General features: G+C 48.2%; 1 protein-coding gene across 3 annotated transcripts; it reads right to left on the bottom strand.

Annotated features, from left to right (window-relative positions):
* Positions 1-211: 211 nt before the first annotated feature.
* Positions 212-34,295, bottom strand: GAL3ST1 (galactose-3-O-sulfotransferase 1). Of its 3 annotated transcripts, none has more exons than XM_043529472.1 (4): positions 33,616-34,295; positions 16,698-16,970; positions 4,288-4,421; positions 212-1,641 (listed from the first exon to the last, which is right to left on the bottom strand). In XM_043529472.1, the coding sequence occupies exons 2-4, from the start codon at positions 16,833-16,835 to the stop codon at positions 492-494; spliced, it is 1,422 nt and encodes a 473-aa protein (XP_043385407.1). In that variant the 5' UTR covers positions 16,836-16,970; positions 33,616-34,295; the 3' UTR covers positions 212-491. The 3 variants fall into 3 exon arrangements, with proteins under 3 accessions (XP_043385407.1, XP_043385408.1, XP_043385409.1); XM_043529473.1 differs by lacking the exon at positions 16,698-16,970 and adding an exon at positions 12,184-12,251 and having other exon boundaries at positions 33,616-34,288; XM_043529474.1 differs by lacking the exons at positions 4,288-4,421; positions 16,698-16,970 and having other exon boundaries at positions 33,616-34,293.
* Between the last annotated feature and the right edge of the window lie 26,653 nt (positions 34,296-60,948).

Below are 60,948 nucleotides of genomic sequence, written 5' to 3'. Positions count from 1 at the left end.
AGAATATACAGTATAACATATCTGACATACCTCCCAACCCCGAGATTCCTTCACACATTGCAATGCATTGCACACACATTCTTGCAGCTGGAGTAAAGCACACACATTAAAGCATACACCCATCAGTGTGCAGCACACAAAACCAGTCATCAGTACAAACAAACACACACACTTGCAACTCCATATCTTGTCTCCTTTTTACGCTGTGACAGGTATACTGCTATTAACATGAGTGAGGTACCCGGGCTGGGATCCCACTGTCACAGACGGTGCCCCCACGACTTTCAAATAGAAGCAAGAAAAAAAAAACTTTGTGAAAAGCAATATTCCCTGTTGGAGCCTCAAGCCAGTTCTGCTTGTTGACGATGTGTCATGTCCTGCATCCAGCCAACAGACATAAGGAAGAAACGAAAATGAAAGCACTTGGTTCTTCTCTTGGGTGAGGATGAGGGCAGCGGAGGGGAGGGAGTTGGGAACAGCTGCAGTTCACGTTACCACTTTAAGAACTCCCGCACGTGGCTCCAGAGCTTGGTGATCCAGAGGTTGACTCCCAGGTCAGTCAGGTACTGGATCTCAGGCGTCAGCATCTTGCGGCACAGCTTCCGGTGCTTCTTGTTGATCTTCTTCTTCAAATTGTAACCCAGGATGGACTTCTGGCCCAACGGCTGCCATGGCTGCATGGAGGACTCCTGGATGGCGTTGGCATCCACAGGGCGCCCTCCATCGATGCAGATGCTCTTCATCTTCTCATTCTCCCGGTGCAGCTCGGCCACATCCCTGGCCATTCGCTCCCACCCATAGGCCTCCACCTTGCGCCAGAAGGTGGCATTGAAGTAGCGGTAGAGCTTGGTGTCAATGAGGTTCCAGTAGGTGGCCTTCTCATAGAGCTCACCTGTCAGCTTGGAGACAGTGGAGTCCTTGCGGGCATTGAGCTTGAAGTAAAGGACGTCCTCCAGCTCCCAGCACAGCAGGTCCTTCAGGAGCACTAGGGACTCATCAAAGTACTCCAACAGCATGACCAGATGGAAATGTTGGTTGATCTCCTGGATGTACTGGTCCACCAAGGGGCTGTTGGCATTCATGTTGTTGTCATAGCCCAGGTCAAAGAAGAGCAGGTTCTGGAGGTAGTGAGCGTTGAACCCGTTAGGGTCATAGTAGTGCCATGGGTCACGGAGGAATTCTGCCAGCTTGTCCTCGCCTTGCAGCTTCCAGGTGAGGGGGATGATGCGGCCAAAGTAGTGGAAGGAGGACTCGAAGAGGTAGGCAGGGTCACGCAGCACTGTCAGAAAGATGGTGTCAGCCGGCAGTAGCTTGCGCACCTCCTGGTACTGGAAGCGCATGTGGTTGCAGATGATGTTGAAGCACATGCCGGGCTGGTAGTCCTGGACCTGGCTGCGTTCGAAGTAGGAGGGGTAGTAGAAGTCATTGCGGCCATTGGGGAAGGCGAACTTGAGGCGGTGCTTCTCACCGAAGCGGAAGAGTATGTTTAGGATGGTGCTGCTGGCTGTCTTGTGTGTCTTCATGAACATGATGTCCAGCTTGGGCAGACACCCTTGCCCCAGGGGACTGTGGGTGCTGTTCACCACACCTGGCATCCTGGCCTGGGCAGGATAGGAGGAGCAGGAGTAAGGGATAGGAATGCTGGAGGAAAGGAAAGAACAGGCACATCTGTGAGGGCTGGATCTCTGCACTGGCCTTGCTCAGCCACCATGATCCCCAGTGACTAGCCACGAAGACCCTGCAGAAAAGAGCCATTCCTTTCCAAGAGAGTTTGGCTCTGGGGAAAGATGCTGGCTCAAGGGCTCTGGGCACTGGAGCCCTCTCTTTATCCCCTGAATGGGTACAGCACAGACAGCCACATGGCAGGTTCCCCAGGGACCAGCTGTGGGGTGGAGAGGAGACCAGGCTCTGTCTAGCTGTTTCAACAGAGCCTTTTCCATCAGTACCTGGGCTAGGTCCATGGCCCATTCAGTGCTCAGCCTCTCTGCTATCATTGCCAGCAAGAGTGCCAATGAGTGCAGGGGTGATGTGCACACCTTCCCAGCAGGAACTACCCTGACATCACCGTAAGTAACCTTGGCCTCTGCACAGCCATCAGCGGGGAGCCGCTTTAGTCACTATGGGGGCGGGGGGATGCGCAAAAGGAGTTAGGCTCCTAACTTCCATTCCACCCTGCTGTCCAGGGCTCGACTAGAAACAATGGCTGGGGTGAAAGGCTCCACGCTCCATTCCCAACCCCTGAGCCAACCAATCCCCAGGAGCCAGCATCCTTTGGTACGAATGCAGTGAACCAAACTCTGCCATCAATTGCCACTGATCTGAAGTCACAATTTGGCCCCAAGATTTGAAAGCAAGTTCGTCCTTTCAGAGAATCATGGCAGCCTGAGGCCAGCATTTGTCAGGAACAGCGGGATAAACTGCAAAGTCAGTGAGGATTTCACTAGAGTTACTATGGATTTACACCAGGGTGACACAGACTGGAATCCAGCCCCTTCCCTTCACTCTGTTGCTGAGGTGCTTTTCTGGCTGGATCACAGGACCTTTGGCACTTGCAATAACTGAAGCTGTTGGATTTTGTCTCCTCTCCCCTTCACCAGATTAAATCTGTATGTGGCAGCAAACACCCGCTCATCAAGTCTGATCTTCCCTATTCTGAATCTATCTATTGATCTATGTAAAGAGTTTTATTCTGCTGCCCATCACTGTAGTATCTGAACACCTTCCACATAAAATCACTAGCAATAGCAAAGTCCCTGGTGGACTTATTAGCGTCTCTGAAACCACTCCTTGGAGAAGTCATTTTTTAAAGTGGGGAAAGCCCCACTGATCCCTGCTGCCGGGAGGGGTGGGGGGGATACACAGGGTCAGCCTAAACCTCGCCCTCCCCCCGTATTGATTAAGAGGTGGGAACCAGGCTGTCTCTCATTGGAGAGGGCATGTTCCTTAGTCTTCAACACGGCCCCATATTGGCTCTAATGCTGCAATAGTGCAGCCCTTATTGTCCCACCTCTGTGACAGTCCCTTCCCTTTACCCCAAGGAAAAGGAGGAGTTTGCCCCTGTGAATTGGCAGGATCCTGGAGGTTTCACTGCTCTGCCATTTCTGCACTGCCAATTGTCCTTTCCCTTCTCATTCGAGACACAGAGCATTTGGCCAGAGTGCAGAGAGCTGCCCAAGGAACGGCTTCTAGGTTGGCGATAGCTCAGGCTCAGTGTGAGAAGCCCAGGGACTGGGGAGGACATTGGGACCGGAGGCTGCAGTGGACGGGGCTATCGCTAGACTGGGCTGTGTACAATTGGGTGGCTGTTCCCATGTGCAATAAGACTGGTGTGTCTCAGCCCAGTTTTAACACACGCATCCCCATCACAAACACCTCCATCATGACTGGCACCCACTGGCCTCTTGTCAGCAGCCTCAGGATAATTTCGTGAGATGGGAGATTGAACTCTCCTTTAGAAGGGACCCGGCCAGGGCAGGACTGTCCATCTACCGCTCTCCACCACGGCTAGATAATAATTATACATCAATACCAAGCTCTAATGCAGCACCTTGTATCTGTAGATCTCAAAGGCGTGCAAGTGAGAAAGCACACAGGCGGGTAATGTTTCACAGATCAGAATGGCCCATCACAGGTAAAGGCAGCTGAGCAAGCCTCTCTGGCCAAGGGGGCTCAACTTTGCCCTGCAGGATCCACAGCTAGGGGCATGGGAGCTCTTCCAGCAATGGGCTCTCTTCTGAGAACTGGGGTGTTGTTTTATGACATTTATCCTTGTCCATTAGAACTGGACTGAGCCCCCCAGTTGACTTCACACAGACGAAAACTTTCAGGATAACACCACTACAAAACCCCACCGTGGCAGTGAGTCTCAGAGCCCAGGGCAGCCAGCTTGGGCTTGTGAGACAAGGCTAACAATAGCTGTGTAGGTGCCAGGGCTCGGACTGGAGCCCGGGCTCTGAAACCCGGCCAGGGGTTTGTGTTTCAGAGCCTGGGCTCCAGCCCCAGCGGGAACATCTGCACTGCTATTTTTAGCCCTGTAGCGTGAGCCTGAGTCAGTGGACGTGGGCTCTGAGACTCACTGCTGGGGGTTTTCTTTGCAGTGTAGATGTACCATTGCACTCCTGGATTGAATCCACCCTGGGCTGGAGCTGACCCAGTGTGGCTCCGTACCCCACCTGCCAATCCCCTGAGCCAGCCCTTCCCCACCCCTGTAGCCAGCATTTCTGAGCGGCTGGAAAGGAGCTGTTCCAGAGAAAGCGCAGACCCTCTGCCAAGGAGGGACTCACTCACTCCACCATGCTGACTTGCAGAGGGGGAATGATGTAGGAGTACAGCAGCAGCATGAAGCTGGTCAGGACAGTTCCCAGAACAAGCCCATTGCACATGGACCTCCAGTGCTTCTTCTTCTGCAGCATTGCAGCCACCTGCAAATCCCAGAGAGAAGAGCAGTTAGGGAGGCAGGCAACCAGAGAGGAGTCTTCAGTAATTCCCTAGAGACAGACAGAGAGTGAGAGGATGGCCAAGGGAGAAGGGATGGGAAAGGGAGAGGAGATGCGGAGAACACGAACACCCCTGGGAAGAAAAGAGTTTTGATTCCTAGATTATTACCCCATCAGGGGCAACTGTGACCATCCAGTCTGAGCTCCTGCATAACTGAGAACTTCCCTGAATCCATCCCACCTGAACTAGAGCAGAGCTTCTACAAAAACAGCCAATCTTGCTTTAAAAATTGCATGTGATGGAGAATCCACCACAACCCTTGGTGAACTGAGCCAATGGTTGATTACCCTCACTGCCCCTTATTGCTAGACTGAGCTCTTCTGAAAACCTGGCCCATTGTTGTTACTGTGAGCATGGTTAGAAGTTGTGGGTTTATGCTAATGTTTTGATGCAGCAGCCGGAGCTGTGGAGAGGAGCAACAAAGAAATTAAACAAAGGCATATGCGAAGAAATGGGCACATTCTCTCTCGCCTGTGTTATACTACAGGTCAGACCAGATAACCACGGTCCCTGCTAGCCTTAAAAATCTATTACTCCATTTGGGACGGACTATCTGTACACAGAGGTGTTAATTTACTGATCTATGGCAACCAGGAAACCAACCAGTAGCGTTAGTGCCACTTGACATACCCAGATGATGGCTTCACCAGAAATGCCTAGAGACAGAGAGGGTTAGTGTGATTTCCTGTGGTAATAGCTTGTTCCACAGACATGCCTAGGGAGGTGGTGGAATCTCCATCCTTAGAGGTTTTTAAAGTCAGGCTTGACAAAGCCCTGGCTGGGATGATTTAGTGGGTGTTGGTCCTGCTTTGAGCAGGGGGTTGGACTAGATGACCTCCTGAGGTCTCTTGCAACCCTGATATTCTGTGATTCTATGATTCTATGCTACCAGACTCTGCTCCGTGTATACAAATCAGTGATGTCTGAGGGCTAGCGTGCAGTGGTTCTCAGCCAAGGTTAGATGTACCCCTAAGAGTACACAGAGGTCTTCCAGGGGGTACATCAACTCATCTAGATATATTATCCTAGTTTTACAACAGGCTACTTAAAAAGCTCTGGCGAAGTCAGTACAAACAAATTTCATACAGACAGTGACTTGTTTATACTGCTCTAGCTACTACACACTGGAATGTAAGTACAATATTTATATTCCCACTGATTTATTTTATAATAATATGGTTAAAAATAAGAAAGCATGCAATTTTTCAGTAATAGTGTGGCTGTAACACTTTTGAATTTTTATGTCCAATTTTGTAAGCAAGTAGTTTTTAAGTGAGGTGAAACTTGGTGATAGGCAAGACAAATCAGACTCCTGAAAGGGGTACAGTAGTCTGGAAGGGTTGAGAGCCACTGGGCTAGTCTACACTACAATTGCACTGATGTAGCGCATATGGAGAATGCTCTCCTGTCAGCATAATTACTCCACCTCAATGAGAGGTGGAAGCTGTGTCGGTGGGAGAAAGTCTCCCGCCAACTTAGCACTGGTATGGACTTGCATCATTCGGGGGGTGATTTTTTCACACCCCTGAACTACATAAGAACATAAGAATGGCCATACTGGGTCAGACCAAAGGTCCATCCATCCCAGTATCCTGTCTGCCAACAGTGGCCAATGCCAGCTGCCCTAGAGGGAGTGAACCTAACGGGTAATAATCTAGTGATCTCTCTCCTGCCATCCATCTCCACCCTCTGACAAACAGAGGCTGGGGACACCATTCCTTACCCATCCTGGCTAATAGCCATTAATGGGCTTAACCTCCATGAATTTATCTAGTTCTCTTTTAAACCCGGTTATAGTCCTAGCCTTCACAACCTCCTCAGGCAAGGAGTTCCACAGGTTGACTGTGCACTGAGTGCAGAACTTCCTTTTATTTGTTTTAAACCTGCTACCCATTAATTTCATTTGCTGCCCCCTAGTTCTTATATTATGGGAACAAGTAAATAACTTTTCCTTATTCACTTTCTCCACACCACTCATGATTTTATAGACCTCTATCATATTCCCCCTTAGTCTCCTCTTTTCCAAGCGGAAAAGTCCTAGTCTCTTTAATTTCTCCTCATATGGGACCTGTTCCAAACCCCTAATCATTTTAGTTGCCCTTCTCTGAACCTTTTCTAATGCCAGTATATCTTTTTTGAGATGAGGGGACCACATCTGTACGCAGTATTCAAAATGTGGGTGTACCATGGATTTATATAAGGGCAATAAGTTTTATTCTCAGTTTTATTCTCTATCCCTTTTTTAATGATTCCTAACATCCCGTTCGCCTTTTTGACTGCCGCTGCACACTGCGTGGACATCTTCAGAGAACTATCCACGATGACTCCAAGATCTCTTTCCTGATCAGTTTTAGCTAAATTAGCCCCCATCATATTGTATGTATAGTTGGGGTTATTTTTTTCAATGTGCATTACTTTACATTTATCCACATTAAATTTAATTTGCCATTTTGTTGCCCAATCACTTAGTTTTGTGAGATCTTTTTGAAATTCTTCACAGTCTCCTGGTCTTAACTATCTTGAGCAGTCTAGTATTGTCTGCAAACTTTGCCACCTCACTGTTTACCCCTTTCTCCAGATCATTTATGAATAAGTTGAATAGGACTGGTCCTAGGACTGACCCTTGGGGAATACCACTAGTTACCTCTCTCCATTCTGAAAATTTACCATTTATTCCTACCCTTTGTTCCCTGTCTTTTAACCAATTCTCAGTTCATGAAAGGATCTTCCCTCTTATCCCATGACAACTTAATTTACGTAAGAGCCTTTGGTGAGGGACCTTGTGAAAGGCTTTCTGGAAATCTAAGTACACTATGTCCACTGGATCCTCCTTGTCCACATGTTTGTTGTCCCCTTCAAAAAACTCTAATAGATCAGTAAGACATGATCTCCCTTTACAGAAACCATGTTGACTTTTCCCCAACAATTTATGTTCTTCTATGTGTCTGACAATTTTATTCTTTATTATTGTTTCAACTAATTTGCCCAGTACTGACGTTAGACTTACCAGTCTGTAATTGCCAGGATTACCTCTAGAGCCCTTTTTAAATATTGGCGTTACATTAGCTATCTTCCAGTCATTGGGTACAGAAGCTGATTTAAAGGACAGGTTACAAATCATAGCTAATAGTTCCACAATTTCACATTTAAGTTCTTTCAGAACTCTTAGGTGAATGCCATCTGGTCCTAGTGACTTGTTACTGTTAAGTTTACCAATTAATTCCAAAACCTCCTCTAATGACGCTTCAATATGTGACAGTTCCTCAGATTTGTCACCTACAAAGGACAGCTCAGGTTTGGGAATCTCCCTAACATCCTCAGCCATGAAGACTGAAGCAAAGAATTCATTTAGTTTCTCCACAATGACTTTGTCGTCTTTAAGTGCTCCTTTTGTAGCTCGATTGTCTAAGGGCCGCACTGGTTGTTTAGCAGGCTTCCTGCTTCTGATGTACTTAAAAACATTTTGTTATTACCTTTTGAGTTTTGGGCTAGCTGTTCTTCAAACTCCTTTTTGGCTTTTCTTATTACATGTTTACACTTAATTTGGCAGTGTTTATGCTGCTTTCTATTTACCTCACTAGGATTTGACTTCCACTTTTTAAAAGATGCCTTTTTATCTCTCACTGCTTCTTTTACATGGTTGTTAAGCCATAGTGGCTCTTTTTTAGTTCTTTTACTGTGTTTTTTAATTTGGGGTATACATTTAAGTTGGGCCTTTATTATGATATCTTTGAAAAGTGTCCATGCAGCTTGCAGGGATTTCACTGTAGTCACCATACCTTTTAATTTCTGGTTTCAGAGTAGCAGCCGTGTTAGTCTGTATCCGCAAAAAGAACAGAAGTACTTGTGACACCTTAGAGACTAACAAATTTATTAGAGCATAAGCTTTCGTGGGCTAGAGCCCACTTCATCGGATGCCTAGAATGGAACATAGAGTAAGAAGATATATATATATACATACAGAGAAGGTGGAAGTTGCCATACAAACTGTAAGAGGCTAATTAAGTAAGATGAGCTATTATCAGCAGGAGAAAAAAACTTTTGTAGTGATAATCAAGATGGCCCATTTAGACAGTTGACAAGAAGGTGTGAGGATACTTAACTTAGGGAAATAGATTCAATATGTGTAATGACCCAGCCACTCCCAGTCTCTATTCAAACCCAAGTTAATGGTATCTAGTTTGCATATTAATTCAAGCTCAGCAGTTTCTCGTTGGAGTCTGTTTTTGAAGCTTTTCTGTTGCAAAATTGCCACCCTTAAGTCTTTTACTGAGTTGCCAGAGAGATTGAAGTGTTCTCCTATTGGTTTTTGAATGTTATGATTCCTGATGTCAGACTTGTGTCCATTTATTCTTTTGCATAGAGACTGTCTGGTTTGGCCAATGTACTTGGCAGAGGGGCATTTATCACATTGTTAGATGTGCAGGTGAACGAGCCCCTGATGGCGTGGCTAATGTGATTAGGTCCTATAATGGTGTCACTTGAATAAACATGTGGACAGAGTTGGCATCGGGCTTTGTTGCAAGGATAGGTTCCTGGGTTAGTGTTTTTGTTGTGTGGTTGCTGGTGAGTATTTGCTTCAGGTTTGGGGGATGTCTGTAAGCGAGGACTGGTCTGTCTCCCAAGATCTGTGAGAGTGAGGGATCATTTTTCAGGATAGGTTGTAAATCTGTGATGATGAGCTGGAGAGGTGTTAGTTGGGGGCTGAAGGTGGCAGCTAGCAGCGTTCTGTTATTTTCTTTGTTGGGCCTGTCCTGTAGTAGGTGACTTCTGGGTATTCTTTTGGCTCTGTCAATCTGTTTCTTCACTTCAGCAGGTGGGTATTGCAGTTTTAAGAACACTTGATAGAGATCTTGTAGGTGTTTGTCTCTGTCTGAGGGATTGGAGCAAACGGGGTTGTATCTTACAGCTTGGCTGTAGACAATGGATCGTGTGGTGTGTCCTGGATGGAAGCTGGAGGCATGTAGTTAAGTACAGCGGTCAATAGGTTTCCGGTATAGGATGGTGTTCATGTGACCATCGCTTATTAGCACAGTAGTGTCCAGGAAATGGACCACTTGTGTGGATTGGTCTAGCTGAGGTTGATGGTGGGATGGAAATTGTTGAAATCATGATGGAATTCCTCAAGGGCTTCTTTTCCATGGGTCCAGATGATGAAGATGTCACAACTGTCTAAATGGGCCATCTTGATTATCACTACAAAAGTTTTTTTCTCCTGCTGATAATAGCTCATCTTAACTAATTAGCATCTCACAGTTTGTATGGTAATTTCCAACTTATCTGTATATATCTTACTGTATGTTCCATTCTAGGCATCCGATGAAGTGGGCTGTAGCCCACGAAAGCTTATGCTCTAATAAATTTGTTAGTCTCTAAGGTGCCACAAGTACTCCTGTTCTTTTAATTTCTGTTTAACTAACCTCCTCATTTTTGCATATTTCCCCTTTCTGAAATTAAATGCCACAGTGTTGGGCTGCTGAGGTGTTCTTCCCACCACAAGAATGTTAAATGTTATTATATTATGGTCACTAACATAAGTTACTTTGACTTAAGAGGTAGTATAGACAAGCCCTCAGGGACAGGGGAAGAACATCGAACGGGGATAAAGAACATTCCAACCAAGCTGCCAAACTGAGGATGGCCATTGTCATTTTTAAATAGAGCTGGGAGGGAAAGCGGTTTCCTGTCCTGGGAAAAATGCTGAGATTTCAAAAAAATGTCCTCTCCCAAATCAGAATGAAAAGTTACAATCTCGAAATTTTTTGCCAAACCGATAATCTGAGTCAATCCCACTGTTTTGTTTCAATAATTTCAAAGTGTTTCATTTCAATTTTGACCTTTTTAATTTTTATCATTTTTACTCTGCTTAGTTGACATTTAGAAACAGAACATCGTTCCAAACCAAAAAAGTTGAATTTTTCATTCCGACAATTTCAAAACCATTTTTTCCAAAAAATGTTCAAAACAAGACATTTGTCAGAACTGACCTTTTCCCACAAAGGTTTTCAGGTTTGATGAATCAGCATTTTCTTATGAAAAATGGTTGACCCAAAAATTCTCGACCACCTCCGTTTTTAAATTATTTTTCTAACAAAATTAATTAATTCACAGATTCCAAGGGGGTACCTTAACTTATCTAAATGTTTGCCTAATTTTACAACAGGCTACATAAAAAGCACTAGCATACAGAAAAAATAAGAAAGCAAGCAATTTTTCAGTAATAGTGTGGCTGTGACACTTTGTATTTTTATGTCTGATTTTGTAAGCAAGTAGTTTGTAAGTGAGGTGAAACTTGGGGGTATGCAAGACAAATCAGACCCCTGAAAGGGGGACAGTAGTCTGGAAAAGTTGAGAACCACTGCTCCAAATCACACATGCTTTAACATTGTCAGTTACCACGGACCCTACCTAATGGCTTACAGCAGTTCTCTCAACCACCTTGTAGCCAGACAGCCAGCCCCCCCCCTCAGACCAGCATTGCTGGAAACACACGTAACAGGGCACTCAACATAAATTCCAGCACAGCCTTTGAAGCTGTGAGAAGCACAGGTGTGCTGCGACAATGTGCCTCTGGGAACATATACAACGATTAGGCTCACAGCAGGCAGAGGCGCTGTGACAGACATGGCTCTTAGCCCCTACTAAAACAGCATGATGCACACACACCAACATCCTAGGTGGGAAAATATTTACCCTGATAAAAGAAATGTCCAATAGTCGAAACTTATTGTTTCTCCCTTGCAAGTGTGAACTACTCTTGCGAGAGCTGGCGTCACCCTGACAGACCAGCCCCAATTTGGCATAGAAAGGAGAAAGAGAATAAAGGAGTACAGAGGTATAAGTAGGGGACCTACAGCACCATGATTTTTGAGTGCTTTTCACTATCTATCTGCTGGTCAGATAAGTGACAGCCTCCCAAGGCTTCTGCAGCTAAGAGGGTCCCTAAGCCTTGTCCCTTATTCGTCTTTCCGCGGAATTGAGTGACCGATCCTGGCTTGGCACCGCTGGAATCGAGAGATGCAAGGAGGGTAAGAAGCACCCACACCTGATCTCCTATCTTTAGTGTACACATATTTTGAAATAGAGCTCTATACTTTGTTTTCTTTCTTTGGGATCGTGGCTTCAGTTTTGTAACTTGTATGTATGTGTAACATCTCTACATTTAAATAAGTAGGCACTAGCAATTTTGTAACCACATGATTAGAATCTAGTCTAATAAATTTTGGTAACCATTTGTGCATAAGCCTGACTTGTTTCTCTGGTTTACTGTAAAGCAGCCAACACAATTAAAGAACCTCAGCCGTTTTGGCTATAAAGCCTGGCCATTAGGTGAGAGTACTAAGAGCCTAGCGTTGAGTTGTGCCGCCTCCACGGGGCAAACTCTTGGGGCACCTGTCAGTCAATCCTGGCTGCCCGCTGCGAAGGAGCTCTGAGCTCTAGCAGTTAAAGTCACGGATGGTATAAACGGGCATAGCTGGCACCTCACCAAACATCCCTGGCCATCGGCTAACACACCTCCTAGCATTCTGGGCCCAAAGGAGTCCCCTGAAAAACTCAAGAATGGGATGAAGGAGCAAGCAGTCTTTCAAGCACACATTTAAAGTCTTTCCTGTGGGAAGCCTCTCATCTTTGGCCTGTTGCCAAAACATCCCCTACTGAGAAGGACACACGGCTAATTAATCTCACCATGTCACCTCTCTCACCAGGTCCTGCTTTCTCCTGGCTGCTTGGATGGTGACATCCTTTCCAACCAGCTGCAAACAGACAACAACAAAACAACGGGCAAGGTGTCAGAAACAGCAGCTGCATGCTTCATAAGTGCACTTCTCAGCCGCTAGGGGCGATGGGGTTTGGCTGCACTCCTGCAGTGGATCCCGTTCCTCTCCGCTCTTCCTCAGGCTCCCCTGGACTCCCACATGGCTTGAGTCTGCTTCAGCAACCCTCTAACCTCTAAGAGGCCTCCTCAGAAGTGAGGCCTCAGGCCGTCTGTCCCCAGGCTCCCTACTCAGTGTTCCCTGGGAACCTGGTGGAGTTAGAGAGCCCCGCTTAGACCATGACGGGTTAAAGACCCCCGCACTGACTCGTCTCACTGATAAATTCTAAATCACTTAAAAAAAAACCTAGAGAAACTTCCAGACAAAACACAGGCACGTTAAGGGTGAGAAATACCAGCAACCTCAATCCCAGAAGACCAGGATAGCTATTAAAAGCAGCTCAGGCACACAGTGCTGGGATGGTAAAAACAAGCCTGTATGTGCCATGTCCAGCTGCTTGAGCTACAGAAATGGTGGGAGAGTCCTAGATTCCAAGGTCAGAAGGGCCCACCGTGATCATCTGACCTCCTGTTTCACACAGGCCAGAAACCTACCCCATAAAAGTTCCTAGGGCAGAGCTTTTAGAAAAACATCCAATCCTGATTTAAAAATTGCAAGGGATGGAGAATCACCAGACCCCTGGGTAAATTGTTCCCATGGTTAATTATGCTCATTGTTAAATTTTTACAACCGGCTACATAATTTTCAGTTACCTTATTTTCAGTCAGAATTTGTCTAGCTTCAACTTAGAATCATAGAATCATAGAATATCAGGGTTGGAAGGGACCTCAGGAGGTCATCTAGTCCAACCCCCTGCTCAAAGCAGGACCAATCCCCAATTAAATCATCCCAGCCAGGACTTTGTCAAGCCTGACCTTAAAAACTTCTAAGGAAGGAGATTCTACCACCTCCCTAGGTAACACATTCCAGTGTTTCACCACCCTCTTGGTGAAAAAGTTTTTCCTAATATCCAACCTAAACCTCTCCCACTGCAACTTGAGACCATTACTCCTTGTCCTGTCCTCTTCTACCACTGAGAATAGTCTAGAACCATCCTCTCTGGAACCACCTCTCAGGTAGTTGAAAGCAGCTATCAAATCCCCCCTCATTCTTCTCTTCTGCAGACTAAACAATCCCAGTTCCCTCAGCCTCTCCTCATAAGTCATGTGTTCCAGACCCCTAAGCATTTTTGTTGCCCTTCGCTGGACTCTCTCCAATTTATTCACATCCTTCTTGTAGTGTGGGGCCCAAAACTGGACACAGTACTCCAGATGAGGCCTCACCAATGTCGAACAGAGGGGAACGATCACGTCCCTTGATCTGCTCTCTGTGCTCCTACTTATACATCCCAAAATGCCATTGGCCTTCTTGGCAACAAGGGCACACTGCTGACTCATATCCAGCTTCTCGTCCACTGTCATCCCTAGGTCCTTTTCTGCAGAACTGCTGCCTAGCCATTCGGTCCCTAGTCTGTAGAGGTGCATTGGGTTCTTCCGTCCTAAGTGCAGGACCCTGCACTTATCCTTATTGAACCTCATCAGATTTCTTTTGGCCCAATCCTCCAATTTGTCTAGGTCCCTCTGTATCCTATCCCTGCCCTCCAGTGTATCTACCACTCCTCCTAGTTTAGTATCATCCGCAAATTTGCTGAGGGTGCAATCCACACCATCCTCCAGATCATTTATGAAGATATTGAACAAAACCGGCCCCAGGACCGACCCCTGGGGCACTCCACTTGACACCGGCTGCCAACTAGACATGGAGCCATTGATCACTACCCGTTGAGACCGACAATCTAGCCAACTTTCTACCCACCTTATAGTGCATTCATCCAGCCCATACTTCTTTAACTTGCTGACAAGAATACTGTGGGAGACTGTGTCAAAAGCTTTGCTAAAGTCAAGAAATAATACATCCACTGCTTTTCCTTCATCCACAGAACCAGTAATCTCATCATAGAAGGTGATTAGATTAGTCAGGCATGACCTTCCCTTGGTGAATCCATGCTGACTGTTCCTGATCACTTTCCTCTCATGCAAGTGCTTCAGGATTGATTCCTTGAGGACCTGCTCCATGATTTTTCCGGGGACTGAGGTGAGGCTGACTGGCCTGTAGTTCCCAGGATCCTCCTTCTTCCCTTTTTTAAAGATTGGCACTACATTAGCCTTTTTCCAGTCATCCGGGACTTCCCCCGTTCGCCACGAGTTTTCAAAGATAATGGCCAATGACTCTGCAATCACAGCCGCCAGTTCCTTTAGCACTCTCGGACTCGGCCCCATGGACTTGTGCACGTCCAGCTTTTCTAAATAGTCCCTAACCACCTCTTTCTCCACTTAGGGCTGGCCATCTACTCCCCATGCTGTGATGCCCAGCGCAGCAGTCTGGGAGCTGACCTTGTTCGTGAAGACAGAGGCAAAAAAAGCATTGAGTACATTAGCTTTTTCCACATCCTCTGTCACTAGGTTGCCTCCCTCATTCAGTAAGGGGCCCACACTTTCCTTGGCTTTCTTCTTGTTGCCAACATACCTGAAGAAACCCTTCTTGTTACTCTTGACATCTCTTGCTAGCTGCAGCTCCAGGTGCGATTTGGCCCTCCTGATTTCATTCCTACATGCCCGAGCAATATTTTTATACTCATCCCTGGTCATATGTCCAACCTTCCACTTCTTGTAAGCTTCTTTTTTATGTTTAAGATCTGCTAGGATTTCACCGTTAAGCCAAGCTGGTCGCCTGCCATATTTACTATTCTTTCGACTCATCGGGATGGTTTGTCCCTGTAACCTCAACAGGGATTCCTTGAAATACAGCCAGCTCTCCTGGACTCCTTTCCCCTTCATGTTAGTCCCCCAGGGGATCCTACCCATCCATTCCCTGAGGGAGTCGAAGTCTGCTTTCCTGAAGTCCAGGGTCCGTATCCTGCTGCTTACCTTTCTTCCCTGTGTCAGGATCCTGAACTCAACCAACTCATGGTCACTGCCCCCCAGATTCCCATCCACTTTTGCTTCCCCCACTAATTCTTCCCGGTTTGTGAGCAGCAGGTCAAGAAAAGCTCCCCCCTTAGTTGGATCCTCTAGCACTTGCACCAGGAAATTGTCCCCTATGCTTTCCAAAAACTTCCTGGATTGTCTATGCACCGCTGTATTGCTCTCCCAGCAGATATCAGGAAAATTAAAGTCACCCATGGGAACCAGGGCGTGCGATCTAGTAGCTTCTGTGAGTTGCCGGAAGAAAGCCTCATCCACCTCATCCCCCTGGTCCGGTGGTCTATAGCAGACTCCCACCACTACATCACTCTTGTTGCTCACACTTCTAAACTTAATCCAGAGACACTCAGGTTTTTCTGCAGTTTCGTACCGGAGCTCTGAGCATTCATACTGCTCTCTTACATACAGTGCAACTCCCCCACCTTTTCTGCCCTGCCTGTCCTTCCTGAACAGTTTATAACCATCCATGACAGTACTCCAGTCATGTGAGTTATCCCACCAAGTCTCTGTTATTCCAATCACGTCATAATTCCTTGACATCACCAGGCCCAGTTCTCCCTGCTTGTTTCCAAGGCTTTGTGCATTAGTATATAAGCACTTGAGATAACCTGCTGATCGCCCCTCATTCTCAGTATGAGGCAGGAGCCCTCCCCTCACAGACGTTCCTGCCTGTGTTTCCTCCCGGTATCCCGCTTTCCCACTTACCTCAGGGCTTTGGTCTCCTTCCCCCGGTGAACCTAGTTTAAAGCCCTCCTCACTAGGTTAGACAGCCTGCTCGCAAAGATGCTCTTCCCTCTCTTCGTAAGGTAGAGCCCGTCTCTGCCCAGCACTCCTCCTTCATGGAACACCATCCCATGGTCAAAGAATCCAAAGCTTTCTCTCCGACACCACCTGCGTAGCCATTCGTTGACTTCCACGATTCGACGGTCCCTACCCAGGCCTTTTCCTTCCACGGGGAGGATGGACGAGAACACCACTTGCACCTCAAACTCCTTTATCCTTCTTCCCAGAGCCACGTAGTCCGCAGTGGTCCGCTCAAGGTCATTCTTGGCAGTATCATTGGTGCCCACGTGGAGAAGCAGGAAGGGGTAGCGATCCGAGGGCTTGATGAGTCTCGGCAGTCTCTCCGTCACAATGCAAATCTTAGCCCCTGGCAAGCAGCAGACTTCTCGGTTTTCCCAGTCAGGGCGGCAGATAGATGACTCAGTCCCCCGGAGGAGAGAGTCCCCGACCACCACCACCCGCCTCCTTCTCTTGGGAGTGGTGGTCGTGGAACCCCCAACCTCAGGACATCACATCTCATGCCTTCCAACCAGCGGAGTCTCCTTCTGCTTTCTCCCCCCAGACGTATCATCTGGTCCACTCTCCGCAATGTGGAGAGAACATGAAAGCGGTTAGTTACCTGTGTCTGCGTTGCTGGAACCCGGACATTCCCCCTTCTTCTTCTGGAGGTCACATGTTGCCAAGCTTCTTCACTGGCCTCTTGGCTCCGCTGTGCAAACTGCTCTAAATCTTTAGAGCTTTGTGCCCGTAGAAGCATATCCTGACTTTTGTCCAGAAAATCCTCAGATTCTCGTATGCAACGCAGGGTCGTTATCTGTTGCTCCAGACCTTCAATCTTCTCTTCCAATATGGAGACCAGCTTGCACTTTGTACAGACAAAGTCGCTTCTGTCCTGTGGAAGAAAGACAAACATTGCACATCCAGTGCAGGTCACAACAGCTGAACCCCCCCATTCCATATCACCTTCCTACTATGAGCTTCCTCAGAGAAGTTGGCAAGATGTAAGCCTCACTGGGCTCACTCCAGGCGAACTCCCAGGCAAACTCCTGCTGTGTGCTGCTCTGCTGTTCCCCACTGCTCAGCTGGTTCGCCGCTGCTCACCTGGTTCACGAAGCTCTGGCTATTTTTAAACAGCCAGGCTTCCCTGAAACAAACAAACAGACAGCCCCAATGCCCACCCCCTGCAGGCTAACAGCCAATCAGGCACTCGCTCAGCTCTCACACTGCCCTCCCAGCAAACACGCACTCGGATACTCACCAATCCCAGGCAAACTCCTGCTGTGTGCTATTCCAGGCACTGGATCATGTTAGACCTTTATGTGCTAGACTGAAGATCCCATTGTTAAATATTTGTTCCCCATGTAGCTATTTATAGGCTGTGATCAAGTCATCACTTAAGCTTCTCTCTCTGTTAAGCGAAGCAGATTGAGCTCTAATGAAATAGCTGGAGAAAGATGATTGAGTGAGCAGCTTCCAGCCCAGCTGTCTGTCAGATCACAGCCTTCTGTACATTAACCATGGTGTTCTGCCAGGAACAAATTCACACCAGGGGTTACCAGGGGGTGGATTAGGGCATGATCTAGGGATCCAGTCCTTGGGTGGGAGGGAAGCTCAGGGATCCACAAAGTCTGGCTTCCAGGCTCTGTGGGAAAAGGGCCAATGGCCAGAGAGTTCTGGGAATGCCCTAGTGAGTCAGGAGTAGGAGGTAGCCTGGCAGGGAGGCTGGAGAGCCAAGAGCACTAGTTTTTTGTGAGGGGGGCGGTTGGCTGGACTGGATCCAGACCCCTTTTGTCTCAATTTACCCGCTGGGTGTTGAACAGATCTTCAGACAGTGACAGTGAGAGAGGGCCCAGCTGAGTGTTTGGGTGAGTATGGATTCCAGGTGAAAGGTGGCTGTGTTTGTTAGACCTCGGGGCTGGTTTAGACTATAGGCAGAAAGTAGACAGTAATTAAGACCTGCATTGCTCCTTCAGCCACAGCAAAGGTGCAGTTCCCCTGTGTGAGATGGCAGGCCCACCAGCTCCAAAGGACAGCACTATGGGCCAGCAGGTGGGATCTAGACGGAGCCACATTTTCTTCTGGCTGGGGTACTGAACATGAAGCCGTCATCTTTATATTAACTGGTAGTTTTCCCTCTGGGGCACTTGGTCACCTGCTCTGCTCCTGCTTTCCTCTCGTGGAAGCTGTTATTTCACCACTATGGCTCGTTATCCCTAGGAGTCCCTGCAGAGTGTTTAAAGGCTATTCACAGCCTGAAAAGAGGGACTGCCCCTTGGAGGGGGGAGCAGCTCAAGCTGGGGGAAGCCAAGGACTGGAAGGGCCACCAAGTGCAGCTGATACTCACAGTGGCCAAGCTCTCTCCTGGGGGCAGCAGCAGAAACTGACTCGCCACCAGGTGGTGCTGGGCTGTTTCTCGTGACCACAACAGTAGCAGCCCCTGTGGGTGGTCGAAACAAAGGCTGAGCATTCCATGACATTCCCACAAGGTTCTGGACGAAAGCAGCTCAGGTCATTGGCTTCACATCTCACTGCACAGCAGAGCTCCAGGTGGATCACCTCCTTCCACTTCGTCACCAGCTTCACTTCCAGCCACACGCTGGACACGCTGCATGGGGCCTCCTGCCCAAGCACTGCTTAGCTTAGGGCATCAGCCAATGGGCAACAGGAACGGCAAAGGCAGCAACTTGCAGTCAAAAGGCAAAAGGGGATGGTAGTCTGCACCCAGCACACATGCTCCAATGACTCTAGGCAAGAGCACAGGCACTGCCACTAAAGAAGCCCACTCTGTGCCCGTGGAGTCCAGAGAAGCAGCTGTAACCATTTGACCTGTGTCTCCAGACAGCCCCCTGCTCACCCTACACTCACACCAATCAGCTCAGTATACGTGGGCGACAGCAGCAGCCAATCTGAGCCCAGAGGGACCAGCATTGCCACACAAGTGTGTAACAGGATGCGTCGCTGGGTCACGTGGGTCCCAGGCCTTCTGACTTTGCCCTCCTGTCCAGCTCCCTCTCTCTATAGACTGTAAGCTTGTCAGGGCAGGGACTGTGGCTTTCTTTAGGTGTGTGGGGACCTGCATCCATCATTCAGACTAATTTCCAGGGGCCTCGAGCCACCTGTGTGCACACAGGCACATACACGAAAGCCAAACCATCCAAGCAGGGGCAGGGGTGCCCAGAAATACACGTAACCTGGTCTAAGGGCTTGGCTACACTTACATTTCATAGCGCTCTAACTTGCTGGCTCAGGGGTGTGAAAAATCCCCCCCCCCCCCCCAGCGCAGCAAGTTTGAGTGCTTTACAGCGCTAGTGTGGAGAGGCTCCAAGCGACTCCTCTCATGGAGGTAGATTACCAGGAGCGCGTGACCACACTTACACTTTAAAGCGCTGCTGCAGGAGTGCTTCGAAGTTTCTAGTATAGATGTAGCCTAAGTCTGCACACCTGGTAGCAGAAGGACACACACGTCTGATTCACTCCCGCAGGGGCCAGCAATGCACAGACGTGTACCTGCCAGGACAGCCTTATAAATATCCATGGGGCCGTGAACTTTTCACCTGCTCTCCAAGGAAAGGGCTCTCCCCATCTTGAGCCCTGTAGCCTAGCCTCTCCAGGGACAGCCTCCTGCTGCTCTCTAGTTCCATGGTTCATAGGCACACAGGGATGCACCTGATCACCTGCACCACTCATTCTACCACCCCACCCTATGCACAGGGTGCACATGACCCTTCTTGGGAAGCACAGCCCCTCCTGCCCGACCCCCTCAGCTTGTCTAGGAAGCCTCGAGCCAGCCAGCAGGGACCAGAGGGAAGTTAAAAGGGTACAGCACCTGCAAACCATCAGCTGCAACCTGCAAGGGATGAGTTCTCTGGAAGTCCCAGGGAGCAGAGGGGATGAGCAGGTCCAAGGTCTGACAACTGACTGAGGCTGGAGCTGCCTGGTAGCGTGTGAGCAACTGCATTGCAGCAATGCTGTCCTCTGTGTCAGGACAAGGAGACATGCTACCTGGGGATGGGAAAGCTGCCTCAGTCCCTGGAAAAATCATGGAGCAGGTCCTCAAGGAATCAATTCTGAAGCACTTAGAGGAGAGGAAAGTGATCAGGAAGAGTCAGCATGGATTCACCAAGGGCAAGTCATGCCTGAGTAATCTAATAGCCTTCGATGATGAGATAACTGGCTCTGTGGATGAGGGGAAAGCACTAGATGTGTTATTCCTTGACTTTAGCAAAGCTTTTGATACGGTCTGCCACAGTATTCTTGCCAGCAAGTTAAAGAAGTATGGGCTGGATGGACTATAAGGTGGATGTTGTTGGTAGCTATTGGTGAGGTGCTCTGCTCTGGTTCGATGATGATAACAGTCGGCTGCATGCGTGTTCCCTCTGTGTGCTGCCCCAGCTCTGCGCAGATATCTGACACAGCAGACCCCGAGAGAAACCCCAAAGACCACAGACTCTAGTAAGGTACGAAGGCACCCGGCCCGGTTTATTGTCAAACGAAGCACAGGAATAGTTTCCTACAGACTCTACAGGACATACTACGAATATGTGCCCCCTGGCAATGGACACAGCTCAGTCAGTGGCGGGACACTCCACTGCCCCCTAGGCTGGACAAAGATATGCGCTCCAGGACCTATTTTTATACAGTTGCAGGACAGATTACTCATCCCTACTGACATATTGAGGTACAGCCCCTTGACTCATTAGGGTGCTGTCTCCCCCTTTGATCATGTTGGTTCAAACAAACAGATCTGTCCATCATGCTGTCCTTTTGATCCTGTCTTTGGGGTGCATCTGGTTGTTCCTTGTTATCTCTGTGAAGTGTCCTCGTATCGGGATGTCCAGGTGCCATCTTGGTACACGTTCCTCTTATTACTACTTATATCATTAGCACGTGCTTTCTAGGAGCCCTTTTCTTGCCAAGTTCTGCAATTAGGGCCTGCCTCTGGCTCACAGCCCAGCTTTGCTTAGCAATGCCTGGAAGTACTTTGGTTCAGGCTTTAGGCCTCAGACCAGGCCGCTGATACAAGGGTTTGTGTTTCAGGGTCTCTTACTACAGTGGATAGAAACCTGGCTAGATCTTCAGGCTTAATGGGTAGTGATCAATGGCTCCATGTCCAGTTGGCAGCCGGTATCAAGCGGAGTGCCCAAAAGGTTGGTCCTGGGGCCGGTTTTGTTCAATATCTTCATTAATGATCTGGAGGATGGTGTGGATTGCACCCTCAGCAAGTTTGCAGATGACACGAAACTGGGAGGAGTGGTAGATATGCTGGAGGGTAGGGATAGGATACAGAGGGACCTAGACAAATTAGAGGATTGGGTCAAAAGAAATCTGATGAGGTTCAACAAGGACAAGTGCAGAGTCCTGCACTTAGGACAGAAGAATCCCATGCACCGCTACAGACTAGGGACCAAATGGCTAGGCAGCAGTTCTGCAGAAAAGGACCTAGGGGTTACAGTGGATGAGAAGCTGGATATGAGTCAATAATGTGCCCTTGTTGCCAAGAAGGCTAATCGCATTTTGGGCTGCAAAAGTAGGGGCATTGCCAGCAGATTGAGGGATGTGATCATTCCCATCTATTCGACATTGGTGAGGTCTCATCTGGAGTACTGTGTCCAGTTTTGGGCCCCACACTACAAGAAGGATATGGAAAAATTGGAAAGCGTCCAGCGGAGGGCAACAAAAATGATTAGGGGACTGGGGCACATGACTTATGAGGAGAGGCTGAGAGAACTGGGATTGTTTAGTCTGCAGAAGAGAAGAATGAGGTGGAATTTGATAGCTGCTTTCAACTACCTGAAAGGGGGTTCCAAAGAGGATGGCTCTAGACTGTTCTCAGTGGTAGCAGATGACAGAACAAGGAGTAATGGTCTCAAGTTGCAGTGGGGGAGGTTTAGGTTGGATATTCGGAAAAACTTTTTCACTAGGAGGGTGGTGAAGCACTGGAATGTGTTACCTAGGGAGGTGGTGGAATCTCCTTCCTTTGAGGTTTTTAAGGTTAGGCTTGACAAAGCCCTGGCTGGGATGATTTAGTTGGGGATTGGTCCTGCTTTGAGCAGGGGGTTGGACTAAATGACCTCCTGAGGTCCCTTCCAACCCTGATATTCTATGATTCTATGCTTGCAGCAATGCTCCAGGCAAGGCCCACAAAGGTTTTGGGCGGCTCAGGGCAAAAATCTCAAACTGAGGCCCCTTTATACTTCCAAAAACATTACCATGTGTAGACCAAAGAGGGGAGAGGATGGGGAGGGCAGGCGGGGGGAGGGGGGTGAGAGGCCTGTTGTAGTAATAGGACTTTATGTTTGTATAATTCTGTATCTGAGCTGATTTCAAGGCAGTAACAGACCTTTGAGGGTCACCACTTTGTTGTAGGCTTAGCATTTTAAAATAAGTAAAAGAATGCCATGATTGTTTTTCTTCTGCATTGTAATTTGATGTTCCTGTTCAAAATGTTCTGTGTAAATTAATTCTGTTTTGTGTGTGAATGAGGAATGGGTGTTAAGAGATAGGTGTGAAGGCCATGGCTGAACCAGATGTTCTAGGGAGGAACCAGAGACAGACACAAGGGTGCCAGGAGGCTGAAACATGCCCCTATTGAAATATCAGAGGAGGGTAGATTGACGACTCTAAAGATGAGACAGGCACCTATCAATGGGGACAAGATAGCAGTGATCAAAACCAGCAGGGATAACTCCCTGAAAGACTTAATGAAAGAACAAGATAAAGGATGAGAAAAACAATGTAAGAAAACAAGCACTCATCAAACAACAGTTGATTACAGCATGATGGTGCAAAACTCATTGGTCCCAAAGAAGGAAAATCACTTTGGGTTCGTCCTGCCAAGACTTCCCCGAAGTATCGTGTCGCAACTGACAGAACCCGGCTCCTCTCTACCCGTGATCAACCTACCTGGCCACTAGATTGATTTGGACTCTGGACTGGTAACGATAACAATGACTGGTGGAACAGTGTGTGTGCGTGTGTGTGATTGAATGCATATGCTAATTGTTGTATCTTCAATAAACGTGGTGTATTGCCTTTTCCCCTGAAAAAGATCCCCTGTGCTTCTTATAAGCATAACATTTTTGGTGGAGAATTGCAAAAGTGGAAGACATGCACTGTGATTGTTGAAAACACTGCTAAATACTGCTAAAAGATATACCATACATATAAAGTGATTGATCATTCCGGTGTGCACACCCCCCGTCGTAGAAGTGCCAGGCAATAGGGGGAGGATTAGAGTCCTTGGGGCGACCCGTCTGTTGGGGAAAAATTACATAGGTGAATAGACCCTCGGTCGTAGCCCAAAAGGTAGGGGGCTTAGCGTTCCCCCCTCCTGCTCTGTCAGGCAGAGTTTTTATGGATATAGACTTTTTGTGTTTTGTAAGTCCCAGCACAAGCGTGGGCAAATAAGGAGTAGATTTCTGTAAAACCTCACTCTGAAGGATATTGGAGTGTGGGATATTGTTGTGATTTCACAATTTTAAGAAAAATGTTAAACAAAAGTGACCAGGAGGTGTGGGCGCTAATTGAGGAGCCCACCCTCCTTGCTAAATGGTTAGCGGGACAAAGCCTGTGCCCGTGGGAAGGGATGGTTCAGCGAGGAAAGCAGGATCAGATCCAGACAAGCAGGCAGGCAACAGATAAAGAGATTGGAAAACAGGTTGGGAGCCCTGAGGGGCCTAGTGGCAGGAGTAAGGAAAGGAGTAGGTATAGGCGTGGGGATTTCAGATCCCTGGGACAATACAGTAACTCCTCACTTGACATTGTAGTTATGTTCCTGAAATATGCGACTTTACGCGAAACGATGTTAAGCGAATCCAATTTCCCCATAAGAATTAATGTAAATGGGGGGATTAGGTACCAGGGAAATTTTTTTCACCAGACAAAAGACTATATTATACACAGAATAAGTTTTAAACAAACAATTTAATACTGCTACACAGCGATGATGATTGTGAAGCTTGACTGAGGTGGTGAAGTCAGAGGGTGGGGTACTTCCCAGGAAATGTTCAGAGTAGCAGCCGTGTTAGTCTGTATTCGCAAAAAGAAAAGCAGGACTTGTGGCACCTTAGAGACTAACAAATTTATTTGAGCGTAAGCTTTCGTGAGCATCATCGGATGCATTCAGTGGAAAATACAGTGGGGAGATTTATACTTATACTGTGGATGCAATTAGACGGTATTGGCCTGCGGGAGCTATCCCAGTGTGCTCTATTGTGACCGCTCTGGACAGCACTCTCAACTCAGATGCACTGGCCAGGTAGACAGGAAAAGGCCCGCAAACTTCTGAATTTCAATTCAGAATACCACTGCCTCTTTTTTTTTTCTCCACCAGCTGCATGTGTTTCAATGATCACAGGATTTTCTCCTTCCCAGAGGCTAGTGAAGATTAGAAGGCGAAAAAAACGCACTCGTGATGAAATGTTCTCTGAGCTCATGGTGTCCTCCCACACTGACATAGCACAGACGACTGCGTGGAGGCAGACAATGTCAGAGTGCAGGAAAGCACAATATGACCTGGAGGAGAGGTGGCGGGCTGAAGAGAGTAAGTGGTGGGCTGAAGAGAGGGCTGAAGCTCAAATGTGGCGGCAGCGTGATGAGAGGAGGTAGGATTCAATGCTGAGGCTGCTGGAGGATCAAAGCAATATGCTCCAGCGTATGGTTGAGCTGCAGGAAAGGCAGCAGGAGCACAGACCGCTGCTACAGCCCCTGTGTAACCAACCGCCCTGCTCCCCAAGTTCCATAGCCTCCTCCCCCAGACGCCCAAGAACGCAGTGGGGGGGCCTCCGGCCACCTGGCCACTCCACCCCAGAGGATTGCTCAAGCAACAGAAGGCTGGCATTCAATATGTTTTAAAGTTTTAAATTTTTAAAGTGCTGTGTGGCCTTGTCCTTCCCTCCTCCACCACCCCTCCTGGTGCTTCTCTCCTCCACCACCCCTCCTGGGCTACCTCGGTAGTTATCCCCCTATTTGTATGATGAATGAATAAAGAATGAATGTGAAGCAACAATGACTTTATTGCCTCTGCAAGCGGTGATCGAAGGGAGGAGGGGAGGGTGGTTAGCTTACAGGGAAGTAGAGTGAACCAAGGGGCGGTGGGTTTCATCATGGAGAAACAAACAGAACTTTCACACCGTAGCCTGTCCAGTCATGAAACTGGTTTTCAAAGCTTCTCTGATGCGCACCGCGCCCTTCTTTTCTTTTTACTTTGATAAGGGTATGTGAAAACTCGGTGAGCACAAAAGAAACAGTTACATCTTATGTAAAAATTGATATGGCTAATATAATGTTATAGAAGTTAAACTATGGAAGAAATGTGCATTTTCCCCAGGATGTGTGCAGTGTATATTGTAGAAGGGGTAAAAGAAATGCAAATAAAACATGCTACTTAATTAAAATCCTATTAGGGCTCCAAAAGGAGCCACAATAGGTTGAGTTTTCTTTTTCAGATTGCTGTGTGTTTTGGAAGCAGGAGTTGAAAGTTAAAAGTAATCAGAACTCTGGTGAAAGTTGATTGTGTCCCTTTTAAGACAGTCTCTGAGCTGCTGATGGCTTTGGATCCAAAAGCAAGCCAGAAAGCATCTGTGTTGATGCAAATTAGCTAACTGATAGAGAAAGGAGAGAACTGCACAGAAATGGCAGCACAAAGGAGCTGCAGATAAAGAACATACCTGGTAAGCAAAGAAACTACCTGAAACCAAAAGGCTTAAATTATGACCCTCCAGAGGAAGGTGGAAAAAGAAGTCAAACCTAAAAATAAGAGAGGAACAGGTTAACCCGAAGTAGAAAAATGCAGTATGCAGTGCTGAAATCTGAAGACAGGTACAAAAGGGGTCTGCTTAAATGCATGACTCTCCTACCTTTTAATTCACCAAAATTAAATAGGATAAAATTCATGGTATATATAACAAGATACCTTTAATAAATTTGATGCTAATGTTATTGTTAATATTAAACTTTGGGATAAATTTAATGTTAATAAGTATCCCTGTAACAATGTAAAGGGTATGATTTTTGGGAAAAAAAAACAAAACAAAAAAACCTTTAAGGTCATATGGTAATGATGCTTCTCAGCTATTACCTGTGAATAAACTTAAAACTTAGCACAGCAAAAAAACATTACAAACTTGGTCTCCTATATAGCAAGGGAAACTGAGGTACACCACCTCATGAGTTTAATGACTAAACAGTGGGATAATTTCCCATAAACCCTTAAAAGGTAGAAGCCATTGAAACCTGGCCTCCCTCTAGAACAAAAACACAGGAAAATATGGGGGTAATTCCTCTGTTTTGCCTGCAATCAGCATGGGTATTTGTAAAAGAAAGGGATATTTTAAGCAAAAATCTGCCACCCCAAAAGGGGTAGAGACATGTTCTTTTTGTCTTTCAAAAAATCAGGAAAAGCTGATACCAGCTGAAGAGCAACCCAGATTTCCATGAATCTATTGTCGTGACAAAAATTGTTTTGTGTTTTATGTTTTGTCTTGTGATGTTTGTCTTGTTGCTAGCATTGTTGTGTATTGTGTTAAACAAACAAACAAACAAAAAAACCCTACTGCATTAGGCAGAAAAGGATTAATAATCATTTTAACGGTATTTACAGAAACCAATGTTGCAGAAACGCAGAAGTCAAGAAATGCCAGTCTGTTAACAGGGAAACATCCTCATATAGCAGACACCATATTAGGAGGAATTGGTTTTGGAGCAGTATTCATTGGCACCACTCAGTGCTGACTGGTTGCCGCTGAGATTCCCATCGCACTGAATAATGAATGGAACTTGTAAGTGGATCCTGAAGTTGAGGGCAGCAGCTGGTAACAGGACTCCCTTATCCCTGACACCCAACACTGCAGCCTAGTGTCTCAGGCAGAACCAGCTGCTTCCCTTCCACTAAAACTGGTCCACAGGAAAAGTTCCAGATCTAAAGCTGGGTGGGGGCAGGAGGGTGCCAGCCTTTTGGCTATTGTCATCGTCTAGTGATAGGCAGACCTCCCGGGGAGGGGGCGGGGATGCTCTCACAAACTGCCTCTCTGCTGCTGTCCTTTCTACCCTTCACAGGTGTATCCCTGGCAGCCTTCGTACCTGAACACAAGGATCGGAAAGCTGATCCTCTTCCCACCAGCCTGGCAGCAGCAGCTACCGTCTTTCTAATGCCTCGCTTCCTCCGAATCATTCAAGAGGGACCTGGCACCTCAGCTCCCAGCAGAGACTCCCAGCTACAGACTAGGGACCGAATGGCTCGGCAGCAGTTCTGCAGAAAAGGACCTAGGGGTTACAGGGACGAGAAGCTGGATATGAGTCAACAGTGTGCCCCTGTTGCCAAGAAGGCCAATGGCATTTTGGGATGTATAAGTAGGGGCATTGCCAGCAGATCGAGGGACGTGATTGTTCCCCTCTATTCAACATTGGTGAGGCCTCATCTGAAGTACTGTGTCCAGTTTTGGGCCCCACACTACAAGAAGGATGTGGAAAAACTGGAAAACGTCCAGCGGAGGGCAACAAAAATGATTAGGGGACTGGAACACATGACTTATGAGGCGAGGCTGAGGGAACTGGGATTGTTGAGTCTGCGGAAGAGAAGAATGAGGGGGGATTTGATAGCTACTTTCAACTACCTGAGAGGTGGTTCCAAAGAGGATGGATCTAGACTGTTCTCAGTGGTAGCTGATGACAGAACAAGGAGTAATGGTCTCAAGTTGCAGTGGGGGAGGTTTAGGTTGGATATTCGGAAAAACTTTTTCACTAGGAGGGTGGTGAAACACTGGAATGCGTTATCTAGGGAGGTGGTGGAATCTCCTTCCTTAGATATTTTTAAGGTCAGGCTTGACAAAGCCCTGGCTGGGATGATTTAGTTGGGGATTGGTCCTGCTTTGAGCAGGGGGTTGGACTAGATGACCTCCTGAGGTCTCTTCCAATCCTGATATTCTATGATTCTATGAACTTCTCTTCCTCTGGCCCAGTGACCATGACCCCAGGCTTGACGCAGGAAAGATAGTCTCCTCCTGGGCTTATGACAAAGACACACCCCATCAGCAACCAGAGGCATCATCATCAAACACCAGTCTGTGTTTCCAACCCCGACACCTCCAGGCTAGGAGGGGATCTATGTAGGCACAGACTGAAATGGCTGATACCACTGGGATGGCAGCACCAGGAATACCCGGGAGGTTTAGGTTGGACAATAGGAAAAATATCCTATCAGGGTGATTAAACACTGGAATAAATTGCCCAGGGAGGTTGTGGAATCTCCACCACTGGAGATTTTTAAGAGCAGATTAGACAAACATCTGCTGGGGATGGTCTAGATCAGCGGTTCTCAAACTTTAGCAACCCGAGGACCCCCATTTTGATTTAAAATTTTTCAGGGACTCCCAAGCCCATCCACTTAGCCGCAGGCCCTGCCTCCACCCCACCCCTTCCCTCAAGGCTCCATTCCCGCCCAACCTCTTCCCACCCCCCGCTGACTCCATCCCCCCTCCCTCCATCATTCGTTCTCCCCCACCCTCAATCACTTTCACCAGGCTGGGGCAGGAAGTTGGGGTGCAGGGGGGGTGCAGGGTGCAGGCTCTGGGAGGGAGTTTGGGTGCAGGGTGTGGACTCTGGGCTGGGGCAGGGAGTTGCGGTGTGGGAGAGGGTGTGGGTTCCGGCCAGGCGGCTCTTACTTTGCATGGCTCCCGAAAGCGACTGGCACACCCCTCTGGCAGTGGCTCCTAGGTGGGGGGACCAGGGGCTCTCCGTGCACTGCCCCTGCCCATAGGCACTGCCCCACAGCTCCTATTGGCCACAGTTCCCAGCCAATGTGAGCTACAGAGTTGGCACTCGGGCTGGGGCAGCACACCGAGACCCCTGGCCTCCACCCAGGAGCCGCAGGGTCGTGCCAGCTTGCCGTGTGGAGCCAGGGCAAGTAGGAAGCCTGCTTAGCCCTGCTGTGCTGCCAGACTTTTAGCACCTAAAATCTCCCAGTTTGGCTTCAGTAGTCTCCGGAAAATAGAGGGGAGGAGGAGTTGATCAGCGATGCCTGCGGATCCCCTGGAGTATCCTCGGGGACACCCAGGGTCCGCAGACCCCAGTTTGAGAAAAGCTGGTCTAGATAATTACTTAGTCCTGCCTTAAGTGCAGGGGACTGGACTAGAAGACATCCCTTCCAGTCCTCCAATTCTATGATTCTACCTCCATGCTAGACAGGAAACCTACTACTGGAGCGGTTGCGTCATAACTCACCTCCTGTGTCCTTGAAACATGCAGAGGCAACATCACATTGCTGTGTAAATGTAACAGGGTCAGGCTATCGTTTGTCCCATTAGACAAGCAGCCCCCTGAGCCCCACTGAAATGCACCTAACGGCTCTTGACTCCCACCTCTATAGTCCCCCAAGGTGATTTTATCAAATGGTCAGCAGACACGTCTGGCAGAGAAGAGACTGGGGTTTAATAGGTTCTCTTCAGGGGACAGTTGTGTAAGTATTCTCAAGAGTGGCAGTAATGGTAAGATAATGGCCTATGTTCTCATAGCAGCTTCTAGCCCAAAGGAGGCCAAAAAAGGAATCACTTCACCCAGCACTGCCATGCAGCCACCTCTGGGGTGGAACATGGCAGCTCTTTAACAGAATCCTAAAACACTAAACAACAATTTAGGATATTAAGTCCTGCATCCAGCTGAAAATTCAGGGGGAAATTTGAAGAACAGGCGATTATAAATGACACCATAGCCAGAAATGGGCCAGGACCAGAGCTACCCTGATATTTGTGAAAAGTGAGTTGGAATCTTTCACACCCAAGGCTTTGGTTTTACAGCTCATCCAAAAGACAGCAGCCCCTCCACCAGCACACTTGGTATGAAAATGCCATAGAAATGCAAGGTATTATTATTACAGCCTAATCTGGAAACAGAGAGGTTTTCTCTAACGGAACCAGCAAACTCAAGCATCTGTTCTACCCCACAAAGTGCCCAGCACGTAAAAATGAGCAGCATAGTGGAAGCGTTTGTAAACATGTCTCCCTTGCCATGCAGAAGCTGATGAGGTGGGGAGAAGGGCCCACATTCTCCAATGTCCCTAGTTCCCATTGAAATGCACCTAAATCCCTTTGAGCATCTGGGCCAAGGTGCTTCACACAGGCAGCCAGGGTTCTCTGGCTGCTGAAGTATGAATAAATCTCTTTTTACACAATAGAAAGAAAATACCGTCACTAGCAGTAAAAGGCTGCCCTATGTGTAGAGCCCTACCAAATTCACAGCTGTGAAAAATGCATCATGGACCATGAAATCTGGTCTCTGCTGTGAAATCTGGTTTTTTGTTTACTTTCACCCTATACTATACAGATTTCATGGGAGAGATCACTGTTTCTCAAACTGGGGGTCCTGACCTAAAAAGAGGTATGGGGTGGGTCACAAGCAAAGTCCCCTCTAATTTTTGACAGGCTGTGTGTGCAAAAAATTTCTTCTGTGCAAATTTTTGACAGGCTGTGTGCGCAAAAAATTTCTTCTGTGTAAATTTTTGTGCTTCTGTGCAAATATTTGTGTGCGCGGTGTTTCGCCGTGTGCGGGGGGTTTAGGATCTGTGTGCGTGCGCACATGCGCACAGCTTAGAGGGAACAGTGGTCGCAAGGTTATTGTAGGAGGGGTTGTGGGATTGCCACCCTTACTTCTGTGCTGTCTTCAGAGCTGGGCGTTCAGAGAGCGGCGGCTGCTGTCCAGGCGCCCAGCTCTGAAGGCAGTGCCATTGCCAGCAGCAGCGCAGAAGTAAGGGTGGCAATGCCATACCATGCCACCCTTACTTCTGCCCTGCTGCCTTCAAAGCTGGGCGGCTGGAGCATGGCAGCTCTTGGCTGAGGGCCCAGCTCTGAAGGCAGCAGCGCAGAAGTCAGGGTGACAATATCACACCAGGCCATCCTTATTTCTGCAAAGCTGCTGGTGGCAGTGCTGCCTTAAGAGCTGGGCGCCTGGACAGCAGCTGCTGCTCTCCAGCCACCTACCTCTGAAGGCAGTGCAGAAGTAAGGGTGGCAATACTGCGAACCCCCTACAATAACTTGTGACCCGCCCCCCACAACCCTCTTTTGGGTCAGGACCCCGAGTTACAATACTGTGAAATTTCAGATTAAATACCTGAAATAATAAAATGTATTATTTTTAAAAATCTACGACCGTGAAATTGACCAAAATGGACCGTGAATTTGGTGGGGCCCCACCTATGTGTAGGGAACCTGCTGTGCAAAGGGCCTGTCAGTCAAGCCATTCTCACTGTGGCCTTGTCTACACACAAAGTTGTACTGGTTTCACTGAATTGCTTTTAAATCAACTTAAGTTAGTGGTGTAGTGCAAAGACGCATGTGCACTCCTGAATTGGTTTAAAAGTGTTTTTTCTCAATTCAGTTTAAACCACTTAGAAGCCAAATTAAACTAAATGTATGTAAGCCACATTTAAATCAATTTAGGTGTATCCACACAGGGTTTTTCACTGATTTAACTAAACTGATTTAAAAGCACATTATAGTGAAACTGGCACAAGTCTGTGTGCAGATCAGGCATAGACCAAAATGTCACTCCTGGTCGATAGCTTTCAGATGAGTGATGAGAGCATAAAGGGGTAGTGACATCAGAAGACTGGCTGCATTGAAAACTCACTCCTTCCCACTTTCTTTACCAAGGGTACAGCAAAGCCATGACTTTAAGCATAGCACTAGATGTGCATGTATTGCCATGATTAGAATCTGGGCCAAGCTCCTTCCCTCTGCCACTAATTATACCTGTGATTATTGACAGGGAAACAGTTATAAGGAGCATCTCTTCCCTGAAGAGGGACTATAAAAATGGTACAATGGTTTTCATGTTTCTTGTGCCTCCAGAACAAATGCGCTCAGTTTTTGACAGCCAGCTCTGGGATCAGAGAGCAAAGCTGGGCTCATTCCTTCCCATGCATCATCGCTGGTAATTAAAATTCTGCAGACCACATTACAGCTTCAGTGACGCCATTGTGTTCTGGGATCAGATAACTGGGGCCCTGTCATTGAAACTCAGTTGATAGTTCTGTTGATGAAAAGTGCTACATAAGAGGTAGGTATTTATTATTAATATTTTATTAGTCATAATTATTATTATTGATTATAATTATGCAAAAGCCAGAATACAATCTGACACACTCTCCCAGAGCTGTGTGACTTTCCAGCAGTTAAGAGCAGTCAAAAGTTATTGGGGTTTTTGTTTGTTTGGTCACTAAGGTCAGGAAAAGTGAGCCAGACACAAACAGCTAGCAGGTCTGCTGAGTATGGAGAGGGACACTGCTGCAGACACATTCAAAGCAGGGTCTCACTGTAAGCATCTAACTCACTTTTCTTCACCCATTCGGTTTATTTACTTTTTGCCTTTTACTCAGCAAACAGTGAAACAGGCTGGTCAGTTTCCGGTTCTGTTTCTTGTCAGTTTCACTTCCTAGTTCCCATGCACTGGCCCAAGGCTGGGCTGCGGACACTGCAGGATGTTGGCTAAACCCAAGCTATAGAGGTTCAATGAAATGTGAAAAGAAACGCACGAAAGCCTATTAGCTGGAGTCCAGCTCTGTAAATCCTGAGACACGGGCAGTGAAACAAGTAACTGCCTCCTCCAGCCAGTGAGTGCTCTGCAGTAAGAGTCTCTAATCCCCAATCCATGGTCATTAGAGTGGAGGGGGCATTTCCCCCTCTCCCAGGGATGCTAGAGAATACTTTCTCCTCCACCCAGGCCTGGCCTCCACTGGGATGTTTATAAATAAATACTCCTGGGATCGTTTTCTTAGCCCAGCCTCAGTATTGACTTTGCCTTAGGTGAGTAGATTAATAATTAATGCAGGCTGCAGTCCTGCAGGCAGGCGGCAAGGAGCAGCTCCTGTTATTTGTGGCTCCCTGTTAGCACTGGGAGCAGGGGCATGGTGACTTACCACCTTCCTAACGAGAGTAACACAGCTGTGCCCAGACAGAGAACATGGCCCCAACTGCTCCTCCCAGACAGCATGTCCCCTACAGCTACCCCCACTTTCCTGTAGATACACATGACCCCCACTGCTACCCCCAGAGACAGCAGGTTTCCCACAATTACCCCCACCCCTGCAGCCCTCCCAGCCCCGAAAGCCTGTCCCCAGTGGCACTCCTCCGGCAGAGCGGGCATCCCAGAGGAAAAGGAGGGCTCTCACTCTTCCCCATACATCTCCCTCTCCCAAGCCCATGCTCCCTGCTGCACCCGCAAACACTGTCAGTGACAGCCAGACTCTTTACAAACAGTGTCCTGGCACACACAGACTCTACTACCCCACTGCACGCAACCACCCAGTGCTCTAACTATATGCTTTCCCTTCCCCATTACAGACAAACACTCTATCACCCCCTCACCCCTTTCCATTCTTTCACCACACATAATCCCCTATGCACAGTCTCTCTCTCTCACACACACCCAACACACACTCCCCCACATGCTCTCTCACACACACATGTCCCCTGCACGCTCTCTCTCTCTCACACACGCACTCCCCATTGCAGTAGATATGTTGTAAAAAAAACCCTGTGAACCTCACCTTTTCCTTGGCTTAAGCTCCTCTCTGCAAACTTCCCTTTTCTTCCAGGGCTCAGTCGGACCAGACTGCACGCAAAGGGCGTTGGGATGCTGCTTCAACATGGAATCTCCTGGGCAGCTATCCCGGTGCCACCTCTTACAAGGCAGCTCGCCCCTCCCTAGAAGTCGTGGCCACCTTCCCTATGCCATCTCCACGGTGCCAGGGCCATGCCATCAGCTTGGGACTCTGCAGCAGGCGGTTTCTTTCCAATGGTGCCTGCTATCTCCAGGATCTCAGTCTCTCCTCCCAGGTGTGGAGCTGGGGCTGGACCCTCCCACCATCTCCTGGAGGGAGACTGTCCCAAGAATGAACTCTCACCATCACCCTAGCTGGCTCCCTGGCTTGTCCCTCCTCCCACTTCAAGCCGCACAGAGAGCTCATTCACAGCCCTCCCTTCCGGGGCTGAGAACAACAGAACCATTTGTATCCTTCTGCAGCATTGACATCAACAAAGACATTGTCACTGAAGACCATGCACTCCTTCCCCATTTCTCCTGCTAGGCACAGAAAAATCCAGCCTTACCAACCATGGCAGGAGCCCAGGGCCCAGAGCATGCAGATAAAACAGCCAGGGCTGGGAGCTTGTGGCAGGCACTGGTGTTCACTTGTGGAGCCACTGGCTTTTGGGGCCAGGTCCCACTTGACCACAGGACAGGTTTCCATTGGTGGCTAGTGGAGAGAGCCCTACCCGTAACCCAGCAGGCAGGCTTGGCAGGCTGGGAGGCGGACAGGTTCCTGGCTCACCTGGCAGCTGCTAGCAGGGATGGGGTTTCAAGATTGGCTGAGATTTCTAAGTAAACACACAATACAGCAGTGCCTGTTCCACCCACCAGGGCTGGGGGAGAGGCAGACAGCAAGCCCCACTGTAGCTGCTCGTTGGCCAGGAATGGTCTCCCATGTGCTGAGGCTGGGAAATGGCTTCATACCGCTCAGGAGGTTGCTCACAGTGGGCCTGGTTTGAAGCCAATTGAAATCAGTGGGGATCTTTCCATAGACTCCAGTGGCCTTTGGAGCTGGCTCGGCATGCGAGCCGGAAACCGCAGGTGGCTGGCACTGCTCCAAGCACCTCCTCGAGCACACTGCTTCGCAGACTGGGAGGGGCCAGCCTTTTCCCAGAGGCTTAGCTCCACTCCAGAGGGGGCTTTGAAAAGGGGGGTTGGGCGGGGCAACCTTGCTGCTTTGACTTTGGGGGGAGCTGTGATCTGGATCTGAACTCTGTGACAGAGGCTTGTCTCAGAGATCCTGTCCAAGGCAGAGTCTGTCTCTGCTCAGCTCTATCCCGATTCCAAGCCAGAGGCTGACATCTCACAGCCCACGCCTGGCCTGCTCAGTCCCTGCACACTCATCACTGCCCCGTTCTCACTGATTCCCCAGCCAGCCTTTCTCTCACGGAATCGCTGATCCCCACCACTTACCTCTTTATTTATTTATAGACTTTTATGGGCATCATCAGGGAGCAGCTGAGTCCCTGCCAAGTTATTAAAGTCCAATTACAATCACACAAACTCTCTCGCCCTCTCTTCACTGAAAGGCCATAGCATTATTTTTTCTGGTGTGTTTAAGTGGGTGAAGTTGGCCAAGGCCTATCTTGCCTGTGGCTATTGTCTTCTCTGCAAAACAGATGGATTTTTTTGTGGGGGAGGAGGGGGGGGTCATGATCGCACGTTAGCCAGCCCACTGTCAAGTTCTAGTGGAGATCTACCATGGGTCAACAATATTCTGCTGCCCATGGTTGACCTTGCCTAGCCTCCTGCATCCATTTTCAGTGTAAAAACACATATTATTTGGCAGTGAAGACAAAGCCTGTGTGTGGAGAGCTCTTGAGGGGAAACTAAGCTGAAGAGATGAGTTTTGCATTGAGTTCTGATCCCTCTGAGGCCCGTGGTCTTGTCTCTCATGTGGCAGGGAGTTCCACAGTCTAAGCCCTTCTCCCATGAGGGTTCTGACTCCTGTACTCACGAACCTCCCCCATTGGAGACAGTGTCGGGCCCCGGAGGCACATAGTTGTCATGGGACACTGCTCGCGAAGGGAGAGGCGTCTCTCAGGCAGCAGGGCCTGTTCCTTGGAGGGCTTGGACAGCAGGGTCCTGTGCTGTTCTCTGTTCAATGGGGTGCAGCGCTGGGGTGATGTACTCAGGGCACAGGTGTGCTGCTAAGAGGACAGGCTGCTGTGGATGGCACCAGTTGGCATATACCCAGGGTGTGCAGCTCCATCGTGGCAGCTGAGCTGCACTAATGGAGCTGGGAAGTCCTAAATGTCCTCACCATAGCCAGGTCTGTGTCAGACAGGACAGGGCATGATTGTCTGGCTAGTCACAGTCAGAGGAGGGCAGTTTGTGCTGCCCAGGCTATTTGGGCAGCCAGTATCCCCAAGGGGCAGGTGCCCTCGATCGAGGGGGAAGTTATGGAAGAGGAGAGATCTTCATGGCACTTCCCTCTTCATAGCGGCATTGCCTCTGTCTCACCTGGGTGTGGTGTTCACCAGCTGCTCTTTGTCGAGGGGCTGGTCCCAGCCAGGCACCAGGAGAGCAGGGAGAGGGAGCTGGTCACATCTGCCAGAGCGGACACATAGAGCTGGGTGCCACCTGTGTGTGGCTGGCATTTCAGCCCCTAGTGTCTAATCAGTTCCTCTGGTGGCTTCATATAGCTGCTGAACCTCCATCGCTGATCATCTCCTATTACCTCTCATTTCCACTATCAGCAGACCCTTCTATGACCACTGCGGCCAGGCCAGGATGTAGGAAGACCCTGTGCGGTCAAACTATGCAGCTCAGGATGGCAGATACACAGCCAAAGAGGACCACAGGGTCTGTCTGTGTCTAGTAGCCTCACTACAGAATCCCCTTTTAGTCACTACAATCAAGGCCTGTCTCTTTTGTACGGTGAGGGATGCTTCATCCATCACCCACCCACTCACAGACTGGCACTGTTAGCCTGAGGAGGAGGGTTCTGGACCAGCCGCTAGAGATGCCCCAGCTGAAGCCCAGTTGCTGCGCTGAAAGATGCCTCTGCCAGGCCTGTCTCTGATTCCCACAGCCCCTATTCATGCCTGGATCCAGCCCAGACCTGGCCATGGTGCTGCCTGCAGACCTGTGTGGGGAGGAGGGGTAGGGCCCGGCCTGGGGCATGAAGCAGTGTTTTGTTCAGAGAAAACAAACCAGCCCTTTGCTGGCAGCTCCTGGTGGGGAGCTGGGGACTGAGGTGGCCCACAGGCTCCTTTGTCCCCAGCAGGCAGCGTAAGCGGAGCTGAAGTGGGAGGCGCGTGAGTGCTCTTTCCACCCGCGGCAGCAGCGGACCCCTGCTCCCATCTGCCTGGACCGCCTAACACATCATCCCAGGCACAGAATAGGGGCCATTGTTCAGCCAGCCCCAGCCCTGGCTCATTCCCATCTGCCTGCAAGCCAGGCTGCTGCTTTTAAAGGGGACGACACAGCAGCACTTTGCTCCCCAAGGGCTTGCTGTGCCCTGCCCCAGGCAGCTCTTGGGGTCCCACTCAGAAGAAGCCAGCATTTGCTGTGCTGGGCAATGAGCCCTGTGCCATCATGTGCCTTTCTCATCCCCTTCCACTGCACCTTGCTCTCCATATTGCACCCCTCACTTGCCATCTTGCATGACTGGCGCAGCCCCGTGCATGCCTGACACCTCACACTGCACCTCCTGGTCCTTGCCCACCCCTCCCCCTGTGCTGTGCACTGATGACCATGGCCTTTGTACTCCTTGCACACCTCGAGCTGCATGCATCACATGGCATCTTCCATGCCTCATGCCACACCTTGGCCTAGTCTACACTGGCAAAAAGGGACCTGTAATTTTCCATCAGTACAGCAATGATAGAAGCTGTAGTGTAGACAGTGTCCAGAGACTGCACATACATTACAGTAGATACTGCCTGAACCATGGCTCTCATTTTTGCAAGTGTGAACCCAGTCCTTGTGTCTGGAAGAACTCCCCTGTGTTGGGGGTTCACGCTGAACAGGGTGAGCCCCCAAAGGTCGCTCCAGGTTTGATCAGAACAGAATCAGTCAGCAGCATGTACCTGGCGCTTGAACTCAAATGGCTCGTGAGCCCCAGACAGCTGAATGCATCCAGGACAATCTATTGGTAAATGCCCTGAATAGGCCATGAAGCAGATCTGAATTCTGCAGCTCAGACCAATCTCACAGTGTCATTCATACCGGGTTTGGATCTGGATCTAGGCTTCCCCAGTGTTTGGCTCCAGGGTATGGGTTTGCCCTATCTCTAGTAGCACTGCCTTCTCCATGGACTACCAGAATCCTGGGACAGTAAGGTTCTCTCTTTCTGCACCCTGAGGGACCATGCTTCCTTACTTTATACTCAAAGCATAACTAACCAGAGGACCTCCCAGCCACAGGATATCATGAAGGTCATGAGCTTAGCAGGGTTCCAAAGAGAATGAGAGACTGATAAGAATCAGAAAAGCCACAGCTATTTTAGCTATGATAAAAATGTGGAAGAGAAATCAACTCTCACCCTTCAGGGCACGAGCAAACCACTAGCTGCTGGGGTCAGGAACCAACATCTCCCATGGGCAGGATAGACTATAACTATCCAGTGTGGAGGATTTACACCTTCTTCTGAAGTACCTTCCACGGGCCCTTGTCAGAGACTTGAGCTGAAAGATTCCCTTGCCAGTCTAGGGTCCTACATTAGGCCAGGTCTTACATCTGTCTAGCTCCCAGCCACTGCCTCAGTTCATCAGGCTCCCAGCTGCTGGCTTAGTGCCCCCTTGTTTTGAGACTGTGATACAGGCCCCTGACAAGCTCTGGCCTTCAGCAAAGCAGGTCCGAGAGAGCCACGAGTTCCTCCCACCACCTAAAGGGCCCAACTCTCCATGGCACTGAGCAGCCCGCCCACCACCCCCTTGACCAGCTCTGGAATGGGGAGAATTCCAGACGCATGCCAGTGGTTCAGCTCTGCCCTCTGGGGCCTCTATTCATCAGGAGGACAGGGGAGGGGCACAGCGAGTTTGTGTGCCCTGCCTTTGTATTTCTGATCAGATTGGCCTGCCACCCCCTTTCACCCCATCCCATTCCAGGATCTGGGGAGGAAACAGCCCCTGAAAGCTGTAGCTCTGACAGGTCAGCTGTAGCCAGGACAGGGACTTTGAACGTGCCCATGCTGCAGCTGGGGATCTTTGTCCTGATCCATGCTGGCCGGCGTAGGAGCAGTGCTGCTGCTGTCCGCTCAGTCGAACAAAGGCAGCCAGGGCAGGGCTCTGTGTTGGAAGGGTCAGAAAGAATGAGGTGCTCACGGAGAGCCCTAGGCTCTGGACAGTGTGTCACCAGCTGGTACAGCCCCACTGTGGGGGAGCTGCTGGGAGGGGCTGGCAGCACTGCACAGGAGACTGGGTAACAGGGAAAAGTCACGTTTCACTGCTCAGCGCCCCAGGGAGCGCCCCTGGCTGTGCTGCACAGATACAGCCCAGGTTGAGTGGCCAGGTCTTTCCATTCTCCTGACGCTGCAGATTAAAAGTGCTTAATCACAGGGGGGGCAGGCGTTAAAGCTTTCTGTGGGGGGAGGGCAATTCACCAAGGCATCAGCTCCCCTGCTCTTGGGAAGAGCCTTGACCTCTCTGCTGAGACTTCTGGCAAAGGGGCCAAGACATGCCAAGCTGGCTGTCGATACTTGTCTTAGACCTTGTTTACACGGAAAGGTTGTGCTGCTTTGTCAGCATAGTTACAGATGAACTGCCCGCCCAGCGTGGACACAGATATGCCAGTATAACAGCGCTAAGGCTAGGACAGTTTCATCTGGTTCAGGGTGACAAACTAAGCCTAATAGCACAGCTACACCAGAGCTTTTCCTGAGTCGCTATGTCAGCTCAGACTCACCCCCCTGACTGCCCCAGCCATGCCAGCCACATTTCTAAGAGCAGATCTGGCCTTACTAGGGTCTGGTGAGCGGTGAGACCCACTAAATGCACTTCACACAGGCCACTATGGAGCCGTCAGACAATGACACATTGTAATCAATACCAACCTGGGCTGGATTTTAGCAAGTGATTTATTGTCAATCTCATTGCCAGTCCCTGAGGCACACTGATAGAAATAAATAGTCAGGCTATGTTGATATTGAACTAATTAATATATGAGAACCCATTGACCCATCTGTAGGGCCCTACCAAATTCATGGTCCATTTTGGTCAATTTCACAGTCATAGGATTTGAAACATCATAAATTTCATGTTTTCAGCTATTTAAATCTGAAATTTCCCTGTGTTGTAATTGTAGGGGTCCTGACCCAAAAAGGAGGTGAGGGGAGGGTCACGAGGTTACTGTAGGGGGTGGTGCTGTACTGCTAAGCTTACTGCTGCAGACAGCAGTGCTGCCTTCAGAGCTGGGCAGCTGGAGAGCAGCGGCTGCTGGCCGGGAGCCCAGCTCTGAAGACAGAGCCGCCCCCAGCAGCAGCGCAGAAGGAAGGATGGCCTGGTCTGGGATTGCCACTCCTGGGCGCTGCTGCCTGCGGAGCTGGGCCTTCAGTCAGCAGCCAATGCTCTCTGGCCACCCAGCCCTGAAGGCAGAGCAGAAGTAAGGGTGGCAATACCTCATCCCCCATAAAATAACCTTGTGACCCCCCTGCAACTCAAGACCCCCAATTTGAGAAACGCTGGTCTCCCTCGTGAAATCTGTATAGCATAGAGCAAAAGCACACAAAAGTCCAAATTTCACAGTCCATGACATGTTTTTCATGACCATAAATGGTAGGGCCCTAGTCATCTGGTATATAGCACAACTCTCCCACCCCATATACACTGATATCTGTTATCAAAGGGATTCTAACCTCTTAGATAGGTAGTTACCTTTCTAACGAACTTAACTAGGGCTAGGAAACAGCCACTATGCATCTATATCCTGTATCAGAACCTCAGCTTTCAATTACAAAACAAAGCAAGTCTCTGGCTATTACGGTCGCTATGAAAACCTCACAAATCTGAACTGGCCCTAAGAAGTCTACCTGAGTATGCAGAGAGCCTGAGATAATAGTTCTGAGAGATGTGAATCACCCCATTTGTCCCATTGAGGGGTTTAGTCACATGCCCGGTGATGATATTTCATTGCTCAAGTGAGGAAGGAAAGGGACGGTCATGGAGCTGCACAAGTTATTGTGAGTGACATCTCATTTTGGTGCCACAAGTGAGTGGGAGATGCCACCACTTATTTTTTCCCCCAATCAAGAAGGAGACAAGCCCAAGGCACATCTGGTCCCCAGGGAGGGGGAACTGAGCTCCAGGAGGCCAGTTGACCCTGGAGACTAGGCACATTCATGTTCTGAACATCTGCACAATCTGCTGTGAGCAGTCTCATTGTGGTGACTCCCAGAAGGCGGAACTTATTTTGTGGGTTGAGCTTAGGAAAATACCACCATTTTTTCCTCCCAGTCTGACCCCTGATTTACGCCTTGGTACATCCAAGACAGAGGCCTGACTGGGTGCTGTTGGGCATCACCTGATTCTAGCGTGAGTCTCTTTGTAATGGGACTGTCCTGGTGTAGCACCATGTGGATTTGCCACTGTCTCATGCCCCACACCCACCCTTGCACGAGGGGAGAAGAAACATTGCAATCAGTTGAACCTGGGAAGGACTTACCCTGACACCTGGCATCAATCCGTCTGCACAACCACACCTGGCCCTGCCTGGGAAACTCTCACAACAGCTGGAAAGTAAGAATGGGGCTTTAACATTAAATACAGACAAAGGGATTGGCTTATCCCTTCAAACCAGAGTAAAAGGACAGTCCCACCCTCCTGTAAACCAATGTCCCACAATAAGGGAATAATAGACATAGATAAGAATAAGAACAGCCACAGCTATTTTAGCTAGGATAAAAACATAGAAGAGAAATCAACTCTCATGGTTCAGAGCAAGAGCCAACCACTAGCTACTGGAGTCAGGAACCAACAACTCCCATGGGCAGGATAGACTACAACTGTCCAGTGTGGAGGATTTACACCTTCTGAAGTATCTCACACGGGCCTTTGTCACAGACTTGAAAGACGCCTCTGCCAGTCTAGGGTCCTACACATAGAATCAGAGACATGTAGGGCTGAAAGGACCTTGAGAGGTCAGTTAGTCCAGTCCCCTGCGCTGAGGCAGGACAATGTATTATCTAGACCAGGGCTTCTCACCCTGTGGGTCACCAGAATGTGACAAAGGGTCTCATGGGAGGCCTATGGGAAGGGGGTATGTTGCAAAGCCAGCCCATGCTCATTGTACAGCAGTGACTTTTGGGACTTCAGTCCTACGGAGCTAGCTGGGCTTGGCTTTCTGCTCTGGGTGTTGTGACCTGGTGCATGGGGTGGAAGCACTGCTCAGATTTGGCCCACCAGCCCCTCTGTCTTGATGATGGGGGTACTGTCTGGACCAAATCTGAGTGAGTGGTGCTGTGATCCTATATCTCAGGTTACAGTGCCACTCACACAACTTTGGCCCAGCCAAGGCAAACCTGAGCAGTGTTGCAATATCAGAGCCAAGCCCACTCTGGGGGGACAAGAGCCACTGCTGTGGTACCATGTACTTAGTACTTATTGCATTCATGTGTAATCAGTAAGCCAGATATTATTTGTACTAAAGCAATTTACTGGGTCATGACAGGACACTGAAATTTACAAATGGGCCCTGAACTGAAAAAGTTTGACAACCACTGATCTAGACCATCCCTGACAGGTGTCTGTCTAACCTGGTCTTAAAAACCTCCAACAACAGAGATTCCACAGCCTCCCTAGGCAATTTGTTCCAGTGCTTAACTACCCTGACTGTTAGGAAGCTTTTCCTAATGTCGAACCTAAACCGTCCTTGCAGCAATTTAAGCCCATTGCTTCTTGTCCTATCCTCAGAGGTTAAGGAGGACAATTTATCACCCTCCTCTTTATAATATTCGTATACGTACTTGAAGACTGTTATCATGTCCACCCTCAGTCTTCTCTTCTCCAGACTAAACAAACCCAATTTTTTCAATCTTTCCTTGTAAGTCCTGTTCTCTAGACCCTTTTTGTTGCTCTCCTCTGAATTTTCTCTAATTTGTCCACTTCTTTCTCAAAGCATGGTGCCCAGAACTGGACACAGCACTCCAGCTGAGGACTTCTCAATGTTGAGTAGAGTGGAAGAATAACTTCTTAAGTCTTGCTTATTCCTGATAATATATCCCAGAATGATGTTTGCTTTTTTTGCAACAGCATTACACTGTTGACTCATGTTTAGTTTGTGATCCGCTATAACCCCCTAGATCCTTTTCTGCAGTACTCCTTCCTAGGCAGTCATTTCCCATCTTGTATGTGTGCAATTGATTGTTCCTTCCTAAGCATAGAACTTTGCATCTGTCCTTAGTGAATTTCATCCTATTTATTTCAGACCATTTCTCTAGTTTGTCAGGATCATTTTGAATGCTAATCCTGTCCTTCAAAGCGTTTGCAACTCCTCCCAGCTTGGTATCATCTGCAAACTTTATAAGTGTATGTTGTACACCAACATCCAAATCACTTATGAAGATATTGAATAGAACCATCCCCAGGACAAATCCCTGTGGCAACCCACTCTCTATACCCTTCTAGCTTGATTGTGAACCACGGAGAACTCTGAGTGTGCTTCTCCAACCACTTGGGCATGCAGCTCATAGTAGGTTCATCTAGGCTGTATTTCTCTGGTTTGTTTATGAGAAGGTCATGTGGGATAGTTTCAAAAGCCTTACTAAAATCAAGATATACCACATCTACTACTTCCCCCACCCAGAAAGCTTGTTACCCGGCCAAAGAAAGCTATTAGGTTAGTTTGACATAATATGTTCTTAACAAATCCATGTTGATTGGTACTTATTTTATTTTCTTCTAGATGCTTACAGATTGATTGTTTGATTATTTGGTCCATTATCTGTTAAGGTGACTGGTCTGTAATTCCCTGAGGTGTCAGAGCAAATACACGATAGGAAAATGATAATAATAATACCTAGCTCTTAAAAACCACTTTTCATCATAGGTCTCAAAGCACTTTCCAAAGTTGTCAGTATCAACAACTCACTTTTACAGATGGATAAACTGAGGCACATGTCTTGCCCAGCAGGCCATGGCTACGAATAGAACCCAGGTCTCCTGAGATCCAGTCCAGTGTGCTATCCACTTGGCACCACCACCCTTTATTGGTAGTGGCAGTATTTCAGCTGGGGAGGGAACTCCCTGTACAAGAGGTTACCAAACTTGGCCACTACAGAGACACCCAGTGCAATAGCTAGTGCTGAGCGTGGAATAAAGCTGCATTCGTACTTTGTCTCTGTAACCATGCCACTGGAGCTCCATATTTATTGTCTCCTAGAGACTCCAGATCAAATGAGCTCAGTTTATAAGTAACAAGATGGTTTTCCTAACTGTCAGACCACAAACAGCCTCACATCGAAGGCAGCATCTACACTAGGTTTTTAGCCCTGTAATTCCCAGTGGGCACAACTCAATCAGTGGTCATGCTGGTGGCGGTTGCACTGGGGGTGGCTCCTGCTGGGCGTTAGCAACAGTGCGACATATCTGTGAAAGGCTGCCTAATGCAGATAGAGCCATGGAGGGCCCAAATCTGCCACTGTGCAATCGCATACACTTTTATGGGTGACATGGGATGGGATTCAGTGCAGAATTTGTGTCACAGGCTTCAACTCAAGGGCATCAATTGACTGCTGGCTGAGGCGATTGGGGCGTCATCCTTGCAGAGTTACCTTGAGTTATCTATGCTGTAGTTACACCTCTCTCAAGCTGGCCTTGCTCAAGTGACAGTAGCCACACTGCGATAAATACTCGAGCTGCGACACCCATTCTGGTGCTGCACTCACGGGAGTGGTGCTAAGGTTGCTGCAGGCACAGCCCCTGGTCCTTAGTTCTATGAACTCTTTCCCAGTGAATTGTGGCAGAAGTTGTCTGTCCTTTCTCAGCATTTGGGGAGAATTTGGGAGGGCAGTGGAGGACTAGCCGCACGCAAGTGGAGCTAGCCTGTGTCCACACGACACAGTGGTCACGTTAGCGGCTGATGAGTTGTGCTCACTCAAGCTGTAATCTATACCTCTATACCTCTTAGGCAACCAACTCCCATTAAAAATACCAACACGCTTGAGGGAAGGGTTTTGTGTTTGGACAGGACTCAAGTTAGGGCTAACACTCAAGATATAACTCATAGAATCATAGAAGATTAGGGTTGGAAGAGACCTCAGGAGGCCATCTAGTCCAACCCGCTGCTCAAAGCAGGACCAACACCCACTAAATCACGCCAGCCAGGGCTTTGTCAAGCTGGACCTTAAAAACCTCTAAGGATGGAGATTCCATCACCTCCCTAGGTAACCCATTCCAGTGCTTCACCACCCTCCTAGTGAAATAGTGTTTCCTAATATCCAACCTAGACCTCCCCCACTGTAACTTGAGACTATTGCTCCTTGTCCTGTCATCTGCCACCACTGAGAACAGCCGAGCTCCACCCTCTTTGGAATCCCCCTTCAGGTAGCTGAAGGCTGCTATCAAATCCCCCCTCACTCTTCTCTGCTGCAGACTAAATAAGCCCAGTTACCTCAGCCTGTCCTCATAAGTCATGTGCCCCAGCCTCCTAATCATTTTTGTTGTCCTTCGTGGGACTCTCCAATTTGTCCACATCCCTTCTGTAGTAGGGGGCCCAAAACTGGACGCAATACTCTAGGCGTGGCCTCACCAATGCCGAATAGAGGGGAATAATCACTTCCCTTGATCTGCTGGCAATGCTCCTACTAATGCAGCCCAATATACAATTAGCCTTCTTGGCAACAAGGGCACATTGTTAACTCATATCCAGTTTCTCATCCACTGTAATCCCCAGGTCCTTTTCTGCAGAACTGCCGCTTAGCCAGTTGTTCCGCAGCCTGTACCAGTGCATGGATTCTTCCGTCCTAAGTGCAGGACTCTGCACTTGTCCTTGTTGAACTTCATCAGATTTCTTTTGGCCCAATCCTCCAATTTGTCTAGGTCACTCTGGACCCTATCCCTACCCTACAGCATATCTACCTCTCCCCACATCTTAGTGTCATCTGTGAACTTGCTGAGGGTGCAATCCATCCCATCATCCCAGATCACTAATGAAGATGTTGAACAAAACTGGCCCCAGGACCGACCCCTGGGCACTCTGCTTGATACCGGCTGCCAACTAGACATTGAGCCATTGATCACTACCCATTGAGCCCAACGATCTAGCCAGCTTTCTATGCATTTTATAGTCCATTCATCTAATCCATACTTTTTTAACTTGCTGGCAAGAATACTGTGGGAGACTGTAACAAAAGCTTTGCTAAAGTCAAGATATATCACATCCACCGCTTTCCCCATATCCACAGAGCCAGTTATCTCATCATAGAAGGCGATCAGGCTGGTCAGGCATGACTTGCCCTTGGTGAATCCATGTTGACTGTTCCTGATCACCTTCCTCTCCTCCAAGTACTTCAAAATGGATTCCTTGAGGACCTGCTCCATGATTTTTCCAGGGACTGAGGTGAGGCTGTAGTTCCCTGGGTTCTCCTTCTTCCCTTTTTAAAAGATGGGCACTATATTTGCCTTTTTCCAATCGTCTTGGACCTCTCCCGGTCACTAGGAGTTTTCAAAGATAATGGCCAGGGCTCTGCAATCATATCCGCCAACTCCCTCAGCACCCTCGAATGCATTGCAACTGGCCCTATGGACTTGTGCATGTCCAGCTTTTCTAAATAGTCCTTAACCTGTTCTTTCACCACTGAGGGCTGCTCACCTCCCCCCATACTGTGCTGCCCAGTGCAGCAGTCTGGGAGCTGACCTTGTCTGTGAAGACCAAGGCAAAAAAAGCATTGAGTACTTCAGCTTTTTCCACATCATCTGTCACTATGTTGCCTTCCCCATTCAGTAAGGGTCCCAGACTTTCCCTGACCTTCTTCTTGTTGCTAACATACCTGTAGGAACCCTTCTTGTTACCCTTCACATCCCTTGCTAGCTGCAACTCCAATTGTGCTTTGGCCTTCCTGATACACCTCTGCATGCTCCAGCAATACTTTTATACTCCTCTCTAGTCATTTGTCCAAGTTTCCATTTCTTGTAAGCCTTCTTTTTGTGTTTAAGCTCACCAGAGATTTCTCTGTTAAGCCAAGCTGGTCACCTGCTATATTTGCTATTCTTTCTGCACATTGGGGTGGTTTGTTCCTGCACCCTCAATAAGGCTTCTTTAAAATACAGCCAGCTCTTCTGGACTCCTTTCCCCCTCATATTAGCCTCCCAGGGGATCCTGCCCATCAGTTCCCTGAGGGAGTCCAAGTCTGCTTTTCTGAAGTTCAGGGTCCATATTCTGCTGCTCTCCTTTCTTCCTTTTGTCAGGATCTTGAACTCAACCATCTCATGGTCACTGCTGCCCACCTTGTCACCAACAACTTCTACGTCCCCTACCAATTCTTCCCTGTTTGTGAGCAGCAGGTCAAAAGGAGCATGACCCCTAGTTGGTTCCTCCAGCACTTGCCCCAGGAAGTTGTCCCCAACACTCTCCAAAAACTTCCTCGATTGTCTATGCACTGCTGTATTGCTCTCCCAGCAAATGTCAGGGTGATTGAAGCCCCCCATGAGAACTAGGGCCTATGATCTGGAAACTTCTGTTAGGTGTCTGAAGAAAGCATTGTTTACCTCATCCTCTTGGCCTGTTGGTCTACAGCAGAGTCCCACCACGACATCATCCTTGTTGTTCTCGCCTCTAAACCTAACCCGAAGACTCTCAACAGGCTTTTCTCCAGTTTTGTACTGGAGCTCTGAGCAATGATACTGCTCTCTTACATACAGTGCAACTCCTCCACCTTTTCTCCCCTGCGTGTCCTTCCTGAACAGTTTATACCCATCCATGACAGTGCTCCAGTCACGTGAGTTACCCCACTGAGTCTCTGTTATTCCAATCACATCATAGTTCCTTGACTTCCAATTCTTCCCTTTTGTTTCCCAGGCTTCTTGCATTCATGTACAGGTACCTAAGATAACTAGCTGATTGCCCTAATTTCTCAGTATGAATCAGTTGCACCCTCCTCCTTGTGTTTTCTCCTTTCCAATTCCCCACTTACCTCAAGGCTTAGGTCACCATCCCCCAGTGAACCTAGTTTAAAGCCCTCCTCACTTGGTTAGCAAGCCTGCAAGGGAAGATGCTCTTCCCTCTCTTCGTTAGGTGAATCCCATCTCTTCCTAGCAATCCTTCTTCCTGGAACAACATCCCATGGTCAAAGAATCCAAAGTCCTCTTTTTGACACCACCTGCACAACCACGCATTTACCTTCACAATTCGATGGTCCCTACCTGGGCCTTTCCCTTCAACAGGGAGTATGGACGAGAATACGACTTGCTCCTCAAACTCCTTTATCCTTCTTCCCAGAGCCACGTAGTCTATAGTGACCCACTCAAGGAGATTCTTGGCATTATCATTGGTGCCCACGTGGAGAAATAGGAAGGGTTAGAAGTCCGAGGGCTTGATCAGTCTCAGCAGACACTCGTCACATCCTGAATTCTAGCTCCAGGCAAGCAGCACATTTCTCGAGTTTCCCAGTCTGGACGGCAGATGGATGACTCTGTCCCCCTTAGGAGGGAGTCCCTGACTACCACCACCCGCCTCCTACTTTTGGGAGTGGTGGTTATAGAACCCCCATCTCTAGGACAATGCATCCCATGCCTTTCGGTTGATGAGGTCTCCTTCTGATCTCTTCCCTCAGATAACTCTCCCAAACCATTCTCCACTGTGGTACCTGTGCAGAGAGCCTGAAAATGGTTTCTTACCTCTATCTGCATTGGGGGTACATGGGTTCTCCTCTTTCTTCTTCTGGAGGTCACATGCTGCCAATTTTCTTCCCCATTCTGCACTGCCCTGTGTGACAAAATTCCTCCTCTATCTTGGTGGGTCTTGCGCTTACTGGCAGATTTGCTCGCCTTGGAGCTTCACGGCAGCCCTCAGTTTGGTCGTTTTCATGAACCCACAGTCCAGGTCAACTCCTCCTGTGTCTGATCAGGAGTTGGGAGGTTTGGGGGGAACCTGGACCCGCCCTCTACTCTATTCCAGCCCAGGGCCCTGTGGAATGCAGCTGTCTAGAGTGCCTCCTGGAACAGCTGTGCAACAGCTGCAACTCCCTGGGCTACTTCCCCATGGCCTCCTCCCAAGCCCTTCTTTATTCTCACCATAGGACCTTCCTCCTGGTGTCTGATAATGCTTGTACTCCTCAGTCCTTCAATAGTACACGTTCTCACTCTCAGCTCCTAGTACCTCTTGCTCCCAGCTCCTCACATGCACACCACAAACTGAAGTGAGCTCCTTTTTAAACCCAGGTGCCCTAATTAGCCTGCCTTAATTAATTCTAGCAGCTTCTTGATTGGCTGCAGGTGTTTTAATCGGCCTGTCTGTCTTAATTGTCTCCAGAAGGTTCCTGATTGTTCTGGAACCTTCCCTGTTACCTTACCCAGAGAAAAGGGACCTACTTAACCTGGGGCTAATATATCTGCCTTCTATTACTCTCCTGTCACACCTGTCTGATTCTTCAGCATGCTGTGCCTGCAGTACAAATGCTGACTTCTATCCAGAAAGTTAGCTCACAACACAGCCCCCCAATGCAGCACTCACCGTAGCTCCTCTCCCTGTTTGCCTGTCCTCTGTTTGCTGCTCACTCATTAACATTGCAGTGAAAACAAGCCCTAAGTGTGCTCAGAGATGAGCTAAAACCAACAGACATACAGCTGAGCTGAGAAGAAACAGAGAAACCATCTAGCCTGCTTTTCTTCTCACTGGCACCAGAATAAATCCGGAGTAGCTCCCCTGAAGTTAGCAGAGTTAGACTATTGCAAATGAGAGGCGACCCAGGCCATGGGTGCAAACAGCTAGCAGCTGATGATCTGAAAGAGTTGTGAGTCTGAGCTGCACTATCTACTATCCTTCTTCAAGATTGTACATACATATAAATGACACCAGAAGTCAGTGCCTGTGTTGGTTTATTTTTCTCACCACAAAGAAATAATGAGGTTAGTCCAAGTTATAGGGCACCAGAGTAGGAGGCAGCAGTTACGTATGGGTTCTAGTCCCAGCACTTCACTGACTTGCTGCTTTACCATGGGTGGATTACCTCATCTCTCTCTGCCTGTTTTCCCATCTATCAAATGGCAATAATTCTTACTCCACCTCTGCAAAGCCACTGAGACCTATGCTGAAAAGTGCTCCATGCTACATACCTATAGCCTGGGAGTCCACACTTTTCTGATTGCTCAGAACCTATGATGATTGGCTGGAGTGAAAACTGTCCTAATAGTCAGGTTTCAGCGTGGTAGCCGTATTAGTCTGTATCAGCAAAAACATTGAGGAGCCTTTGTGGCACCTTAGAGACTAACAAATTTATTTGGGCATAAGCTTTCGTGGGCTTACATGGCAGATGGGCATTGCTGGCAGATGATGGCATATATCACATTGGTAGATGTGCAGGTGAATGAGTCCCTGATGGTGTGGCTGATGTGGTTAGGTCCTATGATGGTGTCCTACAGACAGCTCCCCAACCTGAAGCAAATACTTACCAGCAACTACACACAACACAACAAAAACACTAACCCAGGAACCAAACCCTTCAACAAATGCCAGTGCCAACTCTGTCTGCATATCTATTGAAGGGACACCATCATAGGACCTAGCCACACCATCAGGGACTCATTCACCTGCACATCTACCAATGTGATATATGCCATCATCTGCCAGCAATGCCCCTCTGCCATGTACATTGGCCAAACCAGACAGTCTCTATGCAAAAGAATAAATGGACATTCATCTGACATCAAGAATTATAACATTAAAAAACCAGTAGAAGAACACTTCAATCTCCCTGGACACTCAATAACATACTTAAAAGTAACAATTCTTCAACAAAAAAACTTCAAAAATAGACTCCAACGAGAAACTGCAGAACTGGAATTAATTTGCAAACTGGACACCATAAAATTAGGCCTGAATAAAGACTAGGAGTGGATGAGTCACTACAAAAACTAATTCCCCCCCGCTGATACTCACACCTTCTTGTCAACTGGGGAAGAAAACTATTAGAGCCTCCCCTGGGATAGTGCTTTGGGTGTGCTATAGACCGCTAGGATCTAATTTGGATATGGATAGAGCCCTTTTTAATGTTTTTAATAAAGTAAATACTAATGGAAACTGTGTGATCATGGGAGACTTTAACTTCCCAGATACAGACTGGAGGACGAGTGCTAGTAATAATAACAGGGCTCAGATTTTCCTAGATGCGATAGCTGATGGATTCCTTCATCAAATAGTTGCTGAACCGACTAGAGGGAATGCCATTTTACATTTGGTTTTGGTGAGTAGTGAGGACCTCATAGAAGAAATGGTTGTAGGGGATAATCTTGGCTCAAGTGATCATGAGCTAATTCAGTTCAAACTGAGCGGAAGGATTAACAAAAATAAATCTGCAACTAGGGTTTTTGATTTCAAAAGGGCTGACTTTCAAAAATTAAGGAAATTAGTTAGGAAAGTGGATTGTACTGAAGAATTTATGGATCTAAAGGTAGAGGAGGCCTGGGATTATTTTAAATCAAAGCTGCAGAAGCTATCGGAAGCCTGCATCCCAAGAAAGGGGAAAAAATTCATAGGCAGGAGTTGTAGACCAAGCTGGATGAGCAAGCATCTCAGGGAGGTGATTAAGAAAAAGCAGAAAGCATACAGGGAGTGGAAGAAGGGAGGGATCAGCAAGGAATGCTACCTTATTGAGGTCAGAACATGTAGGGATAAAGTGAGACAGGCTAAAAGTCAAGTAGAGTTGGACCTTGCAAAGGGAATTAAAACCAATAGTAAAAGGTTCTATAGCCATATAAATAAGAAGAAAACAAAAAAAGAAGAAGTGGGACCGCTAAACACTGAGGATGGAGTTGAGGTCAAGGATAATCTAGGCATGGTCCAATATCTAAACAAATACTTTCCTCAGTCTTTAATAAGACTAAAGAGGATCTTAGGGATAATGGTAGCATGACAAATGGGAATGAGGATATGGAGGTAGATATTACCATATCTGAGGTAGGAGTGAAACTCAAACATCTTAATGGGACTAAATCGGGGGGCCCAGATAATTTTCATCCAAGAATATTAAAGGAATTGGCACATGAAATTGCAAGCCCATTAGCAAGAATTTTTAATGAATCTGTAAATTCAGGGGTTGTACCGTATGATTGGAGAATTGCTAACATAGTTCCTATTTTTAAGAAAGGGAAAAAAAGTGATCCGGGTAACTATAGGCCTGTTAGTTTGACATCTGTAGTATGCAAGGTCTTGGAAAAAATTTTGAAGGAGAAGGTAGTTAAGGACATTGAAGTCAATGGTAAATGGGACGAAATACAACATGGTTTTACAAAAGGTAGATCGTGCCAATCCAACCTGATCTCCTTCTTTGAGAAAGTAGCAGATTTTTTAGACAAAGAAAACGCAGTGGATCTAATTTACCTAGATTTCAGTAAGGCGTTTGATACCTTGCCACATAGGGAATTATTAGTTAAATTGGATAAGATGGGGATCAATAGGAAAATTGAAAGGTGGATAAGGAATTGGTTAAAGGGGAGACTACAACGGGTCCTACTGAAAGGTGAACTGTCAGGCTGGAGGGAGGTTACCAGTGGAGTTCCTCAAGGATCGGTTTTGGGACCAATCTTATTTAATCTTTTTATTACTGACCTCGGCACAAAAAGTGGGAGTGTGCTAACAAAGTTTGTGGGTGATACAAAGCTGGGAGGTATTGCCAATTTAGAGAAGGACAGGGATATCCTACAGGAGGATCTGGATGACCTTGTAAACTGGAGTAATAGTAATAGGATGAAATTTAATAGTGAGAAGTGTAAGGTCATGCATTTAGGGATTAATAACAAGAATTTTAGTTATAAGCTGGGGACGCATCAATTAGAAGTAATGGAGGAGGAGAAGGACCTTGGAGTATTGGTTGATCATAGGATGACTATGAGCCGCCAATGTGATATGGCCGTGAAAAAAGCTAATGCGGTCTTGGGATGCATCAGGCGAGGTATTTCCAGTAGGGATAAGGAGGTTTTAGTACTGTTATACAAGGCACTGGTGAGACCTCATCTGGAATACTGTGTGCAGTTCCGGTCTCCCATGTTTAAGAAGGATGAATTCAAACTGGAACAGGTCCAGAGAAGGGCTACTAGGATGATCCGAGGAATGGAAAACTTGTCTTATGAAAAGAGACTCAAGGAGCTTGGCTTGTTTAGCCTAACTAAAAGAAGGTTGAGGGGAGATATGATTGCTCTCTATAAATATATCAGAGGGATAAATATCGGAGAGGGAAAGGAATTATTTAAGCTCAGTACCAATGTGGACACAAGAAAAAATGGATATAAACTGGCCACCAGGAAGTTTAGACTTGAAATTAGATGAAGGTTTCTAACCATCAGAGGAGTGAAGTTTTGGAATAGCCTTCCAAGGGAAGCAGTGGGGGCAAAAGATCTATCTGGCTTTAAGATTAAACTCGATAAGTTTATGGAGGAGATGGTATGATGGGATAACATGGTTTTGGTAATTAAATATTCATGGTAAAAAGGCCCAATGGCCTGTGATGGGATATTAGATGGGGTGGGATCTGAGTTACCCAGGAAAGAATTTTCTGTAGTATCTGGCTGGTGAATCTTGCCCATATGCTCAGGGTTTAGCTGATTGCCATATTTGGGGTTGGGAATTTTCCTCCAGGGCAGATTGGAAGAGGCCCTGGAGGTTTTTCACCTTCCTCTGTAGCATGGGGCATGGGTCACTTGCTGGAGGATTCTCTGCTCCTTGAAGTCTTTAAACCACGATTTGAGGACTTCAATAGCTCAGACATAGGTGAGAGGTTTTTTGCAGGAGTGGATGGGTGAAGTTCTGTGGCCTGCATTGTGCAGGAGGTCAGACTAGATGATCATAGTGGTCCCTTCTGACCTAAATATCTATGAATCTATGAAACTGTTTGAAATGGGCCACCTTGATTACATTGAACTCATTAACACTATAAAAGTGATTTTTTCCTCCCTTCTTGTCAACTATTGAGAATAGCCCACTTCCACCTTAATTGAATTGGCTCATTAGCAATGATCCACCACTTGATAAGGCAACTCCCATCTTTTCATATGCAGTGTATTTATACCTCTTTACTGTATTTTCCACTCCATGCGTCTCATGAAGTAGGTTTTAGCTCACGAAAGCTTATGCCCAAATAAATTTGTTAGTCTCTAAGGTGCCACAAGGACTCCTCATTGTTTTTGTCCTAATAGCCACCTGCTAAGTGTAGTCACCTGTCTTAGTAGCCAGGTAAATCTCTGTCCTGTGGGAATTGTTATCCCTATCACAACACTGTGTTATGTGACCACCTGGAAACCCCAAGCCCAGGTGTATAAATACACTGAGATCAACCTGGTGTATAGGCTGGTGAACAGACAGACTTGAGCCAGCTTGAAGCACCACCCAGGAAATGGAAACAGGCAAGGCAGCGAAAAGGAATTGCAGTAATAAGCCTGGGAGATGGACAGGAAATGGAGCCGAGCTGTGACTGTTTCCACCAGTTCTGGATTCAGCCCTGGGAGTTTCCATTTGGTTGTGCAGTTTAATCTGAATGAAAGTGAATCAGCCCTGCTGAACGGAGGAGGTTCCCCACTCCCAATGCAAATAACAGCCAGATAATGGGCATGCTCTGGAGTGTCCCTTACTGACAGGCTCCCCTCTAGAGTGCTCTGCCCACAGTACAAATCATCAGATTTCTTAGTCTGTAGGAAGAAATAGGGTCAGATCCCCTGAGAGTACATTCAGATATACTTAGCAAGGGGGCCTCCTGGGGAGGAGGATGGGGCTGGCTGGCCAGGCTCAGGGGCCACCTGAGCTTCCATCACACCTTGCCCCTGGAGCATGAGGAGTATTTAAGTGTGGATGCAGAGGCTGATACTTCTGGAATTTACATGCTGAATGGACAGAACTAAACGAGGCAGTGATAAACTGCCCAGGCTGCCTCAGGGGATGGGTCTGCATGCAATGCTCTGACACCTGTTCTTTATTATGCCCTTGTTTCCCATCCTGCCCTGGGTGCGTCTTGTCCATTTAGATTATACGCTTTCCGGGCCAGAGGTCTTTGTAGAATATCTAGCAAAGCAAGGCTCTGATCTACGCTAAGGTGCTTTAATACAGAAACAATAAATAATCATTGAGGGCCCAGCTCAGGATAATGCTGCTTGGTATTTTAAACAAGAAGCTGTTTCTGAGTTACACAAGCTCAGCGAAGTGTCTGACAAAGCCAGCATGCATTCAAGGGACAGCTGTTCCCTGTGCCCTTCAACACACACAAACTAGGCCTGGAACAAGGCTATTGGATTTTTCTGGTTTGATCAGGTGTGACACACAAAGAGTAACATCCGTTCCGTCTGCCGCCTCCTGACTAGACTGTGCCTGGGAACAACCCTGGCAAAGGGTGTGATGCTTTTCAGTTACCCTGGGATTCAGCGGTGTCACCTTTAACTGGGCTGGCTCCATCCCAGCACACACATCCTGCCTAGGGCTGCCAGTTCAATCCTGGAGGGCTGGCAACCCTGTAACACTGCTTAGTGATGTCTGCAAACCTGTGGCAGCGCAAACCTGTGGCAGCTCAAACCCGCCTCCAAGACAGCAATGCTGGGGGAGGTGGCCTGCAGGCTTCTCAGAGGTACTTCTCATTTTAAAAATCACTCCAGCCCTCCCTTTGTATTTACTGCTAACCTCACTAGAAGCTTGACCCAGAAACCCATTTCATTACTGAATGCCCCCCACCCTCCCCCGCATTGGGCTCACCCCCGGTTTTGTTATTGTAGGGTAGTTCGTGAGGGCTGGGCTACGCACAATGGTTTGTTATTGGACACCTACTCGTGATCCCTAGCTTTGGGGCACTTGTTTGGGTTTCATAGGGCAGCCCACCAGCCGCAGGCTACCCCTACTCTGGCTCGTTATTGTGGGGTGACTTGCAAGTGCTGAGCTGGAAACATGGGTTTGTTATTGTAGGGTTGCTTGGGGCAGCTGCTCTACAATTGAAGTCATCATTGGAAAACAAAAGTCTGTAGGGAAAGTAAGTGCTTCTCCTTCGCCTGCTGGCCAGGATCCCCACAGGGTGGGGTGGGGCCCGCTTTCAGGGGGCCGGCCTACATGGGGTTACATCTGGGGCCCTCCTGGGGCCTGAGGTAAAATTACACCCCAGAGCACTGCCAGCCCCTCTGCTCCAAACCAGGGGGCAGCTGCTCCCTCCCTCAGCCAGAGCCCCCAGCGTGCCCGTGGCCCCAGCGCTGTAACCCTCTTCCCCCGACCCCTGCCGTGGGCACGGAGAGGGGACCGGGGTCACCCCCGCCCAGCCAGGCCCCACACCTGAACCGAGCCAGAGACCTCACCTGCGGGAGCCGTACTGAGGGGACAGTCCTGCTGCGTGGCTGGGTCACCAGCAGGGGGCTCTCTCCCCGGGCCTGGCCCGGCCCTGAGCGCGCCCTGCCAGCCCGGTACCAGGGCCCAGACCGGGCCCCTCCGCCCCACAGCACCCATCCCGCAGAGCCTCTCCCGAACAGAGCCCCGCGCTGCACGTTGCTGCCACCCTCACGCAGAACGGCAAGTACCCCCCCGCCCGGAGCCTCGCTCCTCCGGCTCAGAATGGTCCTCCGGGCTTTCCAAAGAGTCCCGCTGCTCCCCCCGACATCTCCAGCTCGCTGACCCTGGCCGCCTCCTCTGCCTCCCTTCACGGTGAGAGAGCCTCCGCCACCGCAACTCCTGCCATCCACAGCAGCCTCCCCGTATCTCTCCGCATCGTCCTGTGCCACACCTCGTCAGTCACACCCACTACAGCTCGTCAGAAAACACATTTTTTAAAAATGCACAAATTAGTTCACTTATTTTTCTTCAGCAGGGTTCAAAATGGGTCAGTTTTTTAAAAGTGTTTTGCTAATTTTTTAGTTTAGGGAAAAATGATATTCAAAAACAACAACAACAAAAAATAGGGAAAAGGGGGGAGGGAGAAAAGAAGGAAAACCAAGAAATAAAACTCAACGACCAACAAATTTAGATAGAAAAGTCAAAATCAGACAATTTTCTGAAGAAAAAAAAGGTTTATTTAAAAAACAAGGCTGTTTTTCTATGAAAAAGAAAACACTTCATTCAAAAAATTTCCCTTAGTTGTAGACAGTATCAGCCAGTCATTGCCTTCTTACATCTCTCATTGCGTTCCACTGCGGCTGTTTAATGGTGGAAGGTTTTGTGGGACATGGTTTGTATGACAGACATTGCTCAGAATACAATGGTGGTGGTTTGAGCAGACTGGTGTGCGGATACTGAGATGTGCTGAAGCAGGCTGGGGCATAGGTCTTTTCAATTGAAACTATAATCGCAATTACAGGAGTTTGGTGGCTTGTACACCTGCTGCTGGGTAAAAGAATTGTCATCGTGGTCTCCCCAGACCGTAAGATACCAGCAGCCGAGGAACAGGCAGAGGCGCATGTTGGAGGCAAGGCTCTTCTGGTTCTGACAACCTCAACTGAGGGAACCACAGTCACGGTTTTACGCGCACCAGGCAGTAGGCGCTAGGCTCGCTACTGCTTTTTTTTTTTTTTTTTGTTCATCGTCTGGTTCTGGCAACCCTTACGAGAGTGTAGATTGTAAGGTATTGCAGACTGTTCCTCTACGTCGTCTTCTGGAGTCAAAATTGACTCTGCATTGTCCTGAGGTGATGATTGGTTCTCTGGGGATGGTGCCTTCTTACGCTGTGAAGCATGTATCCAAGCTGCGATGCCAGATAGTTTAACAGCCGTCTGTGTAGTAAGCAGTATCTGATGAGGACCCTTCCACCAGGGCTTCAAGGCGTGCTTTTGATGATGGCGCCATACGTAGACCCAATCACCTGGCTCGAGGTTGTGGCAAGCGTTGGAGGTGGGTTCCGTGGGCCAGGCGGCTCGAACCTGTGAATGGAAGTGACTTACAGCTTGCATTAGTCTCTTGCAATACTGAAGGAGCGCACTGTGAGTCAAGTTCAAATCTGGAATGGGAGTAATGGTAGTCATAGCTCGCAGAGGGCGTCCCATAACAATTTCAAAGGGACTTAATTTATGCCTTTGGGATGGAGTGGATCTCATGTCCATAAGGGCTAATGGTAAGGCTACTGGCCAGCTTAATCCTGTAGAGTCACAAATTTTAGCAAGCTTATTCTTAAGTACACCATTTCGTCTTTCAACTGCACCTGCACTCTGTGAGTGGTAGGGACAGTGCAACAGGTGCTTGATATGCAATATACGGTCCAGGTGTTGAACAAGTTGTCCAGTAAAATGTGTACCCTGATCACTGGACAGAGTAGCAGGAATTCCCTTGGCAGGTATAATATGATTTAACAAACATTTGGCAACAGACAGTGAGTCAGCCTTGCGACAAGGAAAGGCTTCAATCCAACCAGAGAATAAAAATACCATAACCAATATCAATTCATATTGTTGACACTTAGGCATTTGTACAAAATCAAGCTGCCAATGCAAGAACAGTGCTTGAGGCAGACCCCAGAACCCCTGGGCCACTTTTACAGGTTTACCAATATTATGGCTTTGGCAAATGGTACAGGCTGCACAGTGGCGGGCTGCAAAAGAGCTAAAATGGGGGGGCCCACCATCCTGTCTTAGTTACAGCAGAGACCATCCCCTCCTTTCCGACATGCGAAACACTGTGTAGCAGGGCGGCCAGAGACGGGTAGAGTGAAAAAGGGGGCTACAAAGGTGCCAGTAGACGAGCGCCAAAGAGAATCGGGATGTAGAGAGCAACCTTGGGCAACCCAGGATTCTTTCTCGGTTTCTGGGGCAGAGCCTTGGAGCAGGGTGAGGTCAGTGAGGGACCAGGAGGGTAAGAGGAGAGCGGAGAACAAGGGAATCAGACATTTCGACTAGGCACGCTGCAGCAGCCACAGCACACAGGCAGGGGGGTAAGCCTTGGGCAACAGGGTCTAAAGTGGCAGAGAAATAAGCCACTGGGCAGTTCTTTTCTCCGTGCATCTGAGTGAGAACTCCAAGTGCACACCCAGATTGTTCATGGCAGAAAAGGGTAAAAGGCTTAGAATAGTCAGGCAGCCATAAGGCAGGGGCAGAAGCCAAACCCTGTTTGAGGGAAACAAAGGCAGAATTGGCCTCAGGGGGCCACGGCATGGGGTCAGGCACAGAGAATCGAGTGAGTTCCTGGAGAGGTTTTGCAAGGGAGGCATATTGGGGAATCCATTGTCTGCAAAATCCAGCCATGCCTAAAAACTTCCGGACCTTGCGTGGGGAGCGGGGTCGGGGAAAGCTAAGGATAGCTTGGACGTGGGTGGGAGAAAGTGCACGGGAACCCTGGGAGAGGAGAAAGCCAAGGTATGTGACAGAAGCTTGACAGAGTTGTAGTTTAGAGCGAGAAGCTTTGTGACCCTTATTTGCTAGGGCAGTAAGGAGCACTAAAGAGTCAGTTTCAGAGGCAGACAATGAAGGGGAACAGAGGAGTAGATTATCTACATATTGGACTAGTGTGGACCTGGATGGGAAAACAAGGTCAGCAAGGTCTTGGGCTAATGCTTGGGAAAAATATGATGGGCTTTCAGTATACCCCTGGGGCAATGTGGTCCATGTGTACTGTTGCCCCTTGTAAGAAAAGGCAAACAGGAACTGGGAGTCAGGGTGAACTGGGACAGAAAAGAAAGCAGATCACAAATCAACAACAGTAAAATGAGTTGTATCTGGTGGGATAGAAGCCAGAATCTTTGAGAGAGGCAAGTTTTGATTCTGTCCACCTATGATTTGCCTCTTCCCACCACTGCATGAAACAATCAACCTCTCCTTTTGCCAATTTAGTTTTAGGTTGGCCGAGTTTGTCTTTTAAGACGTCTACTCGGTCTTTGTCCCAAGATACTAACAGTGGCCGCTGAATTTTGGGATTCTCCTGAGTTAGCCTAGATCATTTTTCCAGAAATTTACAGGAGTCCGGACCCTTCCTAAAATACATAAATTGAGCCGGTGTTCCTTTAGGGAACTGTCCCGACTTAACGTCTGGTTACCCATACAGGAGGACTTTACACACCAATCACACAAGAAGAAAAGTCGGGTTCGTCAGAGCGATGCCCAGTGCAACACACAAAAGGAGCCCACAGGCTACTGCCTCAATCGCCCTTGCTTTCACACCAAGGGTTTTACCCAAAGTGCGGTGCGACTGCGATTGTGCAGATTTCACTCACTCAGACGGTGGGGACAGGAACCCTTTGGTCAGCCGATCCCCGGACGGAGACGGCACCCAGACTCAAACACACCACAGGGAGGACGGATAGACACAGAGACAAGACAGTCCTCAGTGCGGACAAAACACAGAAATAATTACCTGACCAGATTCCTGATGTCAGATCCCGGGATCCCTACCAGAACAGAGTGGGAACCAACAGGTTCGATGGCGTAGACTTCACTGTGGTCATGCACCCTTCCGTTCTGGCGGAGGACCGCTCGGGCCAAATGCCCAGGTTCCGGCTTGCCACGGCCGTCCTAAGAACGGTCAGGAGTCACACGGCCCCAGTGAAGACGGTTGTCATCTTGGTGGGACCTCCAAATTGTCAAAGTCAGATTCAAGGCTCACAGAATTTGTCAGGCCACTCTGTTTATTAGCAAAGCGCTTTGCCAATGCACCCAGATATATGTGAGCCCCCTGCAAAAGCTCAACCTAACTTATTTATACAGAAGCCAAAGCCAATTTAACATAGCAGACAAAAGGAAGCAGAAATTGACAAATATGCATACACATCTTATTTGCATACTAACGTTTACCAATCTCCTAGCTCAGTAGGAGCTCTAAGTTAATTAGTTTGAGGACCCATTGTCTCACACTCCTTAATGTTTCTCTTCCTGACAACTATATTTCACCAAACTCTTCAAGCAGCATTTCTTTAATGAATTATAATTTCAATATAATTCATTCTACTTTCACAATATACTGCCCTTACTTTAAGCAGAGACAGAAGACACAAAACTAGAAGTCTGCTTTCATCCCATATTGCTGTCCAGGCTGTTTGGATCCTGGCTTTTGGTTCAGCACTTTATAAAAACAGGGGCTGTCAAGGTTCCTTCCCCACTCTGAACTCTAGGGTACAGATGTGGGGACCTGCATGAAAGACCCCCTAAGCTTATTCTTACCAACTTAGGTTAAAAATTTCCCCAAGGTACAAACTTTGCCTTGTCCTTGAACCGTATGCTGCCACCACCAAGCATTTAAACAAAGAACAGGGAAAGAGAGCCCACTT

The sequence above is a fragment of the Chelonia mydas genome, chromosome 15 (genome assembly GCF_015237465.2).
Source record: "Chelonia mydas isolate rCheMyd1 chromosome 15, rCheMyd1.pri.v2, whole genome shotgun sequence".
NCBI classification, from domain to species: domain Eukaryota; kingdom Metazoa; phylum Chordata; order Testudines; family Cheloniidae; genus Chelonia; species Chelonia mydas.
The sequence above is the reverse complement of the archived record's forward strand: the minus strand, read 5'-3'. Positions and strand labels throughout refer to the sequence as shown.

Coding starts and splice junctions, on each gene's coding strand:
- GAL3ST1 (XM_043529472.1), bottom strand. CDS start 16,835: ATGCTTCTACGGGCACAAAGCTCTAAAGATTTAGAGCAGTTTGCACAG. Junction 4,422..16,697: donor TTCCAGCAACGCAGACACAG/GTAACTAACCGC, acceptor TGGGATTTGCAG/GTGGCTGCAATGCTGCAGAA. Junction 1,642..4,287: donor CTGCAAGTCAGCATGGTGGA/GTGAGTGAGTCC, acceptor CCTTTCCTCCAG/CATTCCTATCCCTTACTCCT.